This window comes from Capsicum annuum, chromosome 7, assembly GCF_002878395.1.
Source record: "Capsicum annuum cultivar UCD-10X-F1 chromosome 7, UCD10Xv1.1, whole genome shotgun sequence".
NCBI lineage: Eukaryota > Viridiplantae > Streptophyta > Magnoliopsida > Solanales > Solanaceae > Capsicum > Capsicum annuum.
In genome coordinates, this window is record NC_061117.1 from 227,134,906 (window position 1) to 227,195,441 (window position 60,536).

The window sequence follows — 60,536 nt, forward strand, 5'->3', positions numbered from 1 at the left end:
TAAATATTTTAACAATTTAAAGTTTAAAACTTACCACGCTCTAACATTTGGACCCTTATTTCAAAAAAAAAAAAAAAAAGCAAAAACAAACTAAAATGAATAGTTGTTATGTTAGTTATTTTTAAACATTCAAATTTACAATTACAGTATCTTTTAAATTTTTTAAAAACAGATAAATACAATTAAAGATCAGTTATAACATCAAAAATTTGCATTCTTTTAAGTTGTATTTGTAATTGTAAAAAATATCGTAAAACTAAGGTATCAAAAATATTAACTAATTTATATACTGTACTCTTTTTATTCCATAAGTACTAACGTAGCAAATATAAAAAATAATTTATAGAGTTAACTCTTTTTGTTCAATAAGTTACCAAGGTATATTATAACTCTTTTATCAACATCTTATTTATCCATTTATCCACTGCTCAACGGAATCCTACCTATTTCACAACTGTCATTAATCTTATCCTCAATTGTTAAATGCCCTTATTTTCATCCCCTTCATCTATAAATTCAATTCATCTTCTGTTGTAACCACTGATTCCTTCGTATACCACTACAACTCTAACGACCCTTAACGCTGTCTACAGAAACCTTCAAATGTTAATGTAACCAATGATATGTTAATCTAATCAATGATTTCTTCTTAAACGACTTCTATACTTTAACTCCTTACCACAATCTGCATATACCTGTACACATCAAATATTAATGTTATCACTGATTCCTTCATAAACTACCTCAATTCATTTAATCCTTACCACAATTTATATATACTTTCATTCTCTATCAAAAATGTTAACACTTCATCAACGACTTAGCAATTACTAAAATGCAGTGGAAGTTAAAGATCTTGGTTGTTCGGCTATGGGAAGTGAAAGGTCACTTTAATCCTGGCGCTATTACGCAATTGAAATGGTACTTTAGGATAAAAAGGTATTAAATTTTGTTTACAATTGTTCATATTTCTTATACTCAGATTGTTTCCATTGTTTATAAACCTATTGTACAGTTTAAAAATATCTTTCTGTTTGTTGCTACCACTTTAAGATGTATTTGTTTTCACTGTTTTGAATGAAATGTTGACTTACCTGCTATGGTTGTATAATCAACGTCCCATAGAATCATTTTTTGTTGTGTATCCTTTCTTATACAATTCACCCTGTGTAAATGCAAAACAAAAGTGTATGTTATGGAAGCTTTTAACAGGTATTTATATGTATGTGAACTCTCTCAAAGGCATGGGGTAGATTTAGACATTACCACAAATTATGTGGTATAGCAAGAAATAGGAAGGAAGCAACATGTGACAACTAAAGATTTGGTAAGTACCTGCAATTTTCAAGGTTCATTCATTTCATTGCTAGCATATATTTGAGCCTTCCCGGTTTAGCAACGACAATGTACACTCCCTTCTTCACAACTTCAATTTGGGGCTTCATATCAACTCCATCAATATACATCAAAGGCCTCAATGTCTTGCAAGCTCTTGAGCTGGACATACAATCAAATCAAGTGGTTCTTCACCGGGAGCAATAGGCATCATAACCTCTTCCTGCAAAGCCACCATGATAAGTGGCAAAACAAAAATCGAGGTCTTTCCATAACTTATTAATATCTTTAAACTTTGAAATCTTCTTTATTGCAGCATGCTTTCATATATTATGGCTGCAGTAAATGTGGATTTCCTATAGTTATAAGTTCTCTTTACAGTTTATAACTAACAAAGCCAATCGTGAAAACTACTCCCATTTCTATTAATATAACCCAGCAACGCAAGTACAGAAAGTTAATTTAATTTATATGTAAGAGCATGTTGCTGTAATAGGTCATATACCTCTTAAGAATTACTCCAAAATTATAGACTCATTTTCATTTTCAACTGTTGACTGAAAAGATAACAATATGATATAATCAACGGTAAAAAAAAGAAGAAGATTCATTAGCACGCAAGAAGAGTTACACATCAGGCTGGACATGTAACAAACAATGAAATTATCTAGATAACTATTTCCATTAGACAGGAAGACATGACCACAAAAATCAAATTGAAATAATGGACAACGTGATCGAAACATTTTTGTAGTTTAACCTTGAAGTCTTATTTACATTCAATAATTTAAAACCCAAACACTAAATGTGCAAATGAGATATTAACAACTACAAGAATTAAGACATGGAAACACATAGTTCTGGGAAAAAAATTTATCCTTGAATCTGCATATTCTACACCCATATGATCTCAGAATCTGAAGTAATTAAATCTGAATACGCTATAATTTATTCACTAGTCATGGGCTAAATCTACATTCTTTCACTGGCTAAAGCTATATATCAACGTATTCTGTAAAGGCGTTCACATTTTAGCTTTGGTTTAAGCAGTTGTATCTTCTATTAACCGACACACAATCTGAAATATAAGTGAATATATATTCTACAATCTGCCATCGTAAATTTATCCATGTTTGAGTAACAAACATTATATCCAAGAACTCTAGAAAATCTGGCTAAGTTTTACTAACACATAGTTCTTACCATTAATCAGTCAACTCACGTTCAGTTTTTGAATTCTTAACCCTTCTCATCAGAACAATGATAGGATGAATTTGGATTTCTTGATTCCAGTTAATAAAATGAAAATAAGCCCAATTTCTTTACCTCAATAAGAGAAGCACACCTGCCTCTGAAGTTGTCTCATACTGGTCCAAGTGCTGATTTCACTTGGGCAATGTTGCTATGCTGCATACTAAGAAGAAGATTAATAGATACAATCATATAAGAAATCTTTAGTCGAAATAATGACATATGATAAATGGTTGAGGTTGGTAAATAGAGTAAGCCGTATTAGAAAATAAAATTATAACACGAAACAACATCTAAATGTCACTGATCAAAACAATTTAATACCATGAATTTTGTGAATGAAGGATACAAGGCTTTATACTACTCACTGATATACTTCAATTTTCATATTATAATTTTACCAAAACAATCCAATAAATTAGAACTATGATACTGCGTCCCTCACACTCAAATGTACCTACATGTTTGGTGTACCCATCAGTTAATGGTGCAAAAAAGAATGTGTGAACTTCAAGAATCTCATTAAACTTGGAGAGTAGTATGCTGATGAAGGAAATATCTGGTACTTACTGGTTTTCGTTCAGTGAAATAAACACAAGATTCTTTAGAGAAGCTATCTCTTCCAGCTTAATAAATTATCCATGATTTTATTTCCATTAAGAACTAATTTCTGGTAAGTAGAACACTACCGAAACAAAATTTCTTCCTAACAAGTGAAAACATCACAATTTAAAAGATATGTAAAGGAGTCAGCTCTACTGACCTAAAGAGAACTCAAGTTATTATTTATGGTAGGAAGATGCTGTATTAAGTCGTGGCTAAGATCAAAGACTCTAGCAGAACATCTACAGGTCAACAGTTCATCAGGCAGGGCCTGTCAACTTCCAATAAGTAATGAGAACAATATCTTCAATAGGAAGAAAAAGTAAAATAATTGGCTAGCAACGTAGTTTAAGGATGTACATAGTACTATTTACAATTTAACAGAAGTAGATAAATGACTCTTGCCCAATAGAAGGAATCAAACTTGATTCTACTAGATGGCTAAGATAAGTTTACCATTTGACCGTAGTTATAATGACAAATTAAAAATACAATCAAATTGACATCAAAGTGACTATATTGGATGGACCAAGTAGGCTTAGACCTTCTTCCAAATTTTTGCAATGGGTGGGCATGCCATCTACAATTCTTAGACATTGTAGAAGAATAATGGAGGCATGATATTGAGGGATGTAAAATGTTCATAGTGGTAAAGAAGTTAAAGCATTTAAAGACGAGATTGAGAAGACTAAATGGGCAAACAATTCAAGAACATTATCACAGAAGCAAATGACGAAAGGGTTGCTTTTGCACAAGCCCAGGCTTCATTGAACCTATAACCATTGGACAGAAGTTTACAAGCTAAAAAAGGAACAACACCAAAAGTTCAGAAGGTCACCATACTTGGCTAAGATATTAGTAGATATGACTTATTATATGTCATGCAATCATGAAAACAAGATTAAAGGAACAAGAAAATACCATTAACATAATTATACAGCTTCAAATGTTATATTAATCAAAAAAATTTGTTTCATTCTATATTTTTATCAGCTTAACATCTCCAATTTCACTTGCATGGTCTAATTAAAGTGGAAAAGAAAATCTTGCATTGATAAGAGAGCATACCAGACATTATAAATACCATGAAATCAGATAATTACTGACATAAAAAAAGATTATTTTTCAATATCTACTACAAATTCAACAACATAAATCATAGATTTCAATTGCATGATCAAATTAAAATTTAAAACAATCACAAATAGAGGAGAATTTATTAGACTTTATAGAGACTAAAACAATTATTGACGTATGATTGGGGTTTATTTTCTACATCTACTATAAATTCAACAACTAATAAACCATAGATTTCACTTGCATGTTCAAATCTAAAAAAAGAAAAAGAAAATCATAGTAAAAGGAGAACTTACTAGACATTTCGGAGACCAAAATCAAATACTAACCAACATAAATGGAGATTATTTTCAAAGATCTATACAAATTTAAGAATAAACAACACGGAATGATTTGAAGAATCCAACAAGAAACAAGTCAGAAAGCTTCAAAAAAACTAAGTAAGAAAAAAGAAATGCTTTGACCTTTTAGCTGCTATTTTTTGTTTCAATAGAGTTCATAAAATATTTTTGCTTAAAACTATCTTACAAAGTGAAGTTTGGAAATAGTGATGAAGGTGAATAGGCAACTTCTCAATTTTCTGGACAAAAAAAACGCTAACGAGGAGTACTTGCCAAATCTAGTTAATCTATATGGATATAATATTTTTTTAATATATTTTGTCCTTTGAGATGGACTTTTTTATACAGATATTTATTATATGGGCTGGTATTTACATACTCCGTATTACTTTTGGATCATTCAAATAAATCATTTACTTGAAGAATAAACATTGTAATATATTATTTCTTTTAAGAAAATAAAAATACACAGACGCAAATACACCTCTATATAATTAAATCTAACGTTTTAATCTTACCATTCTTTAGCCTTTCTCTAGAATTTTTTTCAATGTACTTAATCATAAAATATAAAAAATATCATTACATTCAATATGAAAATACTAAAATTTTACATAATTAATTTAAAGATATTTTAATATTAATTAAAAAATATTAATATGTCATTGAACTTATAAATATTAAATATTTTAATTCATATATTAAAAATATGCACATTTATGTAATTATTATAAATAATTTTATCCATCTATGTCACTATCTTTATAAATTGTTCATTTTCACTATTCCATTTAATGGTATTTAATGTCATAAATGACTAAAAAAATTGAATAAAAATTTAATGATCAATTCTATGTCAATAATTTCAAAACGAAATTTTAATTACATCCGTTCCCCTATTATTTTTAAATCAAATAACAATTTCTAATCAAATCGAAATAATTTAATTCTACTCCCTCAGTTTCGTTTTATTTGGCTCTCTTTCTAAAAGTATTTATTTTAATCTAATTGTCCCTTTGATGATATCAATAGTATTTTATTATGTTCTTCAAATATTACGCCCAACATTAAATGACTAAACAAAGTATATTTACTTAAATTTAAATTTTAAAAACTAAATTAATGAGGCTAATTTGGTAAAATAAACCTCTAATAAATACTTTCTTAAGGAGAGTGTCAAGTTCAAAAGGGCCAACTATTTTTAAACGAAGAGAGTATTGTATTATACATAAATGTACAATTATTTATTACACGATAGTAAGCCATTGCAATCTATAATTATTTAAAATTATACGTTATTTACTCGCGCGATGCGCGGGTATGTATACTAGTTTTTAGTAATAATGGAAAGTTAAGGTGTTGTTTTAAGTAATTTTTCCTTAAAAAAATCTAATTATAAAGAAGAATTATACACTTTTTATCAAAAATATTTTAGAACTTTGAGTTAAATGACTCAAATCTTCATATTAATAATATAAAATTTTTACAACAATATCAAATTAATATAATGCAAACCAATAATGACTTAACATTTTATTATTTAGAATTAATCCTTACTTTTATAATAATAATCATATTAATAATAATAATATTAAAACATTTAATGTCTTTTAATAATACTAGAGTTTCTATTAAAATTTGGATTTAGCCCACTTATTTAATACCTTTGCAACTGAATGATCAAAAACATTTTGCATACTTGCAAAACAATGAGCTACAGAAGAACAAATTAATCAAGGCTAAAAACCGACAAACCTAAATGACTATATACACTCTTTATACAAAGTGCATATAATCTTTACCCACACAAATAAGGGGTATAAAGGAAGTTAAGTCTGAAAGAAAAAGAATACCAAAATCCATCAAAGGATTCGAATATGTGACCAAAAATTAAGAAAAGAAAAGAAAAAAAAAAGTAAAAAACTTAAATGTCAATGAAGTTATCAACTATTCTCTTTCAATCAATTACCTGCCAAATTTGTCTTCGCGGTTCATCTCTTCCTGCACAAATCTATTGCCTCCAGCTTCATTCTTGTGAGTTCTTGAAAGCATTGTTGATATTGTGACTCAATTGTATCAAGCTCCAACTTTAACTCGGTGTTGTCCAGATCATCTTTCTCTACTAATGATAAAAATGAACAATTGCTGGATAATCTCATGCATTTAGAATCTTTATCTGTATCCGTCAAGGTCACCTCCAGATTCAAATTTTTTTCAAATTCATTTGATAATATGCAGTCTACAAAATTGCCACCATTTCGATGTGACTTACCTTCATGATAAAACAAGCCCATGAACTCTAGCTCTGATAAGTATCCACTAGAACCTTTAGATATTAAATCTGCACATGTAAAGTAGTCGCCAAATCCAAATGAATTCAAAGAATCTTTGTGAAACTCAAGCATTACAGCTTCATAATCCATGAACAATGAAAAAGAAAGGACAGAGTGTAGTTGGAAATTTTATTCTTCATCGTCTGTACATTACAACATTGCAGCTACTTATATACTTTAGCTAAGATAATGATCTCATTTCCAGCTTAGCGACAGCTCATCATAACTGACTAACCACTTGCCTAACAACCTCTAACAACTTGCTATTGCTAACTGACTAACAATCGAGAAGCTTCCAGAACCTTCCATCCAATAGAACAGTTAGTGTTGTGTGGTTCTATACAGTGGGTATCATATCTTGAGATCATACTTTGTGCTTGGATCAGTAGTTAAGATATGCCCTCTCAAGCTGCAGGGTGTAATATATTTAGCACACAAGCTTGCCTAATAAATGAGAATGTTTGGCTTGGCTTAGTCCCTTGGTAAAAAGGTCAGCCACCTATACATCGGTGTGAACATATATAGCTTTATCAGTTTACTTTTGATCTTGTCCCTGATAAAATGACAGTCAATCTCTATGTGTTTTGTTCTCTCATGAATCACAGTATTGTTGGCCAATTGAATTGTTGAATTGCTGTCACTAAAGACTAATATGGGCAAGGTAATGGGAACATTGAGTTCCTGGAACAAACCAACCAACCAAGTTATCTCTGCAACTGCTGAAGCCATGCTTCTGTACTCAGCTTCAGCAGAGCTCCTGGAAAGAGTATGCTATTTCTTGTACTTCCAAGAAATTAAAGATTCACCAAAATGAACTGCATAGCCAGTAACTGATCGCCTGGTGTTGGGACAAGTAGCCTAATCTAAGTCACACTAGCAATTTAGAGTGGTAGAATGCTCAGTCTTTACCCAGATTCCTTGACCAATAGAGCCTTTGAGGTACCTAACTACCCTAATAGCAACCTCCTAGTATGATCTCTTTAGACGTTGCATAAACTAGCTGAGAGTGTGGACTATAAAACTAATATCTGATCTTGTAATAGTGACATACATGAGTTTACCCACTACTCTCTGATAAGAAGAAGCATCAGACAACAAATTATCACCTTGTGCACCTGTGGCTTGATCATACTCAAGTGATGTTAACCTTACATTAGATTCTAAGGGAGTGATTGCAGGTTTTGAACCACTAAGACCAGTATCTGAAATTAATTCTAGGAAATACTTCTTTTTATTTAATATCGCCCCTGAATTGGATCTGAGGACTTCAATACCTAAGAAGTATTTGAGATTCCCCAGGTCCATCATCTTGAAATACTGATGTAACTTGGCTTTTGTTGGATTAATCAATGCTGCATTGCTTCCAGTAAGGAGTAGGTCATCAACATATAAAAGAACTACTACTGTGTCATCACCTTGATGTAGAATGAAGAGAGAATAGTCATGAGCACTCTGAGTGAATCCAGTATCAAGCAAAACATAAGTCAGTTTCAGGTTCAATTGTCTGGAAGCCTGCTTGAGGCTATACAAGGATTTGAGCAACTTGCAAACTTTGTGCTTTCCTTGGCTTCTGAAACCTTCTAGAAGCTCCATGTACACTTACTCTTCAAGATCCTATTGTAAAATTGCATTATAGACATCCATTTGATAAAGAGGCCATCCTCTAGATACTGCTACAACAATCACACTCCTGACAGTAACCATTTTTGCCACTGGTGAATATGCTTCATGATAATCTAGCCCTTCTTGTTGGCTATATCCCTTGTCAACTAATATTGTTTTGAACCTTTCCACTTTACCATTTGCAAGATATTTAATCTTGTATATCCATTTGGAACCAACAGTGTTCTTTTCTTTAGGCAGGTCAACAATGGTCCATATATTATTGGCCTCCAATGCTAGGATTTCTAGCGTCATAGCTTCCACCTATCTTTCATATTTTATAGCTTTTTTAAAGTGTTGAGGCTTTGCCAGAGTGGATAACTTTAAAAAGTACCACTAATATGCAGGTTTTAGTTTACTGTAAGATAGGTTGTTAGCTAAAGGGTACTTGCATCTCTGGGTTTTTGAAGTTTCAACATAATCATGCATCCACACAGGTGGCCTGCTTGTTTTTATTGGTCTACTAGAAAAGGGTTGTGGCAGGGAATGGTCATCTTGAAATGTTTCTTCATGAGTGGTGTCAGGTGAAACAGCACCAGGTACTGCAACATCAGAAGAAGCTTAAGTCAGAGAGGGCTCAGCTTGGCAATCAGCTTCAGTATTTGCATCAAATAAAGGTACATCAGGTGGTGCAGCATCATCAAAATCAGCATCATCAACGTGAATATCCTCTAAAGTAACATCAGTACCTACTTCATTATCTGTGGATACCAGGAAGTCATTGATGTCTTCAGCAGTTTTGGAAGCATTTGGATGCTATAATTTTGCTTGTGATGGATCAAAGGGGAATGAATCTTCATAAAACACAACTTCCCTACTCACTAATAGTCTTTTTGAGTGGATATCCAGTAGCAAGTAACCCTTTTGAGACTCTGAATATCCTACTAACATGGCAGGTTTAGCTCTTTCAGAGAACTTGTAACTTCTAGGGACAACAGTCACATAACACTGACATCCCAACACCCTCAAATGAGATAGCTTGGGATCCTTGGAGAATAACAACTAATATGGTCTCTTAAAACTCAAGACTGAGGTTGGTTACCTATTCATAATATATACTGCAGCTTTCACACATCATCCCTAAAACTTGATGGGCAAGTGGGACTGAAACTTAAGAGCTCTAGCTATATTTAATATGTGCTTGTGTTTTCTCTCAACCACTCCATTTTGTCGTGGATTGTGAGGACAGCTAGTCTGATGTAGAATACTTAGAGACTGAAAGAATGTGTGACATTGAGTATTAACTCAGTCCCATTATCAGATCTAATAGCCTTTATCACCACTCCAAACTACGTTCTAATCATGGATATGAATGTCTTAATAGCTACTATGGTCTCAGATTTTTGCTGCAACAGATGAACCCAAGAATATCTACTATAGTCATCCACCATAGTCAAGAAATAACACTTATTATCAACTATAGATGTTCTATAAGGACCCCATAAATCCATGTGTACAAGTTTAAAATATGCAGAACATTTAGTAGTACTTATGGGAAATGAGATTCTTGTCTGTTTAGCTAGTGGACATACAGTGCATTTATTCAACATATTTACATCACTATGATTCATCAAAATGTCTAAGTATCTTAAAACCTGAGGAGCTGGGTTCCCAAGTCTTTGGTTCCACAGTCTGCAATTGGGAACAATAGCTTCTGTAATGAATCTATTGTGTTTTGATCCTACATGATCAGTATTATTGTTGATACCCAATTTTAATTTCTCGATGCTTAGAATTTTTGATTTTTTTTTTCTTTTTTCTTCTTCAAAATATGTTTCAACGTTAACAGTTTGAAAATGATATTTTTTTACTAATATCGCATCTCACAAATTTTTAATCAAAAATAAATAAATAAATATATTTTAAATAATCATTTCACTATTTTATTTTATTTTTTAAAAAATGAATAAACAAACATATTTTAGCATATTAACATAATATTTACTATATTATTATATTTTTTTGCAATATTTACACTATTTTTTATCTAATTATATATATATATATATATATATATATATATATATATATATATATATAAATTTTTGAGAAAATTAATAAGCATCGATGAATTAGTCAAGTTGAAATGGATCGTCGAGAATTAGATAAATTCATTGTTCTGATTGGGCCAAATTCTTTAATTAAATTTAGCCTTTTAAAATGTAGCAAGACCAGCCCCAAAACTCATTTTACTAGCCCAAACCAAACCCCCTGGCCTAGCTCACCTTGCAACTCTCCCCTTTACAGCCTGTTTGGATGGTGGTTTGCCATGGTTTCATAATGTATGGTATGGTGTAGTATGGTATGGTATAGTATGGTATGGTACAGTACCATGTTTGGATGGACTGTATCGTTCACTACGGTTTAATAATAGATTTTTTTTTTGGTTTGATGGTATGGTAACAGGTAAATTTACTAAAATGCCTCTAATTGTAATACATTTGAGATATCAAATCTTTTATCCATATCGGTGCTAGCGTAACCAGTTGTCCTTTCTTTCTTGATGCTTCTCATAGCTACCCGATGATCCTTTTAAGACACCAAATTCACAAGGGTATTTGTTAAACAAAGGTTTGAGGAACGCAAACTAATGCAATCAGGAAGTACTTCCCAATCAATAAAACAATTGGTATACATGTATGTATTTTAGAGTTCAAAAATCACTTCCCATGTATATGCTTTTTGTGCATTCACTCTTTTCCCTCCATTTCAATTTTCAATTTTTTTTTCATCGAATTGAGTTTTTATTGGCATTAAAAACTACTACTACTAAATAACTGTGATCATTTTTCTCACTCTTTGAATTTTTATATTGCTAACAGGAAGTCTTGCAATCTTCGATCTTGTTAACAAATGCATAGTCTTAGCATGTATTTTATTGTTAAGGATAAAATAGGATTAAAGAAAATTATATAAGGGTATAGTTGAAAAAGAAAAATGAAAACCATGGTACACCACCAATTTGGTGGTTCAATAAATTGCTTCATTCCATGGTTATCAAACCATGGAATAGTAACATACCATACCACCATTTTTAGAAAACCATGGAAAAAAACATTGTTCCTATGGTAACCATACCATACCATACCATACCATGGGAAACCACCATCCAAACAGGCTGTTAATAATCAAACAACAGCAACATCAGCAATATGACCAACACAATCCTAAAAATCCTCTCTTCACGTGAAATTCAACCAAACACACTTCAATCACGGAAAGTCCACCGAAAATTTTGACTTTTGCAGAGCCCATAATCTTTGAAAAGGAAAACTTTGATGCTCATTTTCCTTCTTCCTCTTTTTTTCGTTTGATTTGAATTTTGAATTTTGTGATACTTGAAGAAGTCGTTACAGCCCTTTTTTCTCTAAAAGAGGAGTCTTCTTCACAATAAAAGGGTGAAGAGAGATCAATTCGCCAGGTGCCTGCTATTTTTTCCTTGTTTAATTGAAGTTCGAGTCTTTGAGTTGAAGCCCTAGTTCATTTCTCCACACAAGGTCAGTAATCGCCTTCATCTTCATATTTTTTGTTTCAGTTTTGTTTTTTAGAAATAAAATACGATTGTTTATAGCTTCTTGTCATTTATCTCAACTCTGCCTATCTGGATCCATTTGCTTATTCTATTTATTTTAAGGCTATGCGTGAAAATGATTGATAAGAATTAATGTTATTTAAATATTTTTTTTTTTGGTTAACTCATCCAATATCTATGTTCTAGTTTCGTATTTAGAGTTTATTTGGTGTCCTTGTTGCTGTTGTTCTTATTTTAGTAAGATTGCCTCATTTTGATCTTTTTTTATGAATTAATTAATTTTAGGCCTTACTTGGTATGTTGTTGTCATCGTGGGATTTTATTTTGGTATTGCGGAGGTTTTAAATATATCTTCAATGCTATCATCAATATTAAATACTCTCTTCGTTTTATTTTAGTTGGCCCTATGAACTTAGTACTCCCATTAAGGAATAATTAATAGAATTCACTTTTATCAAATTAGCCTTATTAATTATGCTAAAAAAAAAAACATAACTTTGAGTATGTATATTTGTTTAGTCATGTAATGATATGAGTAGAATGAAAAAATATGTATAAAATAATCTTGATTTTACAATTGGGACAAGTAATATGAAACAAATTATTTTTCTAAATAAAAAGAGGGTCAACTAAAAATAAAAAATGGAGAAAATATTAATTATACTCATATTATTTTTTTCAAAAATTGATACGTGCGTTACCGGCTAATTCTGTTTATGGCACGAGAGGTGCATGAAAGGAAAGGTCAAATAGTTGCATCTTTTTTTTTATTATTATTATTAAAAGGGGTGTTGAAAGAAAAAAAACCAAATAATTGCTTTACTTTATCTTTTTGCATTAAAAGGGATGTCATTTCTTTATCAATTAATTTTAAAGCTTTATTGATTTTTTTTTAAAGGAAAAGTTTTTTTAAAAGTCTAACTTCTTTCTTTCTTTCTTTTCATAAGATAACAAATGTTGAATAGCTTTGCCGTAAACTATTGTTCTTCTTTATTTGAAATATTTAATGAGAAAGGATTACACTTAATTAAAGTATTATTATATTGTTATAAAATGTTAGGAGATATAAGGAAAAATGTTCTATTAAAAGTTATGCTATGAAAGGTTTTTAAAGGAAAGGGTATTTTATTTGATTTTGTCCAAAACTCATTATGTTTATCACTGTGGGAATACAATGGATTTTTTGTTGTTGTTGTTGTTGTTGTGGAGTTTGACGGATAACAGGTTTGAATATTATGATATAAGGTTTTTTTTATGAGGCTGGTTCACGTGTTCCTTGACAAGGATTAAGTGTATGTTTTCCCCCGATGAATTATTAGAAGTCTTGTTAATTTACTTTTTTTTCATGTTCATTTGGATTGAGTTGCCTGTTATGTGAGACAAAAGCTGTTTACATCCCAAAGTATTTATTCTCAAATGTTTGTTCCTAATAGGTATATGCTGATTTATTTTCGCGGTTTCATTCAAATTTAATATTCGAACATTCATGTGGCAAGTATTTCTTTCCGTTCATTTTCCTTACAATTAGTTTGGCTCCTAATCTTTATTTTTCTTATTTTTTCATATACACTCGGGAGTGCGTTTGGAGTTTCATGGCATGACTCCATCTCTGTTCAAATCAGAGAAGCGAGCAAATTGCATTATGTATCTCCTTCTAACAGTCTAGTGTCTCCTTCCCTCTTTTCAAGCTTTACTCTTCTTCTGTAGAAACCTGTTATTATTATTTCTTTTCTTTATTTAATATTTCGTGCACTATTATTTAAAAGTTGTGTTCTTATATGTTCTTATGTGATTTCGTGTAGCGAATTTTTATCGTTCCCTCTTCGCCCATTAGATTTTAGACATTGCATGATAACTAAACTTCGACATTTAATTTACATCATTAAAAGTTTTAAAATTTCTAGGTTTAAAGATATCTTTAGAATAATGACCAAGTTTGTTAGAATCCTTTTAATACTTCTTTAATACGAAATAGTAGCTTATCTTTAGAATAATGTTAGTTTCTTATTAGGTAATAATTTGAAAATCCTTTAAATATAAATTTGTGGTAGATAGGCGTATTATTGCTAATTTGGAAAACCAGTTTTACTAATTTTAGATACCGCAAATCAAAGTTTATTTTTAATAAAAAATGACATTTCGCAAGTCCCTTTTAGGTATTCCTAATAACAAAAAAAATATTTTATCATAATAAATAATAAATTCTCAAGTCATTATACGTTTAAACAACTATATAATTTATCTATTCATGTAGAGTAAGGTAAGTGACTTATTATTTTATAAAATTTGATAAATAAAAAAAAACAGAAGGGTCATCCTTTAGAATAAATTTTTATTTATTTTTAGTTAAAAGCTTTATTTTATTTTATTTTTATTTATTGCGAGGATGTTCTAAAATATTTTCTAATATTTATAATTAGCATATATTATCTTATAAAAGACAAAAAAAATAATAATTTTTAATGCCTTATATATATTTTCTTAATTTAATATTTGATTTTCTTATCTAATCTAAGTTTGGCCGGTTAACCGTAGTTAGTGGATCCTTTAGGGTGCCTAATCCCTTCCCTTTAGGATAAATAGAATCCTTACCTAGAATTTAGGTTTTGTAGACCTTAAAATGAAGTCATTATTTATTTTAATCACGTAGTTTGTAATAGGTGTCCTAATTCACTGTAGAACTAATTAGGTGGCGACTTCCTTAAATTTAACTCCGAAGTTTTCCAATATGTTGTACACTATTTTGACCCGTGTTAAAATGGGTATAACAATTATCTTTCCATTCTCCTTTAAGAACATACAATCCACCCTCTTATCTACCAATCCCCTTCACCTTTCCATTGAAGAGGTCCTGAAATACACAGAATCAGGATAAAAGGACACAAAGCACGACAGTTCCTTGGTTATCTTAGCAACAAACAACAAATTTAGTCTAAAATCTGGAACAAAGAGGACATCTTTGATCACATCATCTGTAAACATATAGGCTTCTCCAGTGTGGGAAATTGTGACTTCATCACTTATTGGAAGGTGCAATTTGTCAAAGTGTCTTGGAACCAGGCTGGAGCTATCTTTGAATAAGTGTCTATAGGCAGACACATAATGTGTAGCTCCTGAATCTACAATCCAACTGTCAGAACAAGCCTCGAATAAAAAAAAGTGGTAATACCTGTCATATTGACTTGTTTCATATCCTTAGTATCCTTGTTCAATATGTTCATGATTTGAGTGTACTATTCATCTGTGAATGTATGAGGTTTTGCCAATGATGCACAATTCACATTATGACTGGAGCTGGTAGCATCACCTGGTCCTACTACCATGCTTGCAGTTTGGGAAGACTTGCTACCAGTGCTAGTATAGTTGTTACCCCTATTATGTGGTGAGAAATTGTTACCACCAACATTATGTGACCTGAAATTTGGAGGAGTATAACCTTGTTACTTCTTGTTCTTCCAATCATTTGGATACCCTATCAATTTGTAGCTATTTTATTTTGTATGACCTGAGAGGTGACAGTAGTCATACTTTCTACTCTTGTAATTTGTGTTCCCTTGTCCATAATCATAATTATGATTCACCTGCATAGCAAGAGGTTCTGATCTATCGTGCACAACAGGCATACATGTTGAGTGTTGTATCTCATCCTCTATAAGCATGGCATAATCTTGATTGAGAGTAGGAGTTACTCCCTTGAGTAAGATTTGTCTCCTAGATTGATCGTAGGACTTATTAAAGCCACTCAAAAATTGTAGAAGTCTCAGTTGACACATATGATCTGAGTACTCTTTGGACTTAGGGCAATCACAGCTAGGATTAGGAACCAGAACATCATACTCACTCCACAAGGTTTTCAACTTAGTAAAATAAGCTGAGATTGAATTAGTACCTTGACAATGCATACTGATTTCACGATGCAATTGATATATGCGAATATGATTCACTTTGTCATATCTTTCTTTCAAATCATCCCAGACAACACAAGCATTTGTAGCATACACGATCCCAGATAGTAAGCTTTCACTCATAGTGTTCATGATCCATGAGAGGACAATAGCATTGCATCTTTCCCACTGTTCATGGAGTTCCTCTCTGTATGAATCCATGTTGCAAGATCCAGTGAAAAAGCCATACTTTCTCTTCCCTAAGAGAGCAATTCACATAGATCGACTTCAAAGACTATAGTTTTCTAAACTAGTTAATTTGATTGGAACGAGTACAGTGCTTGAACTATCCAAAGCACCAATGAAGAGTGGATCACTTTGATCAATTTTAGGTTCCATGAATGAAGAAATTGAACTGCAAAATCGACCAAACTTGCAGAGATAAAAGAACAAAAAAACAAAGTACATACAGAGGTCTTAAGAATTCTCTGAGAATATGAGAAAAAAGGATCGAAATACTCTCAGTATTGAGCTCGTTTCTCTGATACCATGTGAAATTCAAGCATTACAGCTTGATAATCCATGAACAAGGAAGAAGAAAGGAGAGAGTGTAGTTGGGAATTTTATTCTTCATCATCTGTACATTACAGCATTGCAGCTATTTATATACTTGAGCTAAGATAGTAAGCTCATTTCGAGCTTAGTGAAAGCTCATCATAACTGACTAACCACTTGCCTAACAACCTCTTAACAACTTGTTATTACTAACTGACTAACAATCGAGAAGCTTCCAAAACCTTCCATCCAATGGAACAGTTAGTGTAGTGTGGTTCTGTATAGTGTGTATCATATCTTGAGATCATACTTTGAGCTTGGATCAGTAGTTAAAACAATATTTTTCCAAAACTTCAGTAGCAGCTGAACCTTGACACTCTCCATCTATCACATATTTGCCAAATGTGATGGGGAAACAAAAGTAACGTGACAAGAAGTGCTACTTGAATTTGTACACAATTTATCTTCATCAGATCGATGAGTACTACCAATTTGGTTATTCATATTGAGAACTGTAATATCATCTTTTTCGAGCATTAGATGTGGTAGTGATGGGCGACAAGGTTAGGTAATTCTCTATAGCTTCTTCTCTTTGACTTCTCCCTCCACTAGAAAAATAATCAGAAGGCTTCCAACTAGGTAAAATTTTCATTATTAGATAATCAATGAAGTCAGCAATAAAATCTACATCATGATCAGCTAGTTCCAAGTGTTCAACCATCTCAGCCGCAACTAAGAGTGCAGTGTCAGTATAAACATAAAAATTGAAGTGTATATTCCTTACTCTGCCTGAAAAATTTGAAGGCTTTAAATAAACAAAGAGACAATTTTATTCCAAAATGCCAAAAGAATAAAAATAATAATGAATTAGAACGCATCTACATACCTGAAGGGCTTTTAATTCGCAAGGTCAATGAAACTGAGTTCTCATCTTTTTTCTTACATGTCAATTTAAATTCATTATTCTGATGAAACCTCTGAAATTCCAATGTCGGAGCACAAGGACTACCACAATGGGAGTCTGTATAAACTGATTGATTATACTCGGGATCTAAATCCATTGAATGAGGTGCAGATTTCCATGAACTTAATGATCTTGGACTTTGGTAAGGTGAAAGCTAGAAACAGACTATGGGTTGGCTCATTTAAGTTCTCAGTCTGAAGAAATGGATCTTTGAGAAGGTCCTTGGCAGGCAACCTCAGCGAAGCAGGAACAGGCATTTCTCGATGAATGCTTTGATTTGGGATCAGTAACTTTGCCGAGAGAAGCAGGTTTAACACCCTGAGAATAAATAAAGTTGCTTCGATTTACTAAAACATGTAATGCCTACACAACTTAAAAATTTATCAAACTTACCGAGCTAACTTTCTTAAAAATTTGAGTAGGATTTTTGCATTCACTGTAAGGATCTTCAAAGGTTACTAGTTCCAACATACACATGCTGAAGGAATATATGTCAACCAGTTCATTGTATTCTTCTTTGTAAAACTCTAGGGCCATAAATTCCGGGGTCCCTTCAGAGGAATAGATAAAGTTGGTGTTTTAGAAGAGGGGGCATTATTTCAATATATGTCGATACAAGAAGTATCTGTAACAATACTCTTAAAAGTAGGCTGCTCCATAATGGTAGCCAATCCAAAGTCCCCAATCTTAATTTCTCCAGTATTTCCATTGACAAATATGTTGTCACACTTCAAGTCCCTATGAATGATAGGAGGGTTGTAACTGTGAAGATAACCTAACCCTTGAAGTACCTGCTTACCCAATTCTTTATTGCCTTTGTATCAACACTTCTATACTTCTTGCGGTATCTGATAAGTACAATTTAAATATTTATTGTATGACAACACAATTTGTAAACAAAGAAAATGAGGAACTATGAGAAACTCACTGCCTCAAGTTCCCAAATGTGAAGAGTTCAGTGATCATGTTAACTGTTCTCTTCTTGTCATCAACCCATGAATCACAGAACTTCATTATATTGCCATGCTTCAATTTTCTAAGAAGATACATTTCTGCATATAACTTTCTCAACTTGTCAGGTGACTGCAAAACGTCCTCCACTTTCACTCGGCTCCATGCGCCTTCAATACCATCATGTAAGTCAAATGCCTTGTAGCTGAAACACATTTTTTTTTTAAAAAAAAGACAAAATGCTTTATGCTCTGAATACACAATTAGTGCTATAGAAAGGAACAATAAAAAACCAGCAATTAAGTTTAGGAACATACACAGTCTTGAATGCACCCTTGCCCAAACTGTAGAGGAAACACGAGCAGTTGATAAATATAAATAATTGTCAGTGAAATAACACTTTGGAAATATAAGAGATGTCTCGCACCGCCATAGTCGCTCGCTCGGCTTTGGCTTTGGAAAATGATCGATGAGATCTATCTTTTTGGACAAAGTTTATTTGACAGAAATTTAATCCGGAAATACCAAAGGGAAAAACGCAACTTTTCTGTGTTTTTTATCCTCCATTGATATGCATGCATGCAATGGTTGATATTGTTTCGAAATGCAATGCAGAAACGAAGTGATGCTTCGGAAGGGATGCAACCCGTCAATGAAATGACACACTGTTTTGAGTGAAATGGTATGCCTGTTCGAAAAAGACATATTCTTTGGATGAACAGACATGAATTTCCAGAAAGATCACACCTTTTTAAGTGAACCATTGCCACCTTTTTGAAGAGACATCTGATAGGATATATAAACCTGTTGCTTTCATCCACAGGTTTAGACACGAGTTTTCTGAAATACAAACTCTCTTCTTGTCTTCAAAGACATTCTGTGTGATCAATCAAATTGTTAAGTGAGTTCGTTGAATATAATTATTTGAGGTATCACTATAGTTGTATTGAAAGTCATTTTATCATGGGAGGAAGATTCCAAAACTCGGGTACAGTGAGGGGAATTATTCCTTAAAGACACTCCGTGAAGTCGGGGGACTTGGCTTTACATTTTTGTTTCATCTTAATTTCTGGAAAATAAAATACACTTCTTAGAAAGATGACTTTGATCTTGTGTTGAGGGTGTTTTTGTACTTTATAGTATTCTTATTTTAAACTTGAACTAGTGTTGAAGTTATTGTATCAAATTACAGATTCTTATACCCGAATACATTGAAATAAATAACACAAAAAGATCTTTCAAAGAAGTGTGTGTTTTTTTTTTCGAGAAATTTAATTAGATGAAACAGAAATGGTCAAGTCCTCCGAATTCACGGAGTGTCCTTAAAGAAATAATTCTCCTCAAGTACTCGAGGTTGCGGAATTTTCCTCCCAGGAGAAAATGGCCAAACAAACCAACTTTAGCGGTACCTCAAACAATTGGAATCTCTTTAAACTCACTCTACGATTTGATGATCACACGAAGTATATTTTCAGGATACAAGAAGAGTTTTATTGCAGAAAAATTTTCGTACCTAAACCTATGGATAAATGCAGATTTATATAGCCATCAAGTGTCCCTTATGAAAGGTGGCAGTGGTTCATCCGAAAAGGTGTATCTTTTGGAAGAGTCATGTCTGTTCATTTGAAACATTGTGTCTTTTTCTGAACAAACACAACTATTCGAACAGTCACTCCTTTTCCAAAACAATATGTCTTTTCCTCAAAGGTTGTGTCCCTCTATTTTCCATTCACACCAATTGAACCCAACATAATTATGTTTATGGCTTAACAATTATGCAGAAGGACCAAAAATTCAAATCAACTTAAAGAAGAAATGACTTATGAGCGGTGTAATATACTTTTGTTCACCTTTGCGCTAAGACCACCTCAAAGCATCTATGTTGAGTATAATGTGTTATATAAGCTAAAACGGGAAATCAGTTTGATTTTGCAACTAGACATAATTTATAAAAAAAGAACAAGAAAACAAACATTTAAGCATAAACTAACGTAAACAATTGGGCTATATTCCGATGACAATATAAATCCTTAATTTTGGAACGGTTGCATTCCAATAACACTGTAGAAATAAAGCAATGTCCAAAATTTTAAGGCATAAAGAAGAAGTAACACCAAAAATAATAGAGAGTAAAGTTAATTACCCGAACATATCGACCCGTAGGGTCTTTCTCTAAATAATGATCTTGGTTAAATGGCCGATTATTAGCACATGGACCAAAAAATCCACCGCTTCCAACTCTAACTCCATTTCCAGAATGATAAGAAGATCTGGATCCAGCCCCGAAACTAACTCATTACGATAATCCACCAAACAATAACAAAGAAAGAAGAATAAGGAAAAGTAAAAACAAGAAGAACAAATTAAGACAAGCCAAAGATAGCAGAAATTGGAGGAAAACAGGATATTCAAAAAATATTTCTGCTGCCTAGACAAAGATGATGACCACAAGTTTTCATGTCGATAAATGCCTCGTAAAATGATAATGCCGATCGCATGTGGAATAATCTTCGACGTGATCGGCATTCAAATTTGAGGCTAAACAGCTAATAATTATTTGGTTTTTAATGAAAAGGACTTTAATATAATAATGTGAATATAACATATATCTTATAATAAGAATATATATGTACACACATATATATATATGTATGTCGGAAACAACCTCTCTACTTCTTCGAAGGTAGCGGTATGGACTGCATATATTTTACCTTCCCCAGACCCCACTTGGTGGGATTACACTGGGTTTGTTGTTGTTGGTGTGTGTGTGTATATATATATACACCACCAGAAGTTTCACTGAATATCACTTTTGCATTTGTCATGTAGTAACCTTTTTACTCGTTGCTAGAGGCTAAGAAAAATGCATCGACTTGAACCCTATTTGTAATACAATTATTTATATATATATATATATATATATATATATATATATTTAAAATCTTTCCTTATTTTTAAAGTTAAATTTTTAGAAAATCTTTCATTACTTACTTAAAACTTTAAAAAATATGATACTGCTTATATTTTTCTTATTCTAACTCTTTGCTTATATTTTTCCTATTCTAACTCTTTCATATTTATTTGTAGATTTTTTTCACATCTTTCTAAATTCAAATTTAATTGATTTAGTAGCCGTTTGTCCATATAAACTTTTTCCTTTTTCCCAAAAAATTATTTCACTTTAGTGAAAAAAGTGAAAGTGAAAACAACAATCTTAGATTAAACAGTATATTACACATCATTCTTAAAAAAGAAACATAAAGGTAAATATATAATACAAAGCATAAATACATCAATACGTAATTAATACAACCTACACAACTAATCCTCCTCTTTTGAAGACTCTCCACTAAACTATTCACCCTCTTTGGAGTTTTCCTCATCTCCTACCCACTAAGCCTCTTCTTCCATAATATTAACTTCTTCAAATATATTTTTCGGGTGATTCAAACTATCCACTGAGTCAACGTCCAAAAACTGGTGATCAATCTGTATTTCATTCTGATACACAGTCTCCGGCACATTCTCAACTTCCACCCATCTAATAGTCTTTGTTTTGATTGTAGCCCACCAATTAGACTTGTCATTGCGCAACGGATAAGGAGCATAATACACTTGTTTAGCATTTTCGCTAGAACAAATGGATCGTAAATAGGATACGGCCTATTATGCTTCACTTCAATGCTGTTATACTCCTTATGTACTCTTGGGCCTCTTGCGCTTAGATCAAACCACATGCATCGAAAGAGGACAATTTTTTTTATTGGGAAACAAGCATACTCTAATTCTAAGATCTCGTGTATGATGCCAAAGTAATCAACATCATCATCACCCTTAACCCAAACACCATATTGTTTGTTTTCCTTGTTCTGGAGTTTTGTTCGGTGGAAAATTTAAACTCATTTACTTTGTATTGGGACATTGCATGAGCTTCAACTGGACCCAAAAAAAATATCTCTCAAGAGCTGATCGTATGCGGCTGTATTTGGGAAATGGTGTACCTAAAAATATTATACATACATACATACATACATGCATACATACATATATATATATATATATATATATATATATTAGTTGAGAAATGTGTAAATGTTAAAACTTTATATAAATATTAATACACTTATGAACCTCATTTTTAAATCATGTTGTAAAGGATGCATACACTTGATCTTCGTAGAATTGAGTCTTAAATGAACTGAAGATCCAAAATGCGAAACACAATTAGTTTCTTTAAAGGAATGAGTAAACAAATAAGATATGTTAAAATTCCAATCTCCTTACTTTAGAAAGGGTTCAATTTCTGGGCAATTCAGCAAGACATACAAAGTTGCTGATTTGCGCTCTGTTGGAGTGAGCCGACGACTTATGGCCTTTATAGCCTTACAACCAGATTGATTGAAAATTGATATCATTTGCAAATAAGGCTCATTCACATCGTCCTGATGACGATTCGATTGGTTTCTTGAACAAGCAACTTCTTGTAATTAACGATGTAATCAATCGATATGTACTATACTCATTAACAAAAGAGAGAAGAAGAGCCTCAAGCCATTGGTCTCTAACTAGAAAAGTAAATGCTTGAGCTTGAGAAGCTTCTGGTCCAGTAGGCCCATAAAATTCAGTAGGATACGCAGTATTATTGAACCAGACAAAGCAACAAGCAATGAAACCAAAAACAGATAAAGCACTCAAATAAACTATAAGACAAGTAAGCCTCTCTAGACCATACAAGCGCACCGCACGGCGAGCCCGCGCAAAGGGTTTGGTTAAGATATGTCAGATTTCCCCAAGTATACAAATGGAACCTAACCATATGTGCCGTCCAATTATATTTTCTAAATCGTCCACACTAACAATCCATCCTTCCCCTCCAAAGGGGGATTTTAGTAAATATCCAAAAAATGGAAAAGATTCTTCAAGAGTCTCAGGACCCAAAAGTACATGATAAATACCACCAAAGCCCAATACTGCAGATGAAATTAAGTGAAGTATGCTAGATACAAAATATGGAAAAATGTCTCTAACTTCCCCACCAGGACCTACCCCCCAACCTAGAGTAGCTAGATGGTGAAGTAAAATGAATCCTTGTTCATACATTGGCTTCTTCGGTACCAAATGAGCTACTTCAAATAGGTTCATTGCTCCGGCCTAGAATATGATTAATCCAGCATGAGCTCCCTATAGTTTCTCGGATAAATTGAGTTGTCGGGCATTCCCCGCCTACCAAGCAAAATCGGCATCTTGATCACGACCCTGGCTAAAGAGAAAGTTCCATTAAAGAGCGTTTCCACATGGTAATAATCCTTTGGAAATATAAGGTTTTCATGAGGATGATCTTGAGCCACCATCCAAGCACGAATACCTTCGTTTAAGAGAATATTTTTAGTATAGAAAGTCTTAAATTCAGGATCTGCCGATGTACGGATTTCCTAAGAATCGAACTCATAGACACGTAGATTCAGAGCCAGACTGACTTCTCCAAGAGCACTCATCCATAAACCAGTTACTAATACAAATAAGATAAAGAAATGTAACCAACGTTTATTGGAAAGATCAACCCAAAGATTTGAGACCAAAAGCAGTCAGCGGTAACCATTGAATAAGTTTCTTCAGCTAGAGTTGGGTTAAAAGCACGGAATGTATTTGCACCATCACCATTTTCAAATAAAGTATTTTCTACAGTAGCACCATGAATAGCATATAGCAGAGCAGCACCCAATACACCGGCAACTCCCATCATATGAAAGGGGTTCAATGTCCAGTTATGAAACCCTTGGGAAAAAAGAATAAATCGAAAAATAGATGCTAAACCAAAACTAGGCGCAAAAAACCAACCAGACTGACCTAGTGAATAAATCAGGAATATAGAAAAAAAAACAACAATTGGACCAAAGAATGCAATTGCATTATAAGGCCGCAATTGTACGGATCGAGCAAGTTCAAATTGATGTAACATAAAATCGATTAGTCCAAAAGCTCCATGGAGAGCAACAAAAGTCAACAAACCACCTAATTGGAACCAACGAGGAAAATCCCCTTGTGCTTCGGGACCCCATAGTAATAACAAATAACGCGCAGCTATAGTGCGAAGAAAAAAGAAAGGGATTGACAGTAAACCTAAATTCCTTATTCTATGAGTTGTTTAAAAGAAAACACAAGACTCCGGGTACTCTTTCACTGTTATAAAGAGCAGAGTAGAGGGGGAAGCCTCCTTAACCAAAGGATTTGGATAGAGAAAAAAATAGCGTCAGTTAATAGTAAAAAATGACTGTCATAGAGAAAGACTTATGGATTATATCGATATCACCCCCATGGGCTTCTTTCTTACAATCTATACTTTTTGGCTGTCTTAAGTGAAATACTTTCTGCTTTTTTCCTTAATGGCTGAAGAAAAGAAAGAATTGGTTGATTGATGGCATTCCCCGACCTACCTTTACCAGAAGGCGTGAACTTTACTTGCAGCTGAACTCATTCCCTCTTTCTTTTAGAACTTAAGATAACCCACCTCCTTAAGGCGAGATGCCCTTAAATAAAAAGGCCTGGGCTAAGAGAATGAATTTACTAGCTATTTGAGATAAATCCATAACACAATTCTAAATTCTTTCCCCGGTTAGGGACATGACAGTACATACCAGGTAAGAGGCTCTTAAACATAAGGGAATGTTGTTTTCTGCACAGATAATGAAGTTGGTACTGATGTTCCTTTAGAGGATATTCACGTTGATGATGCTGATTTTGCTGATACTGCACCACCTAATATACCTTTCTCTGATGCAAATACTGAAGCTGATTGCCAAGATGAGCCTTCTCTGACTTAAGCTTCTTCTGATTTTGCAGTACCTGGTGCTGTTTCACCTGACACCACTCATGAAGAAACATATCAAGATGACCTTTCCCTACCTCAACCCTCTTCCAATAGACCAACAAGAACAAGCAGGCCACCTATGTAGATGCATGATTATGTTGACACTTCAAAAACCCAGAGATGCAAGCACCTCTTAGCCAACAACCAATCTTATAGTAAACTAAAACCAGCATATTAGTGGTACTTGTTAAAGTTGTCCACTCTGACTGAGCCTCAACAATTTAAACAAGCTATAAAAGATGAAAGATGGGTGGAAGCTATGAAGTTAGAAATCCAAGTATTGGAGGCCAATAACACATGGACTATTGTTGACCTGCCCAAAGAAAAGAACACTGTTGGTTCCAAATGGATATACAAGATTAAATATATTGCCAAGGAGAGCACAAAGTTTGCAAGTTTCTCAAATCCTTGTACAGCCTCAAGCAGGCTTCCAAACAATGAAACCTAAAACTGACTCATGTTTTGCTTGATGCTGGATTCACTCAGACTGCTCATGACTATTCTCTCTTCATTCTACATTAAGGTAATGACACAGTAGTAGTTCTTGTATATGTTGACGACCTACTCCTTACTGAAAGCAATGCAGCATTGATTGATGCAACAAAAGCCAAGTTATATCACCATTTCAAGATGACGGACTTGGGAAATCTCAAATGCTTCTTAGGTATTGAAGTCCTCAGATCCACTTCAGGGGTGATATTAAACAAAAAGAAGTATTTCCTAGAATTAATTTTAGATGCTGGTCTTAGTAGTTCAAAACCTGCAATCACTCCCTTAGAATCCAATGTAAGGTTAACATCACTTGAGTATGATCAAGCCATAGGTGCACAAAGTGATGATTCTTTGTCTGATGCTTCTTCTTATCGAAGACTAGTGGGTAAACTCATGTATGACAATATTACAAGATCAGATATTAGTTTGCAGTCCACGCTCTTAGCCATTTTATGCAATATCCCAAGAGATCACACTGGGAGGTTGCTATCAGGGTAGTCAGGTACCTTAAAGGCTCTATTGGTCAAGGAATCTGGGTAAAGGTTGAGCATTCTACCACTCTAACTTTTTGGTGTGACTTAGATTGGGCTACTTGTCCCAACACTAGGTAATCAGGCTATGAAGTTCATTTTGGTAAATCTTTAATTTCTTGGAAGTCCAAAAAACAGCACACTATTTCCAGGAACTCTGCTGAAGCTGAGTACAGAAGCATGGCTTCAGCAGTTGCAGAGATAACTTGGTTGGTTGGTTTGTTCCAGGAACTCAAAGTTCCCATTACCTTGCCCATATCAGTCTTTAGTGACAGCAATTCAACAATTCAATTGGCCAACAATACTGTGATTCATGAGAGAACAAAACACATAGAGATTGACTGTCATTTTATCAGGGACAAGATCAAAAGTGGACTGATACAAGCTATACATGTTCACACTCATGACCAGGTGGCTGACCTTCTTACCAAGGGACTGAGCCAAGCCCAACATGCTCATTTATTAGGCAAGCTTGGTGTGCTAAATATATTGCACCCTGCAGCTTGAGGGGGCGTGTTTTAACTACTGATCCAAGTTCAAAGTATGATCTCAAGATATGATATTCACTGTACAAAACCACACAACACTAACTGTTCCATTGGATGGAAGGTTCTGGAAGCTTCTCGATTGTTAGTCAGTTAGCAATAGCAAGTTGTTAGAGGCTGTTAGGGAAGTGGTTAGTCAGTTATGATGAGCTGTCACTAAGCTGGAAATGAGCTCACTATCTTAGCTCAAGTATATAAATAGCTGCAATGTTGTAATGTACAGACGATGAAGAATAAAATTCCCAACTACACTCTGTCCTTTCTTCTTCCTTGTTCATGGATTATCAAACTGTAATGCTTGAATTTCAGAAAGATTCTTCGAATTCATTTGGATTTGGCGACTACTTTACATGTGCAGATTTAATCTCTAAAGGTTCTAGTGGATACTTATGAGAGCTAGAGTTCATGGGCTTGTTTCATCATGAAGGTAAGCCACATCGAAATGGTGGCGATTATGTATACTGCATATTATCGAATGAATTTGAAAAGAATCTGAATCTGGAGGTGACCTTGATGGATACAGATAAAGATTCTAAATGCATGAGAGTATCCAGCAATTGTTCATTTTTATCATTAGTAGAGAAAGATGATCTGGACAACGCCGAGTTAAAGTTGGAGCTTGATACAATTGAGTCACAATATCAACAATGCTTTCAAGAACTCGCAAGAATGAAGCTGGAGGCAATAGATGCGTGCAGGAAGAGATCGACCGCGAAGAAAAATTTGGCAGGTAATTGATTGAAAGAGAATAGTTGATAACTTCATTGACATTTAAGTTTTTTTTACTTTTTCTTTTCTTTTCTTTTCTTAATTTTTGTCACATATTCGAATCCTTTGATGGATTTTGGTATTCTTTTTCTTTCAGACTTAACTTCCTTCATACCCCTTATTTGTATGGGTAAAGATTATGTGTACCTCATATAAAAAGTGTATATAGTCATTTAGTTTTGCTAGTTTTTAGCGTTGATTAATTTGTTCTTCTGTAGCTCATTGTTTTGCAAGTATGCAAAATGTTTTTGATCATTCAGTTGCAAGGGTATTAAATAAGTGGGCTAAATCCAAATTTTAATAGAAATTCTAGTATTATTAAAAGACATTAAATGTTTTAATATTATTAATATTAATATGATTATTATTATAAAAGTAAAGATTAATTCTAAATAATAAAATGTTAAGTTATTATTGGTTTGAAGATTTGAATCATTTAATTCAAAGTTCTAAAATATTTTTGATAAAAAGTGGATAATTCTTCATTATACTTAGATTTTTTAAAGAAAAAATTACTTAAAACAACACCTTAACTTTCAATTATTACTTAAAATTCCATCTCACTATACTAATTACAAAAATCCCTTCTAACTCATAAAAGTAGCTTATCTCTAGATACATCAGAATACACCCCTATTACTTCGCCTACTGTGTCGCAAATCTCGCAAACTTAATATGGGAACATTTGGTCTATCGATTTGATTCATTTACCTTGACTTTGTGCCTAATTCGATTTTGCCTTATTTGTTAGGAACAATTTCACTAATTGATTTTCTAATTTCTCTTTTCCCTTATTTAGTGTGACAGACATTCATTTACGTATTAATTATGATAAATTTAGATGATATTGCAATTGATTGATACTAATGTCTTTTACCCCCTCTTGACTTCCTTTAATAAGTAGGGAGAATTTTCTTTTCCTTATTTTGTTTATGGAAGATTTCAATAGTAAGATTTAGACAGATTCTTATTTGTTTATTTGTGGCAACCATATCATGATTGGTGGAGTTAAGTGATTTACCTCATTGAATAATCTCCTTGATTGAATTATCAAATATTTTTCTTCCTTTTATTTTTGTGATCTTTTGCTATATAAACAACTCCTCCTCAAATAATGATGAGCATTTATTTTTATGCAGATTTAACTTATATACGTTGACAACTTAAATTTTTTTTTTACAACATGTGTGTTTTAATCTGTTGTAGTGGTAACTTGTAAATTCTTTATATAAGCATCTCATTTTCCTTTTCATTTCTTCCCATAATATAGTATACTATTCAACAAAAACAACAACATACCCAGTGTATTCCGATATAGTCGGGTCTGGGGAAAATAAAGTGTACGCAGATCATACCACTACCTCAGGTGAAGTAGAGAGGCTGTATTGTAGTATAATATTCACTATGGAAAATTTCCAACAACCTCTTGCCATAGAGAGTTTTTCATATAGTTGGTTGTTGAATAGAAAACCATTCATTGATGGACTAACAGAATCCCCTAGATCCTCTTATAATACTCATGATGATGCTGAGGAAGAGTTAAAATTTATCGCTTATTTGAAAAGATTCCTAAAAGAAGAACAAAACTTCAACTTGGATGTTCATCCTATTTCAGAATCTGTTTGTGCTGATGAAATCTTCTCTGATGGATATATCATGCCTCGATATCTTGATAGATCAAAGGTTGAATCTTTTTGCGAAACCTTCAATAATTTCAACACAAATTCATCAGTACCCTCAACTAGTACTCCTCCTACGCCAATATCTAAACTTTCAAATTCCACAACTAGTCAAGCTGATTTTCTTGAAAAATGGAGGAAGTTTTTGCCCAAAATCTTGGTTAAGTGGTTTGGATTCGTCAGGCCAATCTCCAAAAGGATAGCAAGTTCAAGAAAAAGTACTGCAAAAGTTTATGACCTTCAAAGAAAAGTAAGTGAAATTCAAAGCTGCAAGAGTACTACTGATACTTCATTTCAGGGATCTCCTCGTTGAATTTTGAAATCTTATTCTGTTGTCAATTGGTGTGGAAATGATAACAACCAAAGAAGTAGTAGTAGTACTAGAAGAGTTAAGAGTTTGAGGAAGGTGAAAAACTGGAGCAATATTAACTCACCACATGAGGATTGTTCCCCTATAAAAAGTCCATCCAATGATCATTCTACTGATATTTGGCACGGGAAGGCGATTTCTGATGCAATTCTGTACTGTAAGAGATCGTATGTCAACTGAGCCTGATATCGATCATGGTGATTGTTTTGACCAGAAGACGCAATTCTAGATGTTAAATTTCATCCTTAAATTCTTTTCTCAGATGTATATTTAGATTTTTGGCTCTTCATACAAATAATCTATCATGAATCACTCAGATTCAATATTTTGTACATTCTGATGTGAAAATGAAAAACATAAAATAGACAAGCACACCCATCTTACTTGTGGTGGACCTTTAATTGCACTAAGAGAAACTTAAGATAGAATTAAAAGAAATTAAAAGGGAAAAAGGATTTAATTTGATTGAATGCAAGTTGAGGGAGAACTCTCTACTGCAATTTTCATAATTTTCCCACTTATTATTCTTAAAATTCTAATATATGTTATAAGATGGGAAAAAATAGGGATTGATTATATACAAATTAAAGGATGACATAATTAAGATATGAAGATAATATTAGTATCAAATCAATGCCCACTATTTGTTTAAAACAAAAAATGCCTGAGCTTACCTGACTAAAATATAAAGTTTCCCGTACAACCCCTACGAAGGTACAAATTAAATCTTGGAGCATGAGTGTGTGTGTATATATATATATCTGATGTGTGCACAATTATGACATACTTAACCACCAATTCATAATAACTTATAAAGTTGTAGTCCTCCAATAAACACATGGTAATTTGAAGTCTCAATCTCCAGCAGTCCTCAAACAACCTTAACCAACTCAATCTTAAAGTACAACAGATAAGAAACGAGTTTGGAACAAGGTGTTATTTTTAGCAAATATGGTTAAGGAAAATGAGGTGCCTACAAGTTTTGGAATGGAGAGTCAACATGTCGGATGGCTCATCGCGAATTTTAGTGCCAGAGTCTAGGCAAACATGCAAGTTTATCAGTAAATTGCAAGGCATAATTAACTTTTTGATTTTTAACTTTTAAGTCACTTAAAAATAATAATCCAAATGTCCTATTACGTTGAAGTCATGAAGTGTCGTTGGACTTTCATAATTGATTTAGCTTAATTATATTAATACTCCCTCCATCTCATTTTACTCATCTCAATTTGACATTGCACATTGATTAAGAAAAACAATTTATAACATGGCTATTTACCATAGTTTCTCTATTAAATGATGATTACATTTTAATTTGGAGATAAAATAGTTAATATTAAAGGTCAAAAAGAAAAAAAATTATCTTATCTTGATTAATGAAAAATGTCAAGTAAAATAAAAAATCAAATTAGAAAATTTGAGACGAGTAAAATGGGACGGGGGAGTATTTATTATTATAACACACATAATTTATTTGTGAGGAAAAAAGAGACTAAAGTATAATATATCTTTTTTAAGAACAAATTGTTCATAAAGCACTTAATATTGAAGTAGACAGTTTTGAAAATTTAAAGGCGGTTGATGTGAAACGTAAAAAATGAGCGTTAATTACAATGTTACCCCTACTTAACTTCTTTTCCAAGTAGAACTAGAAGATTTTCCAATTGCTTCCTTATACAGTTATACTTAACAAAAATGTGTGAATTTACAATATTACCCCTACTTAAATCCTTTTCCAAGTAGAGCTAAGAGAAGCTTTCCAATTGCTTCCTTTATAATAAACCAACTCCCCTGCATTGCAACTCCATATCCTTCAATTTTTTCCTCCAACAACAATGGTGAAATCGACGAAAGTTCACTATATGCCTACGGAATTGGAAATGGATGCGGCTTTGCAGTTAATTCAGCTTAGTGGAGATTCTTATAATTACGAACATATCCAAATATGGTTTAAACACCTCTATTCATAAAGTCCATAAAAACTGCAGGAGCGTTAGTCAAACCAAAGGACATAACTAAAAATTCAAAGTGACATATCAAGTTCAGAAATATGTCTTCAGAGTATCACATTCTGTAACTTTTAACGGATGGTAACCATATCTTAGATCTATTTTAGAAAAATACTTGGCATCCCTTAGCTGATCGAATATCTATTCTAGGAAGGGGTACTTATTCCTTATAGTGACTTTATTCAGCTGGCGATAATTGATGCACATCCAAAGTGAACCATCCTTTTTACGCACGAACAAAACTGGAGCACCCCAAGGAGAAATGTTAGGCCTTATAAAACCTTTATCAAGAAGATCTTTCAACTTCTCTTTCATCTCTCTTAACTCTACAGGAGCCATTCTATATGGTGGAATGGAGATAGGCTGAGTGTCGGGAAGAAGATCAATCCCAAAATCTATTTCTCTATCGGGAGGAACTCCTAGAAGACCGTCAGGAAAAACTTTTGGATACTCATTGACAACAGGAACAAACTGGGTATATAAGTTAGTAAGCCTTACTAACTAGTGACGCATTTTAAAGCCGTGCGGGCTTGAGCCCAGAGAGCACAATATCACTAGAGGGTTGGGCAGAGACAGGGGTCTCTCAGGACTTTGTTGGTCTAGGATGCCCGGCGCTGCCAGGGCCTCGGCTTGGGTCGTGACAGTTGGGCAGAGATAGGGGTCTCTCGGGCCTTTGATGGTTTGAGAAGCCCGTCTTGGCCAGGGCCTCGGCTCGGGTCGCGACAATATGCCTTCTTACGTGAACTCATGATTACAAATTGAGAAAAAATGTTACCAATAGCTATATGCATTACAAACTAATTTTCGCTACTAACCTCCAAGTTAAAACTAGTCAATTTATGACTGAGTCCTCAAAATACAGATTAGGGACATAAGATGAAATTAAATTGAGCCCATGGTCAGGGAGAATTCACATACCTCAGCTTGTTTTGGTTGTATCAAAGTCAATTTTACAAAACCTCTCATTTTCCAACAACAATAGCTACACTCCAATCCAAACAAGTTGTGATCGACTACAAAAATCCTTTTGTGTTTCTCCATTTAAGCTCACATTTAGAAAACTTAAACTAAGTATTTCCAAGGTTTCAAATTGTCAATGCCACATAGTTCATTAAATTGCATTTGTTTGGAATCAACAAGTTTGACCGATATGAACACCACTTAAATCTCTTATAACACAAACTTTACATTATTTTCATTATTCATCGAATTTCGAATCGTACAAATCTCTTATGAGGTAGATTTTTGCATGGTGTGTTGACGTAATCAAACATTTCTTATGAACCAACTGAAACAAATACACGCCCACACTCTCCGAAATGGCATTGACTTTACCCAGTACTTGATCACCAAACTTGTTGAAATCCCAAACATCCCGTACGCCCACGGTGTCCGACAATATTACCAAGCCGTCTTCCTCTACAACAAGCTCATTCAAGCCTATTCTTCTCATGGGCTTTCTAACCAGTGTTTTTCTCTCTATATCCAGATGCGCCGTCAAGGCTGCTCTCCTAATCCACACTCCTTCACGTTCGTCTTCGCCAAAAGCGCCAATCGTTCTACCCCCTTTCAAAACCAAATGTTCATGTTCATTTCATCAAATGGGTTTTTGAATTTGAAATTTACACGTTAACTGCACTTGTTGACATGTATGCTAAAATGGGGTTGTTGCCTTCTGTGCGGAAGCTCTTTGATGAGATGGAAATGAAGGATGTGCCTACTTGGAATTCTTTGATTGCAGGGTATGCCAAGAATGGAAATGTGGAAGAAGCTTTCAAGTTGTTTTCGAAAATGCCTTTGAGGAATGTGATTTCTTTGACTGCGATGATGTGTGGATGTTCATAAAATGGGAAGTATGCGGATGCACTAGCTGTTTATAAGGAAATGGAGAAAGCCAGAGGGGTAAAGCCTAATGAAGTTAAGATTGCTAGTGTTCTTCCAGCTTGTGCAAATCTTGGAGCACTGGAGGTTGGTGAGAAGATTGAAGTTTATGCAAGAGCAAGTGGATGCTTTAAGAATATGTTTGTTTGTAATGCTGTGCTTGAAATGTATACAAAGTGTGTTAGAATGATAGGGCAATGCAACTCTTTCACGAGATTGGTAGGAGGAGGAACTTGTGTTCTTGGAATACCATGATCATGGGGTTAGCTGTCCATGGAAAAAGTGATGAAGCTCTTAAGCTTTTCAATCAAATGCTGGTAAGCCTTTGCAAATATTCTCTTTGTTCTTCTTTACCGTTGTTGTGCTTATCAAACGTCCAATTACAACAGCAAGCATGAGCTTTTATAGTGGAATTTACACGAGTGTTGTGCTGTCGACACAGTTATACAAGATCAATGGGCTCCACTCCTTTGGGATCGATGCTTCAAGGATCACATCTATGGATCCAAGATTTGGTTGTTTTAGGGGAACAAATACGTGTGTGGATGATAGCTTGGAGCACGAGAAGCTACATTTGATGATGTCATCCATGGAAGCATTGAGCCACGACGTGTTTGGAAGATAACGTGGGTTTCGAGAGAGCATGAATGCCCATGACATTATTTTGGGATTTGGGTCACTTTTGGGCCCAATAGCTTTTAGGGTCACTTTTGGGCCCATTGTATAGTAAAGACCCATGGCCTTTACACTTGAGAGTGTTTAGTGGTAACTTGTTAGGAGTTACATTGAATGTGAGAAACGTGGGTTGCTTGGGTCCATTCCCGTGAGGTCCTCGTAAGAGGTTGGTGCTTGTGATATTTCGATAGGAAGGTCTTCGGGTTTGAAATATCCTTAGATTGTCCTCTCTTTATCTCATTGTGTCAATCTATCTATCCCTTTTATTTTCTATCTTGTTTCTTTGTTTTTAGTGTTTTCCATTATTTGTGTGACGTTTCCATTTTAGTATTTTTGACTTGCATCACACAGGGAGAAGGAAATGCACCTGATGATGTAACATTTGTCGGAGCAATCTTAGCATGCACACATGGAGGCCTGGTAGAGAAGGGCTGGGAACTCCTCAAAAGTGATGGAGAGAAGATTCTCCATAGCTCCAAAATTAGAACACTATGGCTGTATGGCTGATCTCTTAGGCCGGGCTGGGAGATTGCAGGAAGCTTATGATCTTATACAAAGCATGCCAATGAGACCTGATAATGGTATATGGGGAACTCTGCTTGGAGCCTGCAGTTTCCATGGCAATGTTGAACTGGCTGAACAAGTCGAATTCCTTTTTGTGTTGGAGCCATGGAATCCTGGGAATTATGTTATTCTCTCAAATATCTATGCAAGAGCTGGTCTGTGGGATGGTGTTGCAAGGTTCAGGAAACTGATGAAGTCCTCCCAGATTACAAATGCAGCAGGGTACAGCTTCATCGAGGAAGGAGGTGATATTCATAAGTTTATAGTAGAGGATAAATCCCATCCAAAATCAAATGAGATATATGCACTTCTTAAGTCACCACTAGATTGAAATTTGTTGTTAGCAACGTTGATATTGATTTGGATTCTATGGTTGAATAGAATTGTAGCAAAAAAATCTGAACGGTTTTTGGACCTACATTTCTCTCCTTCCTATTTTGTCTAGAGTGAAGTAATTTCCTCCTAACCACCAACTTGAATCACAAACAATTCAAGCTATGTATGTTTCTGAAAATCAGGGCGTGGTAAAGCTTGAAGTGTCCAACACCCTCCTTGCTGTCATCACTAGTTCCGCACTAACAGCAACTTGAAAAGAAAAAAGAGAACTACAACTATAGCAATGACTGAGGAAATATACATGTTAAAGCACCAAACCAAAACGGTCACTTAAGTCCATGAAACTCTGCGTAAGATGGCAGAGACAATTATAAATGAATAATACAAATTAGAACTTGTAATACATGAAAAAACCTCCTAGAAAGGATCAGGTAAAAAGCAATAGGTTTTGCTTCAGAAACCTTGACTTTTGTGATAACAAGAAGCCTTCCAAGGCATGTGCAGGCAACATAGCTTCCAGAGTTCCTCAACAATGTCACCCCAAAAATATTTTCATTTCTAAACAATATACATGAATTCCCACCTAACTTGCATATCTACTCAAAGAAAACCTCCTTTAATCAATAAAATTGAGCATATACGAATACATTATGCAGCTGTTAGTTTAGTTCTTCTTCTCCTCCTCCCCACAAATTTGAGGACTTCATCAATAAGAATAACTGGTGCAGAAAGCAAGATGACTAGAAGCCATTCATTTAGGCTTAGTGGGAAAATACCAAATATATCTGCTAGGGAAGGAACATAGAGTATCAGGCTATGTAGGCCAAACGACGCTGATATTGAAATAAGAAGCCAAGGATTTCTCCAAGGTGGCATTTTGATCAAGCTGTTGTCTTCAGAGAGGGCATTGAGAGAATTAAACATCTCAATTGCCACCAGGACAGAGAGTGACAGTGTCAAGGCCTTCACTTTACCGACAGTAAAATACTCACAAGGGTCAGAAAAGGTGATCAGGCGGTTACCAACCTTGAATGGACTCACGGTGAAATTTGGCCATGCTGAGCCTCAACCCCAGTTACGAAGCTGTGATAGTTCAACAAGTGTGTAGCCATCACTCACAATATTAATACCAAGAAAAGAAGCCTGGGTGTACCACACTATAAATATGCCGACAGTTGCAATGCCCACATAAGAACCAATGACCTGAAAATTATCTCAGAAATCAGAATGTATGATGCTGCTTAGCTTGTCGAGAAGTCTGTTCAATATACTGAAGAATAGATAAAATATGATAAAAAGATATAGTTGGTTGCTTAGACAAAGAGCATCTCATTTCTCTCTTTGATTCATCGATTTCTTTTACTGGGCAGCTTATGTTATCATGATCTAGAAGATAATAGTCTTTGCTTATGAAGGGAGGTGATCCAGATGGGTAAACATATTTTCCTTGATTGCACATATTACTTTTCGTAATAAGCTGAAAGTAAAGATAATTTTATACAGCATAAGAGGGGTTATCCACCACGGCTAGGGAAATGCTGCAGTAAGCACAACCTGTACCATTGGTTCTTCTAATCAAATGAGTCATTCTCATCATTAGTACTTTCTTCACGTACTTAGGAAAACAAAGTACAATAAATACTTGGGAAAAAAGGAAAAAGACGAAGTAGTTTTATTTCAAACCATTCGAGAAAATTGAAGAATTAATATAGCTTACAACAACATAACCAGTGTGATTGAATCTAGGGAGGATAAGATGTACAAAGGGTAGTATGTATGCAGACCTTACCCCTACCTTTGTAGAGAGGCTGTGTTTCTGAAAGACCCTTGCTCAAAAGGACAGTATCTGATGCAGGACTGTAATAAAAGAGACAACAAAGTAGCAAAATACAAAACAAATGCAGCAACATTAGCAATACACATCGAAGAATAAGAAATAGCGATCCAAACTGACCATATAACGGAAGAAAACCCAGGAGTTTATGAGAGCATCATTGCTCTTCCTAGGTGGTTTCTGCATTATATCAACATCGGCAGGGTTAAGTCCGAGAGCTGTAGCAGGTGGACCATCTGTTACCAAATTTACCCAGAGCAACTGCACAGGTATCAAACATTTTCGTATGCCCAAAATAGCAGTCAAGAAAATAGAGATGACCTCACCAACGTTGGATGATATCATATATCTGCATCAGCAAAGAATACATATGATATTAAGTAAAATAAAGGCATGACTAATTGTAGGAATAATCAAACATTCACTTCCCGAAATACAAGACTAACCTGATGAAGGCCTTCATGTTATTGTAGATCACACGTCCCTCTGCAACAGCAGAGAATATAGTACTGAAATTGTCATCTGCCAGGACCATATCAGAAGCTTCTGTTGCAACCTAAAAATATTAGTCTTTGATTAGCTAATTAATTAAATGACCAATGAGTTCACATATGCAGAAAAAATTCGCATGCAAGGTGCACAATCATGGCTACTTCTTGAGATTTAGATAATAAACTGTCACAGCATGGCGAGTAATCCCTCAGTAGACCTCACTACTCTCCTATTTCAAAACTGTATGTCAGGTATTACATGGTTAAATAACTGGATGGAGAGCACTAACGCAAGTATGTAACACTAAAATGAGTTGTAACGACCACACCGGAAAAGCTTATTTCACCTCAGTTCCTGTAATGCCTATGGCTATTCCAATGTCAGCAACTTTTAGTGCAGGTGCATCATTGACACCATCTCCAGGCATTGCAACTACTTCACCCATATCCTTCAGAATCCTTACAATTTCTTGTTTGTGCCTGGGTTCAGCACGAGAAAATACCTTGCCTCCATCTTGTGACAATATCTTAATTTGTTGCTGAGAAGAAAGTGCCATGAATTCTTTGCCAGTAAAACTACTTCCCTTAAGATTCTCACCATGAGAAAACAACTGAATTCCCTGCAAACGGCCTCAGCAGTGGATTTATTGTCTTCAGTTATAACCATGATTTTGATCCCAGCTCTTCTGCAGTCATTTACTGCCTTATGAACTTCCTCACATGGTGGGTCCTGCATTTCAGTTTTTTTGTCAAACTATATGGAAAATGAAGGTTTTCTAGATTCATTATTCTTGAAAACTTAACACTACTCACCCTTAGTCCAACAACTCCCACAAAAACTAGATCACTTTCAATGGAGCAGCATCAGGACGGATCAAGCAGCTTCTTGTGGGCAGGATGAGTCTCAGCATTGTATCCTGAAAGCTCACCTAAGTCATCTTTATATGCCAAGCCCAAGCACCGCAGACCCTTTGAGCTCTTCTCCAAGAGCCTCGACAACAATAGTTGCCTACAAGACTCGTCAATTGGAACAGTTGATCTATCTGCAAGTTGAATGTGTGTACTACATTCTAGCAAACTCTCAACAGCACCCTAGACAAAACATGTTTTAATCAGATGTCCAGATATTACCAAGATCAACTTCTATGACAGAGTTCAACACATCAAAAAAAACTAAGCATTTCCTAGATTAAATATCATGTTGTGGAGCTGGACTCCACAGAAGAATTGTTTGCACAAAGGACATATAACACTTCAAACTATTGGTGTGAATTTTTTTACTTTTGGAAACTGAAGAACAATAAAAAACAGTTAAACGGACACAACATCTTGTAAAGGAACAACATTGAACCTACTTCTATAGATAAAATAATACCGATTCAGTTGCTTGCCAATTGAAATTTCCGAGGCATATACAGCCCACGGCAACCAACAAGATTACTAGAATTAGACTAAAGATAAGAATTTTTATGGCAATCTGAGTATATCGAAGCCAGCAAACAAATAAAGAAAAATATTTTAGAGTGTCTAATGTAGTACAGACAACAGTTATTAAAAAAAAAGTTATTTTCCCTAGTGTCTAATGTAGTTAAGACAACAGTTATTAAAAAAAAAGTGCAATTGCACCCGACTCCATTGCTATTGATGACATGAAACAACCTTGACAAGTCCCATTTGGCTCCCGCACAATAACACCCATGGATTTAGGCACACAATCAAATGGACCCTTTTCGATCTTTTCATCCACCAATCACAGCATCCTATATTAAAAAATATCAATACGCTAGTTCGAAAATAGTAGCAAATAGATAGATGGGTGAAGTAAAAGTATGCTCACCTAATTTAACTGTGTTGCGATCGATCCAATAGCTCGATACAATCTGTGCGTCCCGAATCTTGCTCCTTGCTTTGCTATCTGGTACTCCCATCTTTTCCACCAAAACTTTGAGAGCTGCCTCAGTAGGCAATCCAGTTGCTTTGAACACACGAGAAAGGTAAACCTCTTACATTGCACATTCCTCTTTTGGGAGAAAGATAAAAAGTAAATGAAGAACACATACAATTGGAATCTTTTCCATACATTTGATTCCTGTGGCTTGGAGCTACTATTTCATCTTTTGTTGTTTAGCATCATGAAGACCTCATTTTTTGTTGACACTATGACTGCATTGTTCATCATCTTAGCTAATTGTTGATATTAAAACTTCGAAGAGGCACTTCTGTATCGTTAGTTTCAAGTTGCTTGGAAGGTGTAATGACAGATTTGTTTCTTGTGGAATTCTGACATATATAATTATACCTTTTTGGAAACAAGTGACCATACTTCATATTTCCATTAGTTTTTAGTCGTGTGTTGAGTTGTGGTTATTATTCTGTCGTGGCTGGTGTGATGAAGTCAAAAGAGGTTGAGATGAAGCTATGGGGTTTTATAGGTGATACTTTTTGCACCTCTGTTTACGTTTGCAGATTTTGTATTCAATTATTGTGGAGCTAAAAGGCTCAGTTCTGTAGAGTTTTAAAAGGTTTGTTGCGCGTTGACATTTCTTTCCCTTTATCATCATCGTATTATAAGGACCAATTGAATTAGATCCAGTTTTCTAATTTGTTTCACCAGCGTCTTCAGTTTTGCTTTGAGACTGCACAGGTGCCCAAACAACCGCATCCCCTCCCTGAAACTTATTTGTATGTATATTGGACTGCTGATTTCTTTGCATCTTGCGAGGGTGCTGATGTTTCCATTGGTTAATAACTCAAGAGAAGAATTCAACTTCTCTTGTTGAGTACAAACTTTAGTGTGATTACTACCATTATGCACTTGTGATGTTGAGGCAGGGGAAGGCAGCACAACAGGAAGCTTCTGCTTGTTCTTGTTAGTCGTATTATCTTGTCATCTGCGAGGAAGACTCGACCGCAACTCTGGCATTATTGACCATGTCCGATTCAGCATTTTAGGCATCTTCATGAGCCTCATGGAACAAAGCCTAAATTCCTAAAAAAACAATTCTAAAGGATACAACAAAGCCATAGTAATAGACAAAGCACAAACAAAAATTCAAGTCCAAGTTCCTATCAAATATTTTCAAGAAACTTGAAATAGATGGCAAAACATCAGACAACACATTTCTGCTCAAATTCAAGTGATACATGTGTGAAAAGCTCATAAATTCCATAGGAATCTTGCCTGTCAATCGATTGTTCTGAAGTGACAATGTAGTTAAGAAGGTGTGTGTAACTTGATGGTATTTTACCTGAGTAACCTGAACCTGCGAGCCTCAATTCTTGAATTTTACCCCTCCGGCTTTCTCTATTTCCTTGTAAACAGCTAGTGCATCCGCATACTTCCCATTTTGCGAACATCCACAGATCATCGCAGTCAAAGAAATCACATTCCTCAAAGGCATTTCCGAAAACAACTTGAAAGCTTCTTCCATATTTCCATTCTTGGCATACCCAGCAATCAAAGAAGTCCAAGTAGGCACATCCTTCATTTCCATCTCATCAAAGAGCTTCCGCACAGAAGGCAACAACCCCATTTTAGCATACATGTCAACAAGTGCAGTTAACGTGTAAATTTCAAGTTCAAAACCCCATTTGATGAAATGAACACGAACATTTGGCTTTGAATAGGGCTAGAACGATTGGCGCTTGCGGCGAAGACGAACTTGAAAGAGTGTGGGATTAGGAGAGCAGCCTTGACGGTGCATCTGGATGTAGAGAGAAAAACACAGGTTAGAAAGCCCATGAGAAGAACAGGCTTGAATGAGCTTGTTGTAGAGGAAGACGGTTTGGTAATATTGTCGAACACCATGGGCGTACCGGATGTTTGGGATTTCAACATGTTTGGTGATCAATTACTGGGTAAAGTCAATGCCATTTCGGAGAGTGTGGGTGTGTATTTGTTTAAGTTGGTTCATAAGAAATGTTTGATTACGTCAACACACCATGCAAAAATCTACCTCATAAGAGATTTGCACGATTCAAAATTCGATGAATAATGAAAATAATGTAAAGTCTGTGTTATAAGAGATTTAAGTGGTGTTCATATCGGTCAAACTTGTTGATTCCAAACAAATGCAATTTAATGAACTATGTGGCATTGACAATTTGAAACCTTGGAAATACTTAAGTTAAGTTTTCTAGATGTGAGCTTAAATGGAGAAATACAAAAGGATTTTTGTAGTCGATCACAACTTGTTTGGAATGGAGTGTAGCTATTACAACAACAACAACAACAACAAACCCAGTGTATTCCCACTTTGTGGGGTCTGGGGGGGGTAAGATGTACGCAGTCCATACCTCTACCTCTGATGAAGTAGAAAGGCTGTTTCCGAAAGACCCCCGGCTCAAGTTACGAGATATCAAACAAACACATAGTACAGCACAGAAGCAGATGACATAACATAGATACTGCAGCCATAAGGAATATAAAACAGAGTAAAGCAGGAATGCAGGAATATAAAGCAGAGGAAAGCACACAGATTCGTAACAAACATAGAACACGGAACACGGAACAGAACATTGAATACGGAATCAGACCAGGAATACACCCCCACCAATTACCTCCCTACATTAGCGACCCGAACAGGCCCTAATCCTCTGCCGTAATTCGCGTCCTCCAGACCTTCCTATCTAGGGTCATGTCCTCGGTAAGCTGTAACTGTTCCATGTCCCGCCTAATCACCTCACCCCAGTACTTCTTCGGTCTACCCCTACCCCGTCTAAAAACCATCCAACGCTAGCCTCTCACACCTACGGACCGGGGCGTCCATGCCCCTCCTCTTCACGTGTCCGAACCATCTCAATCGTGCTTCCCGCATCTTACACTCCACTGAAGTCACACCAACCTTCTCCCGGATAGTCTCATTCCGAGCTCTATCCCTTCGGGTCAGTCCACACATCCAGCGCAACATCCGCATTTCTGCCACCTTCATTCTTTGGGTGTGGGAGTTCTTAACTGGCCAACACTCCGCTCCATACAGCAAGGCCGGACGGACTACCACCCTATAGAATTTACCTTTAAGCTTGGGCGGCACCTTCTTATCACACAGCACCCCCGATGCAAGTTTCCACTTCATCCATCCCGCCCCGATACGGTGCGAGACATCCTCGTCAATCTCACCGTTACTCTGGATCACGGACCCGAGGTACTTGAACTTATCCCTTTTCTTTACCTCCTGCGCTTCTAGCCTCACCACTACCTCATTCTCTCGCCTTACGTCATTAAACTTACATTCCACATACTCTGTCTTGGTTCTGCTCACCCTGAACCCTTTAGACTCCAGAGTTTGCCTCCACAGCTCTAATTTGTCGTTCACACCCCCTCGCGTCTCATCTATCAGGACTACATCGTCTGCAAAAAGCATACACCACGGCACCTCCCCTTGGATACGCCGCGTTAACACATCCATTACTAGCGCAATGGAGTGTAGCTATTGTTGTTGGAAAATGAGAGGTTGTGTAAAATTGATTTTGATACAACCAAAACAAGCTGAGGTAAGTGAATTCTCCCTGACCATGGGCTCAATTTAATTTCATCTTATGTCCCTAATCTGTATTGTGAGGACTCAGTCATAAATTGACTAGTTTTAACTTGGAGGTTAGTAGTAAAAATTAGTTTGTAATGCATATAGCTACTGGTAACATTTTTTCTCAATTTGTAATCATGAGTTCACGTAAGAAGGCATATTGTTGCAACCCGAGCCAAGTCCCTAGCCGAGACAGGCTTCCCGAACCATCAAAGGCCCAAGAGACCCCTGTCTCTTTCCAACTGTCACGACCCGAGCTGAGGCCCTGGCCGTGCCGGGCATCCTGGACCAACAAAGTCCTGAGAAACCCCTGTCTCTGCCCAACCCTCTAGTGATATTATGCGCTCTGGGCTCAGGCCCGCACGACTTTAAAACGCGTCACTAGTTAGTAAGTCTTACTTACTTATATACCCAGTTTGTTCCTGTTGTCAATGAGTATCCAAAAGTTTTTCCTAACGATCTTCTAGGAGTTCCTCCCGATAGAGAAATAGATTTTGGGATTGATCTTCTTCCCGACACTCAGCCTATCTCCATTCCACCATATAAAATGGCTCCTGCAGAGTTAAGAAAGTTGAAAGAGCAGTTGAAAGATCTTCTTGATAAAGGTTTTATAAGGCCTAACATTTCTCCTTGGGGCGCTCCAGTCTTGTTCGTGCATAAAAAGGATGGTTCACTTCAGATGTGCAACGATTATCGCCAGCTGAATAAAGTCACTATAAGGAACAAGTACCCCTTCCTAGAATAGATATTCGATCAGCTACAGGATGCCAAGTATTTTTCTAAAATAGATCTAAGATCTGGTTACCATCCATTAAAAGTTACAGAATGTGATACTTCGAAGATAGCTTTCTGAACTCGATATGGTCACTTTGAATTTTTAGTTATGTCCTTTGGTTTGACTAATGCTCCTGCAGTTTTTATGGACCTTATGAATAGAGGTGTTTAAACCATAATTGGATATGTTCGTAATTGTCTTCACTGATGATATTTTGGTCTACTCTCAAAGTAAGGAGGAGCATGCTAATCATCTCAGGATTGCTCTTCAAACACTTAAGAACCGTGAGCTGTATGTTAAATTCTCCAAGTGTAAATTTTGGTTGGAGTCGGTAGCATTTTTGGGCCATATTATTTCTGGTAAAGACATTCAGCTTGATTCTCAAAAGATTGAGGCAGTGAAAAATTGGCCCAGACCTACTACACCTTCTGAAATTAGAAGCTTTATGGGTCTAGCTGGTTACTACAGGAGATTTGTGGAGGGATTTTCCTCCATTGTCGTTCCTTTAACTAGATTGAATCAGAAAATGGTCAAGTTTCAATGGTCAGAGGGATGTGATAAGAGTTTTCAGGAGCTAACAGATAGATTGACCTTCGCCCCAGTGTTGACTTTACCGGACAGAAATAAAGGCTTCGTGGTTTATTGTGATTCTTCACGGTTTGGTATTGGTTGTGTATTGATGTAACGTGGTAAGGTTATAGCCTATGCCTCGAGAAAACTTAAAAATAATGAGGGGAATTACCCCCTCACGATCTTGAATTAGCAACTGTGTCCATGCTTTACAGATTTGGCATCACTATCTTTATGGGGTACATGTTGATATTTCCACTAATCATAAAAGACTCCAATATGTTTTCAGTCAGAAGAAGTTGAATCTCAGGCAGAGAAGGTGGCTTGAGTTACTCAAGGACTATGATTTAAGTTTGCTCTATCATCCTGATAAGGCGGGGAAAACTTTAGTCCTGAGTGTAGCCAAATCTCATTCGGTGGGGAAAACCTTAGCGAGGACACTGAGTCCATAAAGGGGGTGTATGAAACACCCCAACTTAGGAAGGAGTCCCACATCGGCAAAAGTAGGAGGGATACTAGGTATATAAGTAAGCAAGTCTTACTAACTAGTGATGTGTTTTAATGCCAAGGGCCTGGGCCCAAAGTGGACAATATCACTAGTGGGTTGGGCAGAGATATGGGTCTCTCGGTCCTTGATGATTCGGGATGCCCGTTGCGGCCAGTGACTTGGCTCGGGTCGCGACACATATCCTGTTATAACATGTTTGCAGTCCTTCATTTTCACCCACATGATCCAACTATCGTTCAACTTTAGTAAAGAAAATAATCTAAAGAGTAACAGGCCTTACAACTACATATAATGAAATTCTAACAAAAGGTCTTAGAAATTTACATCCCAACAAAGCTTATACCATAAAAGTTGATTGAGTTTAGTACAGTAATATGCTTACTTATACAATTGGATTATTGTACACCGAATTAATTGCGTATGATTAATTTACATAACATTACTATGTATAACTAAGGTTTAATTTTCAAAGCCTGTTCAATGCTTATTCTTCTTCATCATCATCTTTATCAATGGTTGAGTCTCTTCATAGAGATCAACGACTGACCGGAAATTCCTTTTCCTTATTAATTTAGCCGTGGCCGTTGAAGAATAAGATGTCTCCTGTGTATTTCCCTGCTTTCTTCGTCATTATAAGAATCTCGGCTAAGCTGAATTAACTGCAAAGCCCCATCCATTTCCAATTCCGTAAGCATATAGTGAACTTTCGTCGATTTCACCATTGTTGTTGGAGGAGAAAATTGAAGGATATGGAGTTGCAATGCAGGGGAGTTGGTTTATTATAAAGGAAGCAATTGGAAAGCTTCTCTTAGCTCTACTTGGAAAAGGATTTAAGTAGGGGTAATATTGTAAATTCACACTCATTTTTGTTAAGTATAACTGTATTAAGGAAGCAATTGGAAAATCTTCTAGTTCTACTTGGAAAAGAAGTTAAATAGGGATAACATTGTAATTAACGCTCATTTTTTACGTTTCACATCAACTGCCTTCAAATTTTTAAAACTGTCTACTTCAATATTAAGTGCTTTATGAACAATTTATTCTTAAAAAAGATATATTATACTTAAGTCTCTTTTTTCCTCACAAATAAATTATGTGTGTTATAATAATAAATACTCTCCCGTCCCATTTTACTCGTCCCAAATTTTCTAATTTGATTTTTTTATTTTACTTGGTATTTTTCATTAATCAAGATAAGATAATTTTTTTTTCTTTTTGACCTTTAATATTAATTATTTTATCTCCAAATTAAAATGTAATCATCATTTAATAGAAATACTATGGTAAATAGCCATGTTATAATTTTTTTTTTTAAACAATGTGCAATGTCAAATTGAGATGAGTAAAATGAGATGGAGGGAGTATTAATATAATTAAGCTAAATCAATTATGAAAGTCCAACGACACTTCATGACTTCAACGTAATAGGACGTTTGGATTATTATTTTTAAGTGACTTAAAAGTTAAAAATCAAAAAGTTAATTATGCCTTGCAATCTACTGATAAACTTGCATGTTTGCCTGGACTCTGGCACTAAAATTCGCGATGAGCCATCCGGCATGTTGACTCTCCATTCCAAAACTTGTAGGCACCTCATTTTCCTTACCAATATTTGCTAAAAAATAACACCTTGTTCCAAACTCGTTTCTTATCTGTTGTACTTTAAGATTGAGTTGGTTAAGGTTGTTTGAGGACTGTTGGAGATTGAGACTTCAAATTACCATGTGTTTATTGGAGGAATACAGCTTTATAAGTTATCATGAATTGGTGGTTAAGTATGTCAAAATAATGTACACATCAGATTTATATATATATATATACACTCATGCTCCAAGATTTAATTTGTACCTTTGTAGGAGTTGTATGGTAAACTTTATATTTTAGTCACGTAAGCTTAGGCATTTTTTGTTTTAAACAAATAGTGGGCATTGATTTGATATTCATATTTATTCATAGTGCTTGTACTAAGAGTGTGCCTAAAAACTAACATATCAAAACTTTTTAAAGTGGAACCGAATGTAAAACGTCATTAATTTGATATTTGTTTTGTTTATCTATCGACTAATATTATCTTCATATCTTAATTATGTCATCCTTTAATTTGTATATAATAAATCCCGATTTTTTCCCATCTGATTACATATATCAGAATTTTAAGGATAATAAGTGGGAAAATTATGAAAATTGCAGTAATGAGTTCTCCCTCAACTTGCATTCAATCAAATTAAATCCTTTGTCCCTTTTAATTTCTTTCTAATTCTATCTTAAGTTGCTCTTAGTGCAATTAACTGTCCACCACAAGCAAGATGGGTGTGCTTGTGTATTTTAAGTTTTTCGTTTTCACATCAGAATGTATAAAATATTGAATCTGAGTGATACATGATAGAGACAAAAATCTAAATATAAATCTGAGAAAAAAATTTAAGGATGAAATTTAACATCTAGAATTGCTTCTTCTGGTCAAAACGATCACGATGATCGATATCAGGCTCAGTTGACATACGATCTCTTACAGTACAAAATTACATTAGAAATCGCCTTCTCACGCCAAACATAAGTAGAATGATCATTGGATGGACTTTTTATAGGGGAACAAGCCTCATGTGGTGAGTTAATATTACTCCATTTTTTCACCTTCCTCAAACTTTTAACTCTTCTAGTACTACTACTTCTTCTTTGGTTGTTATCATTTCCACACCAATTGACAACAGAATAAGATTTCAACATTCAACGAGGAGATCCCTGAAATGAAGTATCAGTAGTACTCTTGCAGCTTTGAATTTCACTTACTTTTCTTTGAAGGTCATCAACTTTTTCAGTACTTTTTCTTGAACTTGTTATACTTTTGGAGATTGTCCTTACGAATCCAAACCACTTAACCAAGATTTTGCGCGAAAACTTTCTCCATTTTTCAAGAAAATCAGCTTAAGTAGTTGTGGAATTTGAAAGTTTAGATATTGGTGTGGGAGGAGTACTAGTTGAGGGTACTGATGAATTTGTGTTGAAATTATTGAAGGCTTCACAAAAGATTCAATCTTTGATCTATCAAGATATCGAGGCATGAAATATCCATCAGAGAAGATTTCATCAGCACAAACATAGTCTGAAACAGGATGAACATCAAAGTTGAAGTTTTGTTCTTCTTTTAGGAATCTTTTCAAATAAGCGATAAATTTTAACTCTTCCTTAGCATCATCATGACTACTATAAGAGGGTCTAGGGGATTCTGTTAGGCCATCAATGGATGGTTTTCTATTCAACAACCAACTATATGAAAAATTCTCTGTGGCTAGAGGTTGTTGGGAGTTTTCCATAGTGAATAGTATACTATAATACAACCTCTCTACTTTACCTGAGGTAGTGGTATGATCTGCGTACACTTTATTTTCCCCAAACCCCACTATATGGGATTACACTGGGTATGTTATTGTTGTTGTTGAATAGTATACTATAATATGGGAAGAAAGGAATAGGAAAATGAGATGCTTATATAAAGAATTTACATGTTACCGCTACAACAGATTAAAACACACTTGTTGTAAAAAAAAAATTTAAGTTGTCAATGTATATAAGTTAAATCTGCATAAAAATAAATTCTTGGCTAAGAATAGAGGGACTCACGTGAGCTTATTATCCAGAGTGTGTAAATTGTAAGTTGTCTCATCATTCTTTGAGGAGGAGTTGTTTATATAGCAAAAGATCACAAAAATAAAAGGAAGAAAAATATTTGGTAATTCAATCAAGGAGATTATTCAATTAGGTAAATCACTTAACTCCACCAATCATGCTATGGTTGTCACAAATAAACAAATAAGAATCTGTCTAAATCTTACTATTGAAATCTTCCATAAACAAAATAAGGAAAAGAAAATTCTCCCTACTTATTAAAGGAAGTCAAGAGGGGGTAAAAGACATTAGTATCAATCAATTGCAATATCATCTAAATTTATCATAATTAATACGTAAATGAATGTCTGTCACACTAAATAAGGGAAAAGAGAAATTAGAAAATCAATTAGTGAAATTGTTCCTAACAAATAAGGCAAAATCGAATTAGGCACAAAGTCAAGGTAAATGAATCAAATCGATAGACCAAATGTTCCCATATTAAGTTTGCGAGATTTGCGACACAGTAGGCGAAGTAATAGGGGTGTATTCTGATGTATCTAGAGATAAGCTACTTTTATGAGTTAGAAGGGATTTTTGTAATTGGTATAGTGAGATGGAATTTTAAGTAATAATGGAAAGTTAAGGTGGTGTTTTAAGTAATTTTTCCTTAAAAAAATCTATGTATAAAGATGAAATATCCACTTTTTATCAAAAATATTTTAGAACTTTTAATTAAATGACTCAAATCTTCATATTAATAATATAAATTTTTTACAACAATATCAAGTTAATATAATACAAACCAATAATGACTTAATATTTTATTATTTAGAATTAATCCTTACTTTTATAATAATAATCATATTAATAATAATAATATTAAAACATTTAATGCCTTTTAATAATACTAGAATTTCTATTAAAATTTGGATTTAGCCCACTTACTTAATACCCTTGCAGCTGAATAATCAAAAACATTTTGCATACTTGCAAAACAATGAGCTACAGAAGAACAAATTAATCAAGGCTAAAAACCAGCAATACTAAATGACTATATACACTCTTTATACAAAGTACATATAATCTTTACCCATACAAATAAGGGGTATGAAGGAAGTTAAATCTGAAAGAAAAAGAATACCAAAATCCATCAAAGGATAGTCTCTTAAATGTCAATGAAGTTATCAACTATTCTCTTTCAATCAATTACCTGCCAAATTTTTCTTCGCGGTCCATCTCTTCCTGCACGCATCTATTGCCTCCAGCTTCATTCTTGTGAGTTCTTGAAAGCATTGTTGATATTGTGACTCAATTGTATCAAGCTCCAACTTTAACTCGGCGTTGTCCAGGTCATATTTCTCTACGAACGATAAAAATGAACAATTGCTCGATAATCTCATGCATTTAGAATCTTTATCTGTATCCATCAAGGTCACCTCCAGATTAAGATTCTTTTCAAATTCATTTGATAATATGCAGTCTACATAATTGCCACCATTTTGGTGTGACTTTCTTTCATGATCAAACAAGCCCATGAACTCTAGCTCTGATAAGTATCCACTAGAACCTTTAGATATTAAATCTACACATGTAAAGTAGTCGCCAAATCCAAATGAATTTGAAGAATCTTTGTGAAATTCAAGCATTACAGCTTGATAATCCATGAACAAGGAAGAAGAAAGGACAGAGTGTAGTTGGAAATTTTATTCTTCATCGTCTGCACATTACAACATTGTAGCTATTTATATACTTGAGCTAAGATAGTGACCTCATTTCCAGCTTAGTGACAACTCATCATAACTGACTAACCACTTGCCTAACAACCTCTAACAACGTACTATTGCTAACTGACTAACAATTGAGAAGCTTCCAGAACCTTCCATCCAATGGAACAGTTAGTTTTCTGTGGTTCTGTGCTATGTGTATCATAACTTGAGATCATACTTTGAGCTTGGATCAATTGTTAAAACACGCCCCCTTAAGCTACAGGGTGCAATATATTCTACACACCAAGCTTGCCTAATAAATGAGAATGTTTGGCTTGGCTTAGTCCCTTGGTAAAAAGGTCAGCCACCTATACATCGGTGTGAACATATATAGCTTTATCAGTTTACTTTTGATCTTGTCCCTGATGAAATGGCAGTCAATCTCTATGTGTTTTGTTCTCTCAAGAATCATAGGATTATTGGCCAATTGAATTGTTGAATTGCTTTCACTAAAGACTAATATGGGCAAGGTAATGGGAACCTTGAGTTCCTGGAACAAACCAACCAACCAAGTTATCTCTGCAGCTGTTGAAGCCATGCTTCTGTACTCAGCTTCAGCGGAGCTCCTGGAAATAGTATGCTATTTCTTGGACTTCCAAGAAATTAAAGATTCACTAAAATGAACTGCATAACCAGTAACTGATCACCTGGTGTTGGGACAAGCAGCCCAATCTAAGTCACACCATCAAGTTAGAGTGGTATAATGCTCAGCCTTTACCCAGATTCCTTGACCAATAGAGCCTTTAAGGTACCTGACTACCCTGATAGCAACCTCCTAGTGTGATCTCTTGGGATGTTGCATAAAATGGCTGAGAGTGATCACTACAAAACTAATATATGATCTTGTAATATTGTCATACATGAGTTTACCCACTAGTCTTTGATAAAAACAAGCATTAGACAACAAATCATCACCTTGTGCACCTGTGTCTTGATCATACTCAAGTGATATTAACCTTACATTGGATTCTAAGGGAGTGATTGCAAGTTTTGAACCACTAAGACCAGCATCTAAAATTAATTCTAGGAAATACTTCTTTTTGTTTAATATCACCCCTGAAGTGGATTTGAGGACTTCAATTCCTAAGAAGCATTTGAGATTCCCCAAGTCTGTCATCTTGAAATGCTGATGTAACTTGGCTTTTGTTGCATCAATCAATGTTGCATTGCTTCCAGTAAGGAGTAGGTCATCAACATATACAACAACTACTACTGTTTCATCCCCTTGATGTAGAATGAAGAGAGAGTAGTCATGAGCACTTTGAGTGAATCCAGTATCAAGCAAAACATGAGTTAGTTTCAGGTTCCATTGTTTGGAAGCCTGCTTAAGGCTATACAAGGAATTGAGCAACTTGCAAACTTTGTGTGCTCTCCTTGGCTTCTAAAACCTTCTGGAAGCTCCATGCACACTTGCTCTTCAAGATCCCTTTGAAAAAATGCATTATAGACATCCATTTGATAAAGAGGCCATCCTCTAGATACTGCTACAACAATCACACTTCTGACAGTAACCATTTTTGCCACTGGTGAATATGTTTCATAATAATCTAGCCCTTCATGTTGGCTATATCCCTTGTCCACTAATCTTTCTTTGAACCTTTTCACTTTACCATTTGTAATATATTTAATCTTGTATATCCATTTGGAACCAATAGTTTTCTTTTCTTTGGGCTGGTCAACAATGGTCCATGTGTTATTGGCCTCCAATGCTTGGATTTATAACTTCATAGCTTCACCCATCTTTCATATTTTATAGCTTTTTTATAGTGTTGAGGCTCAGTCAGAGTGGAGATGTTTAACAAGTACCACTAATATGCAGGTTTTAGTTTACTATAAGAATGGTTGTTGGCTAAGGGTTGCTTGCATCTCTGGGTTTTTGAAGTGTCAACATAATCATGCATCCACACAGATGGCCTTCTTTTTCTTGTTGGTCTACTGGAAGAGGGTTGAGATAGGGAATGTTCATATTGACATATTTCTTTATGAGTGGTGTCAGGTGAAATAGCACCAGGTACTGCAACATTAGAAGAAGCTTAAGTCAGAGAAGGCTCAGCTTGGCAATCAGCTTCAGAATTTGCATCAAAGAAAGGTACATCAGGTTGTGCAGCATCAGCAAAGTCAGCATCATCAATGTGAATATCCTCTAAACGAATATCAGTACCAACTTCATCATCTGTGGATACCAAAAAGTCATTGATGTCTTCATTAGTTTTGGATGCTGTAATTTTTCTTGTGATGGATCAAAGGGGAATGAATTTTCATGAAACACAACTTCCCTACTCACTAATAGTCTTTTTGGGTGGATGTCCAGTAGAAAGTAACCCTTTTGAGACTCTGAATATCCTACTAACATGGCAGGTTTAGCTCTTTCAGAGAACTTTTCACCTCTAGGGACAACAGTCACATAACACAGATATCCAAACACCCTCAAATGAGATAGCTTGGGATCCTTAGAGAATAATAACTGATATGGGCTCTTACAACTCAAGACTGAGGTTGGTAACTTGTTCATAATATATACTGCAGCTTTCACACATAATCCCTAATACTTGATGCACAAGTGGGACTAAAACTTAAGAGCTCTAGCTATATTTAATATGTGCTTGTGCTTCATCTCAACCACTCCATTTTGTTGTGGAGTGTGAGGACAACTAGTCTGATGTAGAATACCTAGAGACTAAAATAATGTGTGACATTGAATATCAACTCAGTCCCATTATCAGATCTAATAGCCTTTATCACCACTCCAAACTGTGTTCTAATTATGGATATGAATCTCTTAATAGATACTACGGTCTCAGATTTTTGCTGCAACAGATGAACCTAAGTATATCTACTATAATCATCCACCATAGTTAAGAAATAACACTTATTATCAAATGTAGATGTTCTATAAGGACCCCATAAATCCATGTGTACAAGTTTAAAACATGCAGAACATTTAGTAGTACTTATGGGAAATGACATTCTTGTCTGTTTAGCTAGTGGACATACAGTGCATTTATTCAACATATTTACATCACTGTGATTCATCAAAATGTCTAAGTATCTTAAAACCTGAGGAGCTTGGTTCCCAAGTCTTTGGTGCCACAGTCTGCAATCGGGAACAATAGCTTCCATAATGAATCTGCTGTGTTTTGGTCCTACATGATCAGTATTATTGTTGACACCCAATTTTGGCTCTCCTTTTCATAAAATTAATTTCTTGATGCTTGGAATTTTTGATTTTTTTTTCTTTTTTCTTCTTCAAAATATGTTTCAACGTTAACAGTTTGAAAATGAATTTTTTTTTTACTAATATCGCACTTCACAAATTTAATCAAAAATAAATAAATTAATATATTTTAAATTATCATTTCACTATTTTATTCTATTTTTTAAAAAATGAATAAACAAACATATGTTAGCATATTAACATAATATTTACTATCTTATTATATTGTTTTGCAATATTTACACTATTTTTTATTTAGTTATATATATATATATTTGAGAAAATTAATAAGCATCGATGAATTAGTCAAGTTGAAATGGATCGACGAGAATTAGATAAATTCATTGATCCGATTGGGCCAAATTCTTTAATTAAATTTAGCTCCTTAAAATGTAGCAAGACCAGCCCCAAAACTCATTTTACTAGCCCAAACCAAACCCCCTGACCCAGCTCACCTTACAATGTATGGTATGGTGTAGTATGGTATGATATTGTATGGTATGGTGCAGTACCATGTTTAGATGGAGTGTATCGTTCATTACGGTTTAACAATAGATTTTTTGTTTGGTTTGATGGTATTGTAGGGTATGGTAACAGGTAAATTTACTAAAATGCCTCTAATTGTAATACATTTGAGATATCAAATCTTTTATCCATATCAGTGCTAGCGTAGCCAGTTGTCCTTTCTTTCTTGATGCTTCTCATAGCTACCCGATGATCCTTTTAAGACACCAAATTCACAAGGGTATTTTCTAAATAAAGGTTTGACGAAAGCAAACTAATGTAATCGGGAAGTACTTCCCAATCAATAAAACAATTGGTATACCTGTATGTATCTTAGAGTTCAAAAATCACTTCCCATATATATGCTTTTTGTGCATTCACGCTATTTTCCTCCATTTCAATTTTCAATTTTTTTTTATCGAATTGAGTTTTTATTGGCATTAAAAACTACTACTACTAAATAACTGTGATCATTTTTCTCACTCTTTAAATTTTTATATTGCTAACAGGAAGTCTTGCAATCTTCGATCTTGTTAACAAATGCGTAGTCTTAGCATGTATTTTGTTGATAAGGATAAAATAGGATTAAAGAAAATTATATAAGGGTATAGTTGGAAAAGAAAAATGAAAACCATGGCACACCACCAATTTGGTGGTTCAATAAATTGCTTCATTCCATGGTTATCAAACCATGGAATAGTAACACACCATACCACCATTTTTAGAAAATCATGGAAACAACATGGTTCCCATGGTAACCATACCATACCATACCATATCATGGGAAACCACCATCCAAACAGGCTGTTAATAATCAAATAACAGCAACATCAGCAATATGACCAACACAATCCTAAAAATCCTCTCTTCACATTAAATTCAACCAAACGTACTTCAATCACGGAAAGTTCACCAAAAATTTTGACTTTTGCAGAGCCCATAATCTTTGAAAAGGAAAACTTTGGTGATCATTTTCCTTCTTCCTCTTTTTTTCGTTTGATTTGAATTTTGGGATACTTGAAGAAGTCGCTACAGCCCTTTTTCCTTTAAAAAGGGAGTCTTCTTCACAATAAAAGGGTGAAGAGAGATCAATTCTCCAAGGGCCTACTATTTTTCCCTTGATTATTTGAAGTTCGAGTCTTTGAGTTGAAGCCCTAGTTCGTTTCTCCAAACAAGGTCAGTAATCGCCTTCATCTTCACATTTTTTGTTTCAGTTTTTTTTAGAAATAAAATATGATTGTTTATAGCTTCTTGTCATTTATCTCAACTCTGCCTGTCTGGATCCGTTTGCTTATTCTATTTCTTTTATGGCTATGCGTAAAAATGGTTGATAAGAATTAATGTTATTTAAATATTTTTTTTTGTTAACTCGTCCAATATCTATGTTCTAGTTTCATATTTAGAGTTTATTTGGTGTTCTTGTTGCTGTCGTTCCTATTTTAGTAAGATTGCCTCATTTTGATCTTTTCTTATGAATTAATTAATTTTAGGCCTTCCTTGGTATGTTGTTGTTATCATCCTGGAATTTTATTTTGGTATTGCGGAGATTTTAAATATATCTTCAATGCTATCATCAATACTAAATACCCTCTCCATTTTATTTTAGTTGGCCCTATGAACTTAGTACTCTCATTAAGGAATAATTAATAGAATTTATTTTTATCAAATTAGCCTTATTAATTATGCTTTAAAAAAACATAACTTTGAGTATGTATATTTGTTTAGTCATGTAATGATATGAGTAGAATGGAAAAATATGTATAAAATAATCTTGATTTTACAATTGGGACAAGTAATGTGAAACAAATTACTTTTTTTAAATAAAAAGAGGGTCAACTAAAAATAAAAAATGAAGAAAATATTAATTATACTCATATTATTTTTTTCGAAAATTGATACGTGTTCCGTTTATGGCACCAGAGGTGCATGAAAGAAAGGGCAAATAGTTGCATCTTTTTTTTTATTAAAAGGGGTGTTGAAAGAAAAAAAACCAAACAATTGCTTTACTTTATCTTTTTTTGCATTAAAAGGGATGCCATTTCTTTATCAATTAATTTTAAAGCTTTATTGATTTTTTTTTTTTAAAGGAAAAGTTTTTTTAAAAGTCTAAATTCTTTCTTTCTTTCTTTTCATAAGATAACAAATGTTGAATAGCTTTGCCGTAAACTAGTGTCCTTCTTTATTTGAAATATTTACCGAGAAAGGATTACGCTTAATTAAAGTATTATTATATTGTTATAAAACGTTAGGAGATATAAGGAAAAATGTTCTATTAAAAGTTATGCTATGAAAGGTTTTTAATGGAAAGGGTATTTTATTTGATTTTGTCCAAAACTCATTATGTTTATCACTGTGGGAATACAATGGATTTTTTGTTGTTGTTGTTGTTGCTGTGGAGTTTGACGGATAACAGGTTTGAATATTATGATATGAGGTTTTTTTTATGAGGCTGGTTCACGTGTTCCTTGACAAGGATTAAATGTATGTTTTTCCCTGATGAATTGTTAGAAGTCTTGTTAATTTACTTTCTTTTTCATGTTCATTTGGATTGAGTTGCCTGTTATATGAGACAAAAGTTGTTTACATCCCAAAATATTTATTCCCAAATGTTTGATCCTAATAGGTATATGCTGATTTATTTTCGCGGTTTTATTAAAATTTAATATTTGAATATTCATGTGGCACGTATTTCTTTCCGTTCATTTTCCTTACAATTAGTTTGGCTCCTAATCTTTATTTTTCTTATTTTTTCATGTACACTCGGGAGTGTGTTTGGAGTCTCATGGCATGACTCCATCTCTGTTCAAATCAGAGAAGCGAGCAAATTGCATTATGTATCTCCTTCTAGCAGTCTAGTGCCTCCTTCCTTCTTTTCAAGCTTTACTCTTCTTCCATAGAAACCTGTTATTATTATTTCTTTTCTTTATTTAATATTTCGTGCACTATTATTTAAAAGTTGTGTTTTTATATGTTCTTATGTGATTTTGTGTAGCGAATTTTTATCGTTCCCTCTTCGCTCGTTAGATTTTAGACTTAGCATAATCACTAGACTTCGACATTTAATTTACATCATTAAAAGTTTTAAAATTTGTAGGTTAAAAGATATCTTTAGAATAATTACCAAGTTTGTTAGAATCCTTTTAATACTTCTTTAATACGAAATAGTAGTTTATCTTTAGAATAATGTTAGTTTCTTATTAGGTAATAATTTGGAAATCCTTTAAATATAAATTTGTGGTAGATAGGCGTATTATTGCTAATTTAGAAAACCGGCTTTACTAATTTTAGATACGGCAAATCAAAGTTTATTTTTAATAAAAAATGACATTTCGCAAGTCCCTTTTAAGTATTCCTAATAACAATAAAAAATATTTTATCGTAATAAACAATAAATTCTCAAGTCATTATATGTTTAAACTACTATTTAATTTATCTATTCATGTAGAGTAAGGTAAGTGACTTATTATTTTATAAAATTTGATAAATAAGAAAAAAGCCGAAGGATCATCCTTTAGAATAAATTTTTATTTATTTTTAGTTAAAAACTTTATTTTATTTTATTTTTATTTATGGCGAGGATGTTCTAAAACATTTTCTAATCTTTATAATTAGCATATATTATCTTATAAAAGACAAAAAAAAAATAATTTTTAATGCCTTGTATATATATTTTCTTAATTTAATATTTAATTTTCTTATCTAATCTAAGTTTGGCCGGTTAACTGTAGTTAACGGATCCTTTAGGGTGCCTAATCCCTTCCCTTTAGGATAAATAGAATCCTTACCTAGAATTTTAGGTTTTGCAGACCTTAAAATGAAGTCATTATTTATTTTAATCACGTAGTTTGTAATAGGTGTCCTAATTCACCGTAGAACTAATTAGGTGGCGACTTCCTTAAATTTAACTCTGAAGTTTTCCAATACGTTGTTCACTATTTTGACTAGTGTTAAAATGGGTATAACAATTATCTTTTCATTCTCCTTTAAGAACATACAATCCACCCTCTTTTCTACCAATCCCCTTCACCTTGCCATTGAAGAGGTCCTGAAATACACAAAAATCAAGATAAAAGGACACAAAGCATGACAGTTCCTTGGTTATCTTAGCAACAAACAAATTTAGTCTAAAATCTAGAACAAAGAGGACATCTTTGATCACATCATCTGTAAACATATAGGCTTCTCCAGTGTGGGAAATTGTGACTTCATCACTTATTGGAAGGTGCAATTTGTCCAAGTGTCTTGGAACCAGGCTGGTGCTATCTTTGAACAAGTGTCTATGGGCAGACACATGATGTGTAACTCCTGAATCTACAATCCAACTGTCAGAACAAGCCTCGGATAAAAAACAAGTGGCAATACCTGTTCATGATTTGAGTGTGCTCTTCATCTGTGAATGTATAAGGTTTTGCCAGTGGTGCAGAATTCATATCATGACTGGAACTGGCAGCATCACCTGGTCCTACTACCATGCTTGCAGTTTGGGAAGACTTGCTACCAGTGCTAGTATAGTTGTTACCCCTATTATGTGGTGAGAAATTGTTAGCACCAGCATTATGTGACTTGAAATTTGGAGGAGTATAACCTTGTTTTTGTTGCAGTTATCTTCTTGTATCCTAGTTTTAGTAGAACTCTATTTTGTATTTATTCTTGTACTTATCTGTTAGATAGATATATGTTGTAATTCCGCTTTATAAATACAGAAATATAGAATGAGCAAGGCTCACACTTTAACCCTTCACTTTATCTATTTCATCTTGGTATCAAAGCCTTAAACGATCCTTTCCATGGCTTCATAAATTTCCTCATCTCAGGCCACCACTGCCTCTGCTCAAACTGCTATAAATCAATCTTCTCTTAGCCTTCCAAATCCCCCTCCAACAGTTTCCAATATCAAAGGTTTTGTTCCTATTGAATTGACATACGTCAACTACCTTACTTGGAAGAAAGTTTTTCTCACCATCCTTAAAAGTCACAATCTTCTTTCCTTAGTAGATGGAACCATACGATGTCCATTACCAGAACACACTAATTTCAGGCTATGGATTCAGTGTGATACTATTGCATTAAGTTGGATTAATGCAACCCTCTCTTTCGCTGTTCTTGACACACTTTTGAAATATTCTTGTGAGACATCAAAACAAGCTTGGGACACCTTAGCCTCCCTATATTTATATCAAGTCTCTTCCTCTATAATTCATCTCAAGTCTAAATTCCAAAACTTCAAAAAAGGGTCCCTTTCTATGAAGAGAATTATCTTTAAAAACTTCACTGGACTGCCTGCTCTCTCAGAGCAATTGGTAAACCTGTAATTGATGATGATCTAGTCACTCAAGCGCTACAAGGATTACCTTCATCTTATCGTACCTTTGTGTCTGGATTAAATGCTACTGGCACACTTCCTTCCTTCATTGCATTATGACCACTCCTTCTTACTAAAGAAGCTCACATTAATGCAAATACTTCTGAAGAGTCAATTCTCAAACCGTTTTGTTGGTGGCCACTCAAGGAAAAACATTTCTAATTTATCATCATCTGTTAATGGAAATTAGTCATATCAGTCACCTGTTAATGGAAATCAATTTGCAAAAGGACACTACAATGGATGAGGCCGTGGTAGAAATAATAAGGGTCAACACGGTAGAGGACGAGGTTACCATAACTCTTCATGGTATGGTTTCCAACAACAATCTCGGCCTCCTTCCCCTGCTACTGATATTTTGGTAAATCCCCTTTCTCTCCCGTTAAGCAATGTCAAATTTGTTTTCACTATAATCACACTGCGTTGGATTGTAGAAATAGGTTCAATCATTCCTTTGTGGCTAACAATATTCCTCAATCATTTGCTTCCATGAATTTGGAGGAGGTTCAACCAATAGTTTGGTATCCAGACTCTCTGGGGCATCTGCACACATGACTCCTAATCCTTCTACTCTTACTTCTCACACTCCTTATTCTGGTTCTTCTCAAGTTATGGTTGGAGATGGTACTCTTCTCCCAATTAAATCTATTGGATCTTCTACTCTTTCAACAACCTCTAAGCCTCTTCTTTTAAAGAACGTATTATATGTCCTATCCCTCACTAAAAATCTACTTTCTATTCAACGCTTATGTGCTGATAATAATTGTTTTATTCAATTTACTGACTCTGTTTTTTTTGTCAAGGACATGAAGGCCGGAACAACATTACTCCACTGTATTAATTCTGTGTCCCTCTATCCTCTACGTGTCGCTCCATCTAGCTCTTCCAGCCTTGGTCTCTTTGCTAAAATTCTGCCTGCTTCACTTTGGCACCAGCGTCTCGAATATCCTGGCCGAGAATATCTTAGCTCTTTAGTTGTTAGAAAATTGATAAGTAGTACTTCTTCTATTAGCAATAATTCTTGTAATGTTTATCATTTAGGCAAGCAAACTCGAATGTCTTTTCCTTTATCCAGTACTAATGCAAGTTCTCCATTCGTTTTAATTCATTCAGATGTATGGCATGCTCCTATTGTCTAAAATTCTGGATATCGTTATTATATTTTATTCCTTG

At 34.5% G+C, this 60,536-nt stretch overlaps 1 long non-coding RNA gene and 5 pseudogenes across 3 annotated transcripts; 2 read left to right on the forward strand and 4 right to left on the reverse strand.

Annotated features, from left to right (window-relative positions):
- Positions 1 to 92: 92 nt before the first annotated feature.
- Positions 93 to 4,881, reverse strand: LOC107877479. 3 transcript variants are annotated; one of them, XR_007043068.1, is made up of 5 exons: positions 4,731 to 4,881; positions 3,350 to 3,460; positions 2,662 to 2,742; positions 1,336 to 1,558; positions 93 to 1,165 (listed from the first exon to the last, which is right to left on the reverse strand). It is a non-coding gene; the product is annotated as an uncharacterized LOC107877479 (long non-coding RNA). The 3 variants fall into 3 exon arrangements; XR_007043067.1 differs by having other exon boundaries at positions 2,662 to 2,749; XR_007043069.1 differs by lacking the exons at positions 3,350 to 3,460; positions 4,731 to 4,881 and having other exon boundaries at positions 95 to 1,165; positions 2,539 to 2,669.
- Positions 4,882 to 22,768: 17,887 nt separating this feature from the next.
- LOC124885924 lies at positions 22,769 to 25,370 on the reverse strand (annotated as a pseudogene).
- Positions 25,371 to 28,959: 3,589 nt separating this feature from the next.
- On the forward strand, positions 28,960 to 30,125 carry LOC124885662 (annotated as a pseudogene).
- Positions 30,126 to 32,458: 2,333 nt separating this feature from the next.
- Positions 32,459 to 35,250, forward strand: LOC107876977 (annotated as a pseudogene).
- On the reverse strand, positions 35,195 to 41,669 carry LOC107846824 (annotated as a pseudogene).
- A 5,729-nt stretch (positions 41,670 to 47,398) lies between these two features.
- LOC124885925 lies at positions 47,399 to 48,222 on the reverse strand (annotated as a pseudogene).
- Positions 48,223 to 60,536: the final 12,314 nt, after the last annotated feature.